Genomic DNA, 72,089 nt, shown 5'->3' on the forward strand with positions numbered 1-72,089 from the left:
GAAATTAATCATACGGATTTAAGAATAGTGGTTAATTCTAAAGGGGAAGGGATAATGTCAAGAAAAGTCTGAAGAACTGTTTCAGATTGAAGGAAGACTGAGCAACATGCCAACTTGGTACAAAGTGTGATCTTGACTTACGTGCTTTTGCTATAAAGACAGTATTGGAATAACTGGCAAAGCTTGAGTGCATTTTCTAGGCAAAGGGTACACAGAAGTTTTTGTACTATTCTTACAACTTTTTTGTTAGTCTGAAATTGTTTCAAGTTAACAAAAATTTTAAGAAGATAAAGATGAGAAATATTTCAAACAAGAAAATACCAATACCATATCAATTGGAGTTGGGAAATAAGAGGAAATAAATCAAAGGGGACTCAGATTTCTAGCATAGGTGATTTGATGCATCTGATTAAATTTACCAGTGTAGGAAACTCAAGAAGAGGCAATGCTTCTGGAATATCCAAACTACAACAAGCTCACCACTGGAAATATTGAGTCTGAGGGTGAAAATGTAGTTGGAAATTTAGGTTGGGGGTGATATCACAAAAGATTCTAAAATTGTATGCATCTTGATTTGACCACTGTACTCATTTAAAAAATTATTTGAGAATTTATATGATGCCAGGCATATAGACCATAACAATACAAAAATGATTAGAAAATGGTTGCTGCTTTTGAAGTATTCACGTCTGGTAAGAGAAATGTAATCTATCTGTAGGTAAAGGGTAGAGACTGGTGGAGCAAGTTCTAGAGAATGATGGGTTCATTTTCAACATTGGCCACATATTAGAATTACCTAAGGGAATTTCTAAACACCCCAATGCCCAGTACACGCTCTGGGAATTGATCCAGCCATCAGTGATCACTTAAAACTTTCCAGCTGATGCCAATGTGCAGGGAAGGTGAAGAGATCAGTGGCTCTACTCAGAACACCTTAACGCCTCTTCCCCTGGAACATTTGACAGTAATGGGGGAAGGAATGTGGAGAGGATAGGAGGCAGAAATAAGGAAATTTTGTTGAAGAGGCTCCTGCCAAATAGCATGATAATTTATATTTTCTCTATAAGAAATACCCAAGGCTAAGAATAAAGATATATGAGAATGAGGTACACATCCTTAAGAGAGTGGCAAGCAGGATTACAGCTCCAGAAGACTAAAAAAGAAGTGTTCTCTGAGTTCGATAAGAAAACATTTCAGGAAAAGGATCCAGGGTTTTTTCCCCTAATGGTGGACAAGGCTGTGTGATCCTTTTGTAGAGATAGGCTTTAGGCTATGGCAATATACCTGTTTTAAAGACAGAACTCTGGAAGAGGGTGCTTTCCCACATAAAAATTTAAAATAGACAATACATGGGACAGGATTTTTGATCACATATTTCCTTTTCCATATTTCTGGAAAAATAAATTGAAGTGACCACAATACAGAGTATTTCATAGCTGGGCAATTCCATTACACTGGCGTTACCTTAGAAAGAGGTGGCTATTCCTGTCACCACAACAAAGAAAAAAAAAACACAAAAATATTTATGTTATTTGCTTATCCTTATAATGTTTTTACTGCACTCATCTTGAAACCTTTAACGACAGCTGTTGCATCTGTGAATGTGAGTTTATTTCATTGCCCACTGGGCCTGCATTTTTCCCAGCCCTATTGTATCAAAGGAACACAACCACACAAAAAAATACAGAGAGCTTGGTCTTATTCTTGAAATAACAATATGCCTCCTTCCGTGCTTGTACCTGTCCTAACTTCCTTTGCTTAAGAAGTTACTTGAATGACAGATTTTTTAATAGATTCCACATCATATTCTCATTTGTTATTAAAGTTAGTTACGCTAAATTGGTAAGAGCTTTCCTAACTCACTCACCAGCTTTATACTTCTCTGTGTCCTCCACTTGTCACTGGCACCGGGCTTTGCAGACACCTGGTGTTGATTTGTAATCCAGCCTTTGCATGCTGCTTTAAAGTAGTCACAAAGTCCTTGCAGCAGCACATATTAATAGTTACAGAGCCACCGGTGGGAGTGGAGTCCTCAAAGGCTGTCAAGTTACCTGAGCTTAAGGGCAGGACAATGTGTTATTCAGGTGTTATCTCCAGCGCCTGAACCAGGGCCTGGCACTCGGTGGGTATTCAATGATGCTGAATGAATGAACAACAGGCTCTGAGGCGACAATAAATTCAACACTATTCCACAAACATTAGCTGAGCGCCATCCAGGCCTCAGGGACAAGCGTGGCGCACGTGTACTACAAGATGACCAGTTGGTTCTAATTTCATGAATATTGTAATTCTATGCTATTAGCTTACATATTTCCTCTTAAAACAAAAAGCGGGATTTGGGTTGTCTCCACTCTGGAGTCTCAGGGGTTAACTGCAACTGCGCCGCCAGCTGCGACCCGGCGACCCCGCCGCGCCCCTCGCCGCACGCTCTGCTGGAGCCTGGCGGAGCTCCCGACGCGCCCCGGGGCTGGGCCGCCGCCGTCCTCCAGGGGGCGCTGTTCCCGCGAGAACTTGGATAAAACGCTCTGCCCCGCGGCCGGAGCTCGCTTCCTCCCGGGGGAACCCGGCTCCGCACCGCAGGGTCGGGGTCGGCCTCCGGCTTGCCCGCCGCGGCCAGCGCCGCCGCCAGCCGCCGCACTCCGGCCCGCCCCTTCTGGGCCACCGCCGGGGCGCGGCCTGCTCTGGGGCCCTCCCTCTCGTCCCTCGTCCCACCTCGTCCTCCCCCCTCGCGGAAACGACAGCTGAGGCGGCGGGGCTGGCGCCGCCTCCCTCCACCTACCACGTCTGCCCGCCGCTCGAGCCCGGCGCCCCGGCCCGGCCGCGTCGTCCCCGCCTCCCGGCTAGGTCAGCCGGCGGCTCCGCCCGGCAGCCGCCCAGGATGAACATCATGGACTTCAACGTGAAGAAGCTGGCGGCCGACGCAGGCACCTTCCTCAGTCGCGCCGTGCAGGTACCGCGGTGGGTGAGACGGGTGCGGCGCCCGGGGAGAGGCCGCCAGGGGCTGCCCAGTCCGGGTCGGCGGCGCCCCCGGCCTCGCTGACCGCCCGGCGGGCCTGATGCGGCCAGAGGCTTGGGTGATGGGCGCGGCCCGGGGCCCCTCGGCGCCCGGCAAGGGTTTTCTGCCCTGCTCCCGCCCAACCGCCGCTCCTCGGGAATCGAGACTGGGTGGGGACCGGGCTGGGAGCTTCCTCCTGCCCCTGAGGACACCTTGAGTTCGCCCTCTGGCCGAGGTTGCCATCTGGCCGAGGTGCTGCGCTGTCGGCTCTTCTGGTTCCACTACGCCAGCGCAGGGGTGATGCCCATCCCGGGGCCGGCGGAGGCCTTTCAAGGCCGGCGGGGTAACCGAAACCCGAGCTACTCGTGCGCCACCCCCACCCCTTCCTTTCGACTCTCTCACGCTCCCCTCGGAGTCCAAGAAGGGAGTTTCCTTTTCCTGCCCCTAACTCAGAGAGCCGCCAGCACTTCCCTCCCTGAAAAGACTGTCGCTGGGCTTGGCAGTCCCAGGGGGAAATGGCAATGTCAGTTGGTGTTCGAACTTTAGCAAGGACACGGGAAACCTGGAGTAGAGGGTTCTCGCTCATTTTCAACATGGGAAGCACAGGCTATAGCGAAAGGAGAGATAGAAGCTTTTCAGGCAGAGGAAACAAGTACAAAGACCGTGGTTACAGTATGGGGCTGCTAAGGATACTAGTTAGGGAGCTATGATCTTGTTGTTAGGGCCGTGGTAACGGTGGCATGTTTCACACACACTTCCAGGGGAAAAGTTGACCACCTCTTCGTATTGTGCGATCAAGGAACTGTCAGTACAGGGGAACTTGAACAGTTTCCTACCGTCATCACCCACTTTATGCCAACTCAGTTAAATCTATGAACAGATGTAAATTTCACAACATGGGTTATAAACAATCTGGTGTTTAATGACATAGTCACAGTAGCAACAACATTTTCTTGTAAAGAGGAAACAAAAACAATTTTCTAATATGCGTACCACATTGGCACTGAAATGTCTTTACTGTTTTCCTTATTGCCTTTGCCCCAATTTTATTGGCAAATTTTGTCTGATCCTACGTTGCACTATCCTTGGGGGAAAAAATGATGGAACCGAAGCAATATAGGCCTATATTGTGAAAAAACTGTGTGTCAAGCATTTTGTTATGCATTTGACTTGTTATCTTTAGTCCTTTCGGTAAATTTGCCAGATAGATGTTGTTAACCCTCTTTTAACATGACGAAGCAGCCTCAGAGAGTTTAGTAACTTGCTTAACTTGCACAACTAGTAAATAACAAGGTAGGTGTCTGACCTACTGCAAGCTGCTTTTTCTTTGTGGATAAGTTTTGCAAGTTTAAGGTACAGATAAATGTATGTAGAGTAATGTGGCCCAGAGAGACCTTGAAGATCTCATACAGTCTGAACATTTCAATACCAGTACCAAATTTCGCTTAAGCAATGGGAAATTCCTTCTAGTTTTTGGTTTCCAAGTTCTAAAATATGGTGAGTGATAAGCTAGCTACCTTACCTCTTTTCTTCACCTTCTCCCCTAAAATATAAGGTATATTGCAAAGACATTGAACCTTTTCAGGCAGAATAATTTTTCATCCAAATGGGCCTATTTCTAATAGTTCACAGACAAGAGGCAAGAAGAATCAGTGATTGAGGTTCTGAAATGAATGTAATCTGTGAGACACTTCTTTTAAACTTAATATTGACTGCATTACAGGACTAGAGCCTGTGGTATTTTTGTTTTAATGCTGACTACCTATAATTCTAGATGCTTATTGCAGGTTTGGCACTATATAAACCTATTCTTTTAAATAGTACAGTTAGATATTCTTCGGGTACATAACCCACACTGCTTAAAGAGGACATATTCTAGAATTTAGCCTGATTTAAATTGTCGATAGACTTAATTTAAAAAACTAAATCTAGCAAAACCCTCAAAAGGTGCACTTCCCAAGTGAATTTTAATTACTTATTGTTTTAAATTCTTTAGGAAGAAGTTTTTAAATTCTGTCCCAATCTGTTAGTTATCAAATAGTTTTCTTTTCAGTCTTAAATATGTAAATGTCCACTCTACATCTGCCTATCAGTATTCTTGACACTGAAAACAAGCTTGTAAATACATCAACTGGTGAAGAAAAAAATGGCCAGAGGAATAGGGTAATGATAGGGATGGTGGTTGTTGCCATTTGTACAGATAAGATGGGATGAGCCTTGACAGGATGTAATTCAAAGAGACCTTAATGAAGTGACAGAACCTCAGTTACTGTGTATGTTTATTTTTTTATTCTGAAAAGGAATAGCTTTTCAGGCAGAGGAAACAAGTACAAAGACTGTGGTTACAGTATGGGGCTACTGGGGAGACCAATTAGGGAGCTATGATGGTAGGACAGCAAAAGGTGATTGTGATTTAGGTGACAGTGGTAGCAGGGGAGGTTCAAAATCTATACAGATTAGCTCTGGGGTATGGGAGAAAGATGAATCAAAGATGACTGCAGGGTTTTAGTTAGAGCCATTTATTAAGAAGGGAAGGGAAAATTTTATTAAGAAGGAAAAAGAAGAGAAACAGTCTCCTTCAATGTGTCTATTTATGACCATGTTTGAGATTTTCTTTAAAATATTTCAGAAGAAAAAAGGGAAGTAGTTGAAATAAGATTAGCAGAATGCTGATTGTAGTCAAAGCTGACGAAGGGTTATGGGTTCGTGAGGTTTTATTATACTATTTTTCATTATCCTGTTACATTTTTGTATATACTTGACATTTTCGACAATGCTTTTTCAAAAATAAAATTTGTAAGAAAACAATGCTTCTAAAATATAACATGTAAAATTTGGAATGCTGTGTGGTAATTTTTAATAAAACACTGCTTTCTTATTCTGATATTTTGGTACCTGAGTTTCTGTACCAAATTGAGATGACTTCAGTATAATGCCAAAGTACTAAGTTTCATGCTAAGAATAGCTTAAGAGCTATGCCAGTATCTCTTTATCAGTAATAAGAACAGGAGGGAAGGAATTAAGCGTTCATATTTCATGTAAATAATTTCATTTGAATCAAATTGTACCTTAAGGGATAGTCCATTCTTTAGTTGGCCAACTGCCATGTATGTTCATTTTATTAAAAAATGTTTAAGTTAAAATTTGAACATTTTTCTTGTTTTCAAAAGGTCAGACTATTAAAGCAGATAAAGGGTCTTGTCACCACTCTACTCTCCCCTTTTAAAATTTCTTTATGAGCCTTAGCATTTTAAAAAGAATGTTAAGGTAGGATGTATAAATGAGTATGAATATTTATTAACTAGTCTGTCTGGGTGCTTTTAAATATCTCAAAATAATAGAATACAAAAGTATCAGGTAATTTATCCTCCTTAAACTGTTATATTACTGGTGTTTTAAAAGCTATTTATTAATTCTTGCAATTGATCTTTTCAGTCCAGACTCCATAGTTGAGCATTAAATACTCCCTTACAATCTGGTCTTTTTTCTCTTAGTCATATAAACACTGAATTCCAATCAGGTTATTTTTTTGCATTTCAAAATATCTTGTGCTTTTCTGACTCCAGGCTTTTGTTCATATGGTCAAACTCTGTTGAGTATCTGCCACGCTCTTTCTTATTGTTTCCTTCGCTCAAGATAAATCCATCTCAACTATGAAGGTTTCTCAGAGCTTGATGTGGAATTCTGTATCTTTTTTCAATTCTGTAAGCTTATGTGGCATCTTCTAATGAGCTATTGTTATGTAAGGATATAAGGATGCCTGATGCAATCCCTAAGATTCTAGTTTAAATTGGACTGAGGTGCAACATTTATGTGGCATTTTAAAAGATTCCCTAGGTGTTTTAGGTACAGCCAAGACTGAGGACCACTGTTGTAAGCTCATATATCATTATTTAAATACCTACCGGTTAGTTTAGTGTGCTCTGCATTTCTTTTCTCTTTGGCCTATTTAGGAATCTCTGTTGCTGTTACTGTCATTTTACTGTCTTGAAGTTTTGCTTCAAATCTGTCTAGTTGTATTGAAGTTCTTTCATTAAGTTTATTTCCAAAAAATATTTAAGTAATTGACCTGGGTGTTTGGTTATTTTAAATATAGTGGCATAGTAGAAGTACATAAATTGGGTGTAATAAAGAGTTTTAACACCATTTGTAGGTCCTATCGTAACATAAAAATACATTCAAGAAATATAATGAACTGAAAACAGTCTGGTAGATTTGTATGTTTTCTAATTATTTCATTCATGTAGTATGTAAGTGTAAATTTTAATATCAGGTTAAGAAACCATCTTCTATCTAGTCTACTTAATTAATAATGCCAGTAGCACCAAAGGATGTGAAAAGTTTCAAGTAGTAGAGTTTTTATATAACGAGAAAATACATGGATTTTGAACGTGACATGTTTTATTTATTAAAATTTCAGGAACATGATAAAGCTATCAGTAATTCCAGCTGAGGCAGGAGGATCACTCTGAACCCAGGAGTTCAAGGCTGCAGTGAATTGTGATTGCACCTCTGTACTCTAGGTCAACAGACTGAGACCCCTCTCTTTTAAAAAAAGAGAAAGAGAAATACTAATTTCTTGAAATCAAGTATTTACGGAAAGGCTTGTATAGCATAATAAGACTATAATTCAAACCAATATGAGGGGCGGCACCTGTGGCTCAAGGAGTAAGGCACCAGCCCCATATACCGGAGGTGGTGGGTTCAAACCCAGCCCCAGCCAAAAACTGCATTTAAAAAAAAAAAAGAAGAAAGTAAAAAAACAAACAAATGTGAGATTGAGTCCCAACACTGACACCTTGGACAAAATGTTTAATCACTCTGAGTTTCAATTTACTAATCACTAAAATTATGGTTCTTACTTGTATTCTGAGAATCTTTTGAGTATTTGTTATAAAATGACAGCTCAGGATATGGTATTTTTGAACATACACTAAGCCTGTCATTGTTAAAAATACAGAAGTATAAGGAAGATATAAATGGTCTTGCTGAAAATAGAAAACATTTGAAAAATTAAAAGACAAAACAATCACATATAATGTTCTGAAATGTGAAGCATAGATTTAGGTAGAGTGAAAAATAACAACTGTTTTTACTCTTAGAAAACGTAGGTAAACTTCAGGTAGAATTTACAACTGGGTTCTTAAATACTTTGCTCTTGTGGACCTTCCCATAGAACTGCTGTATTTCTGAACAGGCTTTCTACACACTCTCTCCTCATACATAGGATTCCTTATATTCTTTCCTTGGGTGTTTATCCTTCTAAGCTATAATAGTAAAAAGCCTGTATAATATTATGTTGTGAGTTCACATATTTTCATTAATTCCTCAGACACGTACAAGTAAATGACGTATTGCAGATACCCATCTTTGCTCTATTATACTTTCACACAGTCTTTTTGCACTGAAAGAATGTGTATTTAATGAGAGATACCTGGAAGACAAGTTTCATGAGAGTCAAAACTATTAAATAATTAAGCAAACAGGCCTTTTGACTTAAAGATTGAAATATTTTCCAAATAGGTAACCCTCTAACCGTTGGTTCTCTGAAATACTGTCAGGAGGAAACTTACCCTGAATCCGAACTTACGTCACAAAAGTTCAGTGACTATTTAATTACTATTTATGAACATTTTTTAGTGATTTCTAGTCTGTACATTTAATTCCAGTATGTTTCTAAAACATCTGTTAAAGTTTAACACTTTACATAATGAGAAAAATAGGCCTATAGGTTCATACTCCTTTATATTTTTCATTTAGTTCTTCTACATAACATTATGTCTTCTAGTTCTTAGAAAAGTGCCTTACACAAGGACCTAATAAATACTGATTTTCAAATTATTGGTCTCTGGATTTTCTTTTATTCACTATTAGTTATTAAATATAACTTGAGGATTTCTACAAAGATAATTAATATTTAATATGCATAAAGTAGTGCTAATGATTCTATAGAAATGGTACAGCTAGAAGATAAGTTATCATACGATCACGATAACTCCTTTAGCTCTTTTACAATCATTCAGTTGCACATCATTTGTTACCATCTCAGAGGTGCTATTTCTCTAACCACACCCATCTCATGTTCCTCAAACTCCTGCACCCCCATCTATTTTTGAGCCATCCATCGCTTCCCTATTGAAGCCTTCCCTGATGCTCCCGCCCCCCCAAGAATGATTTTTTATAATGCATGGATTATGTCACTCAGAAACCACTTATATTGGTCCTTTCTTTACCATCTTTATTCCTTTGTATCCTTATCAAATTATCTGTTTTCTCTATTAAAATGCAAGCTTTGTCAGAACAAAAACCTTGTCTTTCTTGGCTGCTGAAACTCATGAGCTTAGAAGAGTGCCTAGCATATATATAGGTGCTTAATATTTGTTGAAGGACAGAATGAAATGAACAAACAAGTGGATATACTTAAGGGAAACTTACATATGTGGTTCCAATTTTTTTTTTTTTTTTTTTTTTGAGACAGTGTCTCACTTTGTCACCTCAAACTCCTGGGCTCAAGTAGTGTCCTTTGTCTCAGCCTGCTAAGTAGCTGGGACTATAGACCTGCACCACCACACCCAGCTTGTTTTTCTATTTTTAGTAAAGATGGAGGTCTCACTCTTGCTTAGGCCAGTCTTGAACTCCTGAGCTCAAGCAGTCCACCTGCCTCAGCCTCCCTGAGTGCTAAGATTATGTGAACCACCATGCCTGGCTTGTGATTCCAGTTTTTAAGGTGCCAACTGAAATTTTTTTCTTAGATCATTCCTTATAGATGATGATCACCTGCATGTGTTCCCTGTATTCCCTTCCTTTTGCTTGCTATATCTGGGAGATGTTCTATCTAACCATTGATGATAGAGTTCGAACATATTGAATTCTTTTTTTTTAATTTTTTAATTTTTATTTCTTTGTTGTTGTTGAGACAAGAGTCCCACCCCATGCCCCTGAGCACAGTGCAATGGCATCATAGCTCACTGCAACCTTAGACTCGAGCTATGGGTATCCTGCTGCCACAGCCTCCAGAAACCACTGGGATTACAGGCACTCGCCACAGTGCCTGGCTGGGTTTTTCCATTTTTTTAGAAGTCAGGGTCTCACTCTCGCTCAGGCAAGTCTCAGACTTCTGAGCTCAAACAGTTCTTCCTCCTCAGCCTCCCACAGTGCTGGGATTACAGGCATAAGCCACCACGCTCAAAATTCTAGAAGGAGGTAGGTCTATCACTTAGAATCTTTGGGGATTTGTGAAGAATACCAGGTTTTCTCTTAAGAATAAGGTTGTAATTACAAGTCCACAGTGATCAAAACAGTATGGCATTGACCCAAAAATAGAGACATAGACATACAGAGCCAAATAGGAAACTAAGAGATGAAGCCAATCTCTTATAGCCATCTGATCTTTGATAAACCAAACAAATGCATATACTAGGGAAAAGAACCCCCTATTCAATAAATGTTGCTCGGAGAACTGGATAACCACATGTAAAAGACTGACATTGGACCCGTACCTTTCACCACTTACAAAAATTGACTCAAGATGGATAAAAGATTAAAATCTAAGACATGAAATGATAAAAATCTTAGAAGAAAGTGTGGGAAGAACTCTTGAGGATTTTGGCCTCGGGAAAGATTTTTATGAAGAAGACTTGGGCGGTGCCTATGGCTCAATCGGTAAGGCCCCCCGGCCCCATATACCCTGAGGGTGGTGGGTTCAAACTCTGCCCGGCCAAACTGCAACAAAAAAATAGCCAGGTGTTGTTGCGAGTGCCTGTAGTCCCAGCTACTCAGGAGGCTGAAGCAAGAGAATCACCTAGCCCAGGAATTGGAGGTTGCTGTGAGCTATGTGATACCACAGCACTCTACTGAGGGCCATACAAAAAAAAAAAAAGACGACTTTAGTGGCAATCACAACAAAAATAAACAAATGGGACTTAATTAAACTGAAAAGCTTTTGCACAATAATTAAAGCAAATATACAACCTTCAGAATGGGAAAAGGTATTTGCAGGGTATGAATGTGACAAAGGCTTGGTAACTACCCTGTTTCCTCAAAAATAAGACAGTGTCTTATTTTAAAGTGTGCTCCCAAAGATGCGCTAGGTCTTATTTTCAGGGGACGTCTTATCTTTCCTGTAAGTAGGTCTTATTTTCGGAGGATGTCTTATTTTCGGGGAAATGGGGTAGGATCTATAGACAACTCAAATTAATAAACAAAAAAGACCCAACAATCCCATCTATCACTAGGCAAGAGACTTGTACAGAACCTTCTCTGAGGAAGACAGAAGAATAGCTAACAAACATGAAAAATGCTCATCGTCCCTAATCATCCAAGAAATGCAAATCAAAACCTTCCTGAGATGTTACCTAACCCCAGTGAGAATAGCCCACTTAACAAAGTCCCAGAGTTGCAGATGTTGGCGTGGGTGTGAAGAGAGAGGGTCACTTTTACACTGTTGGTGGGACTGCAAACTAATACAGCTTCATTGAAAAGAAGTATGAAGAGTCCTCAAAGAATTCAAATTAGACCTCCCAATTGACCCCGCAGTCCCATTACTAGGCATCTACCCAGAACAAAAAAAAATTATTTTATCATAAAGACATTTGCACTAGAATGTTTACTGCAGCTCAGTTTACAATTGCCAAGATGTGGAAATAACCCAAATGTCCATCAGCTCAGGAATGGATTATCAAACTGTGATATGTATATACCATGGAGTACTGTTCAGCCATAAGAAAAGATGGAGACTTGTATTAACCTGGATGGAGCTGAAACACATCTTAGTAAAGTATCACAAGAATAGAAAAGCAAGTATCTAATGTACTCAATTCTGGCTTGGGGCCTATAGTTCAGTGGTTAACGCGCCAGCCACATACACCGGAGCTGGTGGGTTTGAACCCAGCCCGGGCCTGCCAAACAACAATGACAACAACAACAACAAAAATAGCCAGGCATTGTGGCAGGCACCTGTAGTCCCAGCTACTTGAGAGGCTGAGACAAGAGAATCGCTTAATTCCAACAGTTGGAGGTCGCTGTGAGCTGTGACACCATGGCACCCTACCAAGGGCGACATAGACTCTGTCTCCAAAAAAAAAAAAAAAAAAGTACTCAATTCTAAAATATGAAGCCAGTAGACTATCTAACAAACTCCCACAAAGGAGAACAACTTAATTGTATTCAAATTTGGGGGAGCTGTTGTGCTCCCACTTAAAGGGCACAAGGTCATAAGGTACGGGTGTATAGCACACCTTTTGGGTGCAGGACACAACTATATGAAGGATTGTAACTAACAAATTCAAAAATTGTGACCTGGTTGTTTATACCCTCACAATAACCAGAAATTAAAAAAAAAAAGAATGAGGTTGTATAGTTTAGCCATCTGACCCTAGGATCAGAGCTTACTTTTGCCCGGTCCTCAGTCCTCTAACTGTATACTGCGAGTTTATGGGCTTAAGCCAGTGGTTCTCAACCTGTGGGTCGTGACTCCTTTGTAACAATGAAAATACATCCTGCATATCAGATATTTACATTATGATTCATAACAGTAGCAAAATTACAGTTATGAAGTAGCTACGAAATAATTTTATGGTTGGGGGTCATCACAACATGAGGAACTGTATTAAAGGGTCATGGCGTTAGGAAGGTTGAGAACCACTGGCTTAAGCAATACCTTTGGAACTGCTATTTTCAGTTCTATCCTTTGGGTCAGGGCTTTGATATAGGCCAGTCTCAAAGAGACCTAACACTTAACAAAAACTATTTAAGCTGTTATTTGTAGCCCCTGGTCAGGAAATTCAGTAGGGATTATAACCAGAAGTCTAAGAATAAAATTCTATAGGACCCTTCAGGTAAAGGTGTTGGAAGTATTTGACCAAGAAGAAGGATGCTGAAAGAAACAGATCAACAAAACTCAGAAGAGCAGCAAAAGAGATTTTTAAGAAATACAAGAGGGAGAAAAGGCAAGATGAACGTTGTTTTGTTAGCTAGAAGTAAGTCATTGTTTTGTTAGCTAGAAGTGAGCATAGAATTAGTGCTAGTAAAATACCTGTTAAGATGGGAGAAAACCACGTGTTCTAGAGGAAAATGATACATGATAAACAGCTTGAGTCGTCACTTCTGGTATTTAAGTATCCAGCAGACTCTAGATTTATACAGAATCTTTTTATCTCTTTACTCGTTCAGGCAGTGCTACCTTTCCTCAACCACCAATACTCTCAGTATTAATAAAAATTGATATATTTAACTACATTTTAAGATGCCTCCACAGTATGAATAGGATGTTCCAAAAGTTAGCCTGTAAATTGCGGAACATAGCTTAAAGAAACAAATGACAGTGTCCCAGAACATCCCATAAAAGCCTATCTAAATAAGGTGTGATTAAAGTGCTAATAATACACAAAACATAATAAACATGTTTTTAAATTTAAATAATTACCAGGCACTGAACAAAGAGAGTTCTTAGTTAATCCTTAACATACTATAAAATATGTATTTGTATTTTGCAAGAGAGGATACTAAAGAAAATACATTCAGAAGCCCACTCAGGTCATGCACTTAGGGTTTGATCCGACTGACTGCAAGCTCTTCTTTCTAGCAGTGAAGCTGTCTGCCTTTACATGTAAGAAATAGTTATGTGTTCTGTATACCAAGGAATATGCTGTGATTTCTATGGAATTTTCACCATACATTTTAACAGAGCTAAGGATATGTGATGACTGTAAGATAAGGTTATCATAAATGCCACAAAAGAGGGATGGATAAATCACCATAGGGGGCAACAAAGCATTCATAAGCAGTGACTTACGGACACACCTGGAGCACAGTTATTTATGTTTAGGGGTTTTTGGATTTGAGTTTACATCTTATTTACATAGTTTCCTAACAGTTGAAGTACATTGAATTTTTTTTCTTTAATAATAGTTCACGGAAGAAAAACTTGGCCAGGCTGAGAAGACAGAATTGGATGCTCACTTAGAGAACCTCCTTAGCAAAGCTGAATGTACCAAAATATGGACAGAAAAAATAATGAAACAAACTGAAGTGTTATTGCAGCCAAATCCAAGTAAGAAACTTTTTACTTTTTGTCTACCTTAAATACTACTGGTGGCTTTTTTTAATATTTAAAAAAAATTTTAATGAGTATATAAAAACATAGAATTTTTTGATGGTGGCTTCGGAATTTGTTTAGTGTGTGTGCCTTTGTAGAAAAAAAAAGATAATGTTTCTCTGTGCCCTCTAGCAGTTTACAATGACATTTTTGAAACTTGTAGAATCATCTTGAAACCTTAATTTTAAGCCGTGACTTTGAGTCTTAAGATTTATGAGGGACAGTGAAGATAAATACATTTTCCTTTTTTTACCCAGGGAAGAATTGTCCCTATATAATTAAAAGTCATTTAGATGCTTACATAGTTACCAGTCTTTTATGTTTATGTAAAGTTTTATATTTTTATGAAAAGTATTTTCATTTGATGTTCAGACAACTGAGGTTTTTCGCATAACTCAATAACCTTGCAAATAAGGTGCACAGTAATTGTTTATTGAATTAAAACTCACAAGTTAACATCTTTTCCAAAGTAGTGTAGCTAATTAGAAGTGAAACTAGGACTAGATAGAACCAGGTGTGTGGACATCCAGTCCTTTTAACTATGAGTTTTGCCTATCAAAACTGAATGTCAAAAGCAAAAATGCATACTTTCCTTCTCTCTTCCCCAGTATTATTGTGACCATGTTGTAAAGTGCCACTATGATAATGTTAGTAGTTCTGTATCTTTTCTGTTAAATTGTGGCCTTTTAAAATAAGACCACATTTACATTTTAGGGAGGCTTATTAATTACCTTTAGACACCATATAGTCTTTATTATTTATTTAAGGTCGTTTAAGTTATATACCACGGCACTTTAAAAACGTATTAGGTATTTTTCCTCTTGTTCCTTGCTCTACTCACATGTTTTTATGAAAGGCAGATAAACTCATACGTGGCTAGAGAATAGGGAAATACACAACTCCCTCCCATCTGCCACCCCTTGTGTCATGAATGGTTTTTGTTTGTGTTCTAGTTACAGAGTTACAAATAATTTGGAGTGGTCAGTCTCAACCCTGTTTTTCCTTTAAGCCCTGTTTACTTTTAGTGTACAATTTTTTAGAAACTAAAAAAAAAAAAAAAATTTTTTTTAGAAACTAGAATTTTTCAAGAATATGTTATGTAGAAATTTATATTACATATAGCAGAGTTACCTGCATATTTTGTAAAGATTTTATTTGGACCTGTTGAAATTAAACATTTATTAATATATTAAACATTTTAGGCTCAGTGCCCATAGGTCAGTGGTTAGGACGCCAGCCCCATGCACCTAAGCTGGTGGGTTGGAACCCAGCCCAGGCCTGCTAAAAAAAAAAAAACATAGCCAGGCATTGTGGTGGGCGCTTGTAGTCCTAGCTACTAGGGAGACTGAGGCAAGAGAATCACTTGAGCCCAAGAATTTGAGGTTGCTGTGAGCTGTGATGCCACGGTACTCTACCAAGGACTACATAGTGAGACTCTGTCTCAAAAAAAAAAAAAAATATATATATATACTAGTATATATACATACTCGTATGTATATATATTTTTTATATATACACATATATGTATATGTATGTGTGTGTGTGTATATGTATATATATATACACACACACACACACACATACTAAACATTTTAGTAACTAAAGGAAGTCACCATGGGATTCAGCTTTAAACTTTGGACCAAGTAGATAGAGAAGCAGTCAAAGGGAAGAATAACTCACAATCAGATAGTGAACTTCTAAAAGTTAAGTAGTATCGTCTAAATCAGCAGTTTTCAACCTGTGGGTCACTACCCACAGGAACTATATTAAAGGGCTGCGGCATTAGGAAAGTTGAGAACCACTGTTCTAAATGGTTATGTTTTTAAAAGACTCATTTTGGTTTTAACTAATGTAAAGATTTTTAAGTTTCTGCTTAAAAGTAACACTTCCGATTTTACACCAGAATCTACCACAAAAGTGAATCTTATTCCAAAACTCTGTTTTATGTATTATAATTAACCCTTTTGTCAACTCTTGAGGTGTTTCTGTTACTGGTTCAGCTCATTTATGGAATTTTCAACACTGTATGAAACTTCTAATTATGGTAGGAGTCTATGTGAGGTGCTTAGAGGGAACATTATTTGACTTAGTTTCTTTTTGGATTGTAATTCTAATTTATCATTGTTTCTGGAAACTTGCCATTTTCTCATTTATCCCTGAAATACCTCAGTGTTAGACAGTAGTGTAAATGTGAATTTCTTTTGGTCTTAAATACTGTGTCAACCAAGTGTTTATTACTGGTGTCTTCCTTTCTATTTATACAAATGTTTTGTTAATGGGTTTAATCTCTTTTCTTCTATTTTAAACCTGTTTTTAATGGCAAAATCTTTTGAGTAAATGCACTTTTAGAAGTAAGTATTACTTTAAACGTAATTAAACTAAAGCCAACGGATCATATCGCTTATCTGTCTATAGATTATTCCAAGCCTGGATTGTTCTGTTCTTTAAGTGCTTGTGTCTATATTTAGATTCTATAGACAACAAAAAAGAGAAGAGCACATGCTAACTCCAAAGCTGTCAGAAATGACTTTTTCCTTTGTCTAGATGCTTTATGTCCACAGTGTCTTAGCTGGAAATTACTAATTTTGAAATTACTGATTTTGAAATTATGAATATATATTCAGAGTTAAAAATTTTTAGGAGTAAAAATAATAAAAAATAAGCCAAAGGCAGCTAACTAGTGAATTACTCTCAATCCTTTTCTGGAACTTAAATCTCATAGAATACTCAAATAATAGCTTTAGCTTTATTTTAAAATGTTTTTGTGCCAAGATCCTTTATGAACTTTCTAAAATATAAATTTTTTATAGTTATATAATACTCTAATATACAAATAAAAAATTATATATTAAGATATGTGCTTGAATAAAGGTTAATTTCATATTTAAGAGACAGTAAGTGACAGGGGAACAAAACACACTTTTAAATAGCTTTGCTTTTTTTGAAATCATTATTAATTTTTACCTTTCTCCTAGATGCCAGGATAGAAGAATTTGTTTATGAGAAACTGGATAGAAAAGCTCCAAGTCGTATAAACAACCCAGAACTTTTGGGACAACATATGATCGATGCAGGCACTGAGTTTGGCCCAGGAACAGCTTATGGTAAGTAAAAGACAAAAAATTCTGATAAGAACATACCTTTATGTTTAGGTTTTTTACTACTTAAAGATGTCATGAACATATTAGTAGAATTGATTTTACCTTCAAATATTTTATGTTAAAATTTTGGATCAAGTTGCTCCTCTTCAATGGTATATTTTCCCCCTTGAAGCATTTCCAATTGTGTGTTTTTTCTTTTTTTTTTCAGTTAACAAGTATTAAACTAAGTGAATTAACGTGGATAAAAATACTGATCTGTTCCGATAGCTGTATTATAAGCCCTGTATTTCTAAGATTCTAAGATGAACTTTTAAAATATTTTAACATTTTTATAATCTGTATATGTCTTACAATTATTATAGTTCAGTATTTAATGTATTTAAGTATATATTTATTCAAAGAACTTATTTTTTTTAGTCCTAAAAAGTTAAATGAATTCTTCATTTATTACTCTCTTATGGCACCTATGTTGTAGTGCTGCTTGTGATAGATGGCAACTATTTACATGTGTCTCCTATTTGATTTATTTTTTAAGCTTTCTTAGGGCTCATTTAATATTAAAAGTACTCAGCATACAAGGTTTCAAGAAGTCACCAGTGCTTCTGTTAATTTTGCAGTAATGTTAACAATGGGAATCTGGATGTATGGATTATATTTCATTTCTATTCAAAGAAACTGAGGCTTAGAGAGATTAAGTAATTAAGTAATATAGAAATATAGACCACAGTCACACAACTAGTAATTCAAATGCAGATCTGTCCATATCCAGAGACTGTATTACCTTCTTTACCAGTCAGATCTAATCTCATTCTAACATATGAAGTGATTAAGATCCACAGAGCTAAAGCTTGTTATAGGTAATACTGGGAGTAGAGCTTTGCTCTTGGGGTTCCCTTTCTGTCTTCTTACTACATCTGCTTTCTTACTGTACTTCTCCTATTTAAATATTAGGGTATATATGTTGCAAAAACAGGTTTTTTAAAACCTGAGATATAAATATGAGTCACTATTTATGATTACTTGAGATAATGTGCAGGGATGTAAAAACAGAGGACAGATTATGACTTGATCTATTATAAGCCTTATACTTTTATAACCATAACTACAATTATTCCTTAGTATCCATGGGGGGATTGGTTTCAGTACCTCCCCACACTCAGAATACTAAAATCCTGGTGCTCAAGTTCTTTATATACTATGGGATAACATTTTCATATAACCTATGCACATCTTCCTTTATACTTTAAGTCATCTGTAGATTACTTACACAGGCCAAGCACACCCAATAATCTTAGCACTTTGGGAGGCTGAGGCAAGAGGATCACTTGAGGCCAGGAGTTTGAGACCAGACTGAGCAACACAGTAAGACCCTATCTTTAAAAAAAAAAAAAAAAATTAAATTAGCAAGCACGATGGCACATGCCTATATTCCACCTTGGATGGCTAAGACAGGGGAATCTTTTGAGCCCAGGAGTTTGAGCTTGCAGTAAGCTATAATGATACTACTTAACTCTAGCCCATGCAATACAGTGAGACCCTGTCTTGGGGGCGGGGGGGGGGGTACATAATACAATGTGAATGCTATGTAAGTAGTTGTTATATTGCATTGTTTAGGAAATAATGACAAGAAAAAAGGTCTGAACATGTTTAATAAAGTTGCAGCCATCCTTTTTGTGTTTTTTTGAGCTTTTGTTTATTAGAGACAGAGTTTCACTCTGTTGCCCAGGCTATCCTCAAACTTTTGGGCTCAAGCGATCCTTCCAGCTCACACCCTCAACCCCCTTGTACCCTGGGAACTCCCTAGGAACTGGGACTACAGGCACATATCACCAGGCCCAGCTCTGCAGCCATCTTTTTTCCCCAAAAAATATTTTCAATCTGCAGTTGGTTAAATCCATGGATACAGAATCTACAGATGCAGACAGCTAACTGTATACTATTTCAGATGTGACCGTAAATATACTTTTTAGTCCCATTGGTAAAATTAGTACAATTAACCATGCTGTGATAGGAAGTTCATCTTTGTCTTTTTCATTTAGATATTTATAATGTTAAATTTACTTTTAAAATAAAACTGCCTTAATTACAGTTAATCCTATTAGATTTTACTTAAGTGAACACGTGGCAACTAACTTTTAAGCAGATCAAATTGATGACTGTATGTGATTTTATTTTTTTAAGTTACCAAATAATGATAAAAAATACTTGTCTCTTTTTCAGGTAATGCCCTTATTAAGTGTGGAGAAGCTCAAAAACGAATTGGAAGTGCAGACAGAGAATTGATTCAAACATCAGCCTTAAATTTTCTCACTCCTTTAAGAAACTTTATAGAAGGAGATTATAAAACAATTGCTGTGAGTTGGCAAATGTTCCTTTTTTTTATTAAAATAGCCTAAATATATACTTAAGAGTTTTTAATGAATAATTTTCCCTGTTAATGACTATGTAGATTTAGCAGTTTAGAAAATGTAAATAATCTAGGGAGGTGCATGTTCATTAGAACACAGAATGAAACTAAATTAAATGGCTAATGATAACATTGACTTCATTTTTGTATCCTACAGTGTTAGGAATGCCTTTATATCCATTCTCATTCATTACCAACACTAAAGTTGATCAAGAGGTTCCTGGAATGATTATGAAAACGTGGTTCAAAATATCACCATAGAATAGCCATGTAGCTATTCATTTAAATTGGGAGCTAGAAACCTAATTATGGGAAGGTATATTGGCTGTTATACGTCGTGTCCTTATGTATCCCTCGAAGTGTATTATCTTTTCATACAGTTGTGTCTTGTTGCTGGAGTATAAGAAATAAATTACTTTCTCAAACCTAATCTATTAGTCTGTATTTTTAAATTTAACTTATTTTATTAGTGCGAGAGAATGAAAATTTTTCCTAAGATTTTTTGCAAGGCCTCTTGCTGTTTATTATGAATACAACTTCAAACCTTAATTTGCCAATTTCTTATTACAAAATATTGTAGAAACTTTCTATAAGTTCACAGTGGATTTGTCTGTGTGTAAACAAGCATTTGCCCAGAGACAGAAGAAGTTAACAACTTAAAATATAATTTAAAAATATACTACTTGGCTCGGCGCCTGTAGCACAGTGGTTATGGCACCAGCCACATGCACAGAGGGTGGCGGGTTTGAACCTAACCCAGGCTAGCTAAATAACAATGACAATTGCAACAAAAAAATAGCCAGGCATTGTGGTGGGTACCTATTGTCCCAGCTACTTGGGAGGCTGAGGCAAGAGAATTGCTTAAACCCAAGAGTTTGAGGTTGCTGTGAGCTGTGATGCCAGAGCACTCTCCCGAGGACAACATAATAAGACTCTGTCTCAAAAAAAAAAAAAAAATACTAGCTTGTCAGTAAGTTGAAATTTTAGGCATAAAATCAAAGAAATAATAAAGTAAGAGTAGTTATAATAAACTTACCTATTCTACAGAAGCTTGAAGTTTACATTAGAAATTCTAAAATATTATATTAACAATTATTCCTTATTCTATAAATTTGGTGAAATTCCATTTTGGAGTACATTTGGTGCTATGACACATTAAGAGCAGCCTGCCCAGTTATTGAGGTAGAGCACACAGGACATCATGCCCTAAATTCATACTTCCTTCAGCATAGGCACTTTCTGAATAATCTGTAACAGTTTGAAACAGGGCATCTCAACCTGGCCTCTACTGATGTTTTGGGCTAAATACTTGTTTATTGTGGGCACTATACTAGATGGTAGGATGTTTGGCAGCATCCCTGGCTCAAACCAGTGGATACCAATAACATGCCATCCTCCATTGTGACAACCAAAAAGATAGTACCAGATGTTCCCTAAGGGACAAAAATATTAAAACTAATATTCCTTTGTTTTGATCATCACCTGCCATATTTCTCAATGTAGACTATCTTAAATCATTTTAAAATTGAAAACAGCTGGGGGTTGGGGACCAGTGGTCCAAGAAACCTGAATGGTCACTTAATAGCCAACTTTTTGATCATATATATTTATCAGATGACATGTATATTTATTTACTAAAGAATAATATTTTAAATGTATATGCTTATACTAGATTTTAGTATCTTTAGCCTGTATTTTTCTCTTATGTATTTATAGAAAGAAAGAAAGCTATTACAAAATAAGAGACTGGATTTGGATGCTGCAAAAACCAGACTAAAAAAGGCAAAAGCTGCAGAAACTAGAAATTCAGTAAGTAGTGTTTTTTTAATAGAAAAACATTTGAGGTTAATAACTTCAAGATTTGTAAAATATTTTACCAAATGCCATGTAAGATACAGATTGTCTTTAAGACTGGAATATGACTTTAGGGTCTTGTCTTATGTTTTTAGACAAATTCATGAAACCTCGTTATATCCAAATGAGCACAAAGTAGCCATATATATCCAGAGGCGATATTCAGCTATACAGCTGTTGTTAAAAACAAATTATGGTAGCTCCTAAAGCTGTGTCATGTTCTTTAAATATCTTTAAGTATGATAGCAAATATGTTTTATTGATTTATTATATTTGGAAATAGCAAAAGAGATAGTATTAAAATGAGAACAAATGAAGTTTGAGTATACTTGTATGGGGATTAAAAACTGGATGAATTCCCTATCCACATAAAACTCAAACTGACTAAAGTTATGGTCACTAATTCTAAAACTACTCAAACAAGTGGCAGCATGAACTTTTCAGGTGGCTATTGTGAAAAAGAAGAAACACATTTAAATAAATAAGTTCTGATACATGTTTCAGAAAATCAACCTCAGAAAAGTCTTTTAAAATTGAGTGGGTATGAAATACAGTAATTTAGTTTTTCTTAAAAGATTCAATTTAAAGCTCTTTAGTAAATCTGATAGTTACACTGTATAACTTTCATTCTACCATTTGAAAAAAAAATATCAGATTTGAATTTGGGACACCTTTAAGAAAGTACTACATAAATATGTATGATTTTGTTAGAGGCAGTTAATCTTAATTTGAGCTAAAGCATGACGTTTCCACTGCCTTCTGTTTCCAACTCCCTGCCACTACCACCATTGAAAATCAGCGCCTTGTGTATTACCACAATGCTGGTAGAAGTCTTGTAGATCTTTTCCTTGGGGGAAGACAGGTTGAGAATTCCCACACAAGGGTCCAACTTTTTGGTTTCTCAGTGCCACATTGGAAGAAGAAATGTTGTCTTGGGTCAAATATTAAATTCATAATCACTACGAAAAGCTAATGCGTCAAAAAAAGGTCTGTGCATAATTTTCATGATGTCTGCCACCACAGAGAAGCAAAAAAGTCTTGTATAATCCACGTGCAGCCCATGGGCCACGGATTGGATGCCCCTTGGTGAAGTTTAAAACTGATGATAACTTAGTATTGAATAGTGATGTGTTATGAGATGATCCAATACCTTTTATGACCAGAATGAGTTACTTTTTTTTCCTAGGCTTATCTTTTTTAGAGATTCTCTATTAGCTACTGCTGAAGAAAAAAAATTGATAAGATATTAAATCAATTCCAAATTCACTTCACTTTCATTTTTACTTCAGTTTGTGATGACATCATCATAATCATGAACATAAATGTCACTAAAAAGACCATCTGCAGAATCAAAACTCTGAAAATGAATACTATGGATGGCAAGAGACCCTAAATTAATTTTAGTTTCTTAGTTGCTAATAAGGAATTTTTATAGCAAAATATAAACTGATTTTTAAGATACTAACTTCATAATCAAGAAAAAGTTAAATGAAGATCATTTGGAAATAAAAATTTGAACTGGATAAGAATTTCTATATTCAAAAATGCCTACTTGTGCCCAGTGATGATTGTGGAATAAGAATACTGTTGTCAAGTTGCAGCACAAAACTTTAACGAGCCCTATTAAAGTAGTGATAGTCTGCTTTTCTACTGGATAAGCACAGAAAGCACATAGATTTAACAGTATACAAAGCCCTTTGATGATTCTAAATTATTTTACCACTGCTATTTAAATGGGTAAGAACTAAATATGATCGTAGCATAATTTTGAGAGATGTTTTAATGTATCTAGGAAAGATGTTGGCAATTTTCTGTGCTGTGTGTTTTTGAACTTTTTCATGGGAATTTGTTAAAAGTGAAAGGTGATACAACTGACTTTATTCAGCAATTTCATTTATGCACAGCTCTTCTAGAATTTATGTATTAACATAAAATTTAACTGTACTCAAATATTAAAAATCTTAGTTTAGACAAAAGTCACAGTTCCTGATTTTAGTTATATTCTTTCCTATAGATAACCAATTTACTTTTCTTCAAACTTTATAGCAGTAAGTGTGAAATACTTTGGAAAAGAAGGGTCCTCTTAGTTTATTACATAAAGCCTTTATTTGATGATTCTTTTTCTCCCTATATTTCTCTTCCATTTACTTGAAGAATACAAAAGAATAGAAACCACTAGGAGTTTGAGTTTGCTTTTTATTTTTCTTCTTTGACATATTTCCTGGTTCTTAGTTGGCAGCTGAAAAGGTTAATCTAACCCTAGACTTTCTTTGAATTTCTTTCTTTATAAATTTATGTGTATTAGTTGTATTGTGACTAGTTACTCTTCTAGTAAGGTTTGGGACCTGTGCATTTCAGCAATTTTTAAAAAAATTTACTTGCTAGTTTTTTTTTTTAATTCTGTATTTGTTGATTGCTAATTTTGTGCTAAGTACTCTCTTGAGGAGGACTTAATAGACAAATAATGTAAAATCTCTACTGCTCTCCCTCAGCCTACAATCTAGTTGTAGTAGTTTAAACTTTTTTTTTAATTGTTAAAAAAATTACATAGCTGTGTACATTAGTGCAATCAAGGGGTACAATGTGTGGGTTTCATATATAATCTGAAATATTCTCATCAAACAGTTCAACGTAGCCTTCATGGCATTTTAGTTTAAACTTTTTGATGATGTAGCCCTATCAATAAAAAATTTCTTCCTGTAATCCAATATTGCTACTTTACTAATGTCTGTAGTATTATTAGCATGTTGAAGAATGGGAAAGCAACATCAAAGGCATTTCTCAAAAGTATACCAACTAAGCAGAATAAAGAAAATCTGCCTTAATGTTTCACAATGAACAAAAATATATAGTTTTAAAAATAGTTTGCATATTTGATAAAACTTAAGTCAGAGAAGCAAGGACATAATATAACTACAGGTTCAGTTATCCCTAATCTAGAAATCTGAAATGCTCCAAAATATGAAATTTGGAGTTTATGTAATGCTCAAAGGAGAGGCTCACTAGAGCTTTTTTTATTAGGGTTTCTCAACCAGTAAATGTATAATTCAAATATTCCAAAATCAAAAAAAACTCTGAAACACTTCTGGTCCAGGCATTTTAGATAAGGGATACTCAACCTGTAATGGATTTAAATTATAACACACCTATATTTACTAATCTTAGTTTAATGTAAACTTCTTGTTAAATTATTAAGAGTTTTATTAACAGGAAAAGAAATATCAACTTAGTTTCAAATCTCTCCAGTATTTGGAGGATTATACACCTCTCTTATTTTGTGGCATCCAAATTTGATAGAAAATTTGTTACATCATATAACAAATATGTTATAACAAGTATGTTCCTCTCTCCACTTTAATATAACATCATATAACAAATATGTTCCTCTCTCCACTTTAATACATTCACAACAGTCTAAATCTTTAATCTGTAAACTCAATAAATTTGTAGCACCATCACATAACCTTAGTTTAAATTCAAACGTGTATATATAAAGTTTATTAGAAATGCAAGGATTGACATGCCTTTCATGTTTCTTCAGGATATGCCACAAGACCTTCTGAGGTTGATTGAGAGAGAACGTGATTGAAGGCATCATAAATGCATACGATAGAAATGATCCTTGAATAGGAAAATTGTGGGTAGGCAGAAAAACTTTCATAGATGAAAATCTAATAAGATTTTTAGGTAACTGACAGTTTTTAAAGTGATGTGTTTTCCCTAAGTGATTCAAATTTAAAGTCAAGCATGAACCATATTTTTGGTTTAAAAATTTTTGATTTTTTTTTTTAAGTAAATAGTGACCACTATGTGAAATTTCATAGAACAACAAATAGTTGGGGTTTTTTAGAAATAGAAAAATGTTATTGGCTTCTTTACTACTTGTTGAGCGTGTTCTTCATTGTGCAGAAGTAACTTGTTTCACTGTGTTCATTGGTATAATGTGTTCTTTGTCTCTTACCTATGCACTTAAGCAACTAAACTCATCTCGCCCTGAAGGAGATAGCATTATGGTAAATTTCTCTTACGTGCTCAACTTCCTGCATGTAAAATGGCTGAAGGTTTGTTGGCCTACTGTGTTTTCTACATCTTGAATAAAGTGCCTTCTCTTGCTATTAGCTGCATACAAAATTCTAAAATAGTTGAAGCCATGCGTTCATTAAGTCTATCAAGTAAAAACTACTAGCTGAAATGATACTGGGACTTGAAAAAAAGAAATTGTGTGTTCTCATTGCCAAATAAATTGATTATGCCAAATACAGACTTTAGAATCTGAGTTTATACCTAATACATAGTGCCTTTTTGCACCAAGATGCTAATTTAAGCTGGCACTTCAGATTGTGGCAAAGAAAATTAACAAAATTTACTTTATTTAGTGAAATATGTAAGGTAAATACGTTAACTTTGTTTCTCTGGAACTTCAGTGTTTACCTTACTTCCACCCAAACTCAACATAGAATTTTTTCTGCCTTTCCAGGCTGAGACAACCCCATGGTATTCCTATGGTGGCATGCCCATTCTCTATCTAGTGCTAACTCACTCAAGAAAGTTTCTGAATGGTGACAGTCCTGGGCAAGAATAAAGAATAAGAATTATTTTATGTATAGTATCTAATGTATATATTTAGTTCATTTGAGAAAATTTTTGTGATGTTGGCACCTGCCACAACGCCCGGCTATTTTTTGGTTGCAGTTTGGCCGGGGCTGGGTTTGAACCCGCCACCCTCGGTATATGGGGCCGGCACCCTACCGACTGAGCCATAGGCGCCGCCCGATGTTGGAAATTTTTAATTTTAATAACATAAAAAGTAAAATCTGAATGTAGCCAATAAAATTTATAGATACAGTGTTTTGTATTATACTCCTGGATACATAACTTTCATTAGAAGAACAAGGAATCTGTGTTACAATTAATAATAAAAATTGGCCAATTAATTGACTACTTTTATTCCATGTATTGACTGAATGCAAGAAAATAATCTCTTAATGGGCAAATTATTGTACAGAATGTGTAAAATGTGAGTTTTTAATATTTTTTTAACTATGATTACTGAAGCCCTGGCAATACTATGGCTTTCTTTAAATAGCAAGAGAATGCATTCTTTTATTTCCATTGTCCTATCTTGTAGGTAAATGAAAAGGGTGGGACTATCTCAGTCATTGCTAACTTAGTATGTAAATTATAAATTTTCTTTTGTCTTAGGTAAAAATATCCTTAACAATTAGCAGGACTTTGTTTTATTTATTAAACATTTGTTTTTACTACTAATGTCATCTGCTTATATAATAAGATACATAACTCTAGTAATTTTTAATTTATTATATTTCCAGTTTGTTTTTTAAAAAAAAAAGCTGTGTCAGCTTATAATGTATGTTAATTTCTGCTTTGCTTTCATTTCCTAAAACTCTAGAATTTATACCTAAATGAGAAATTAGAAGTGATTTAGTTTAAATATCTAATTTTACTGATGAGAAAACTGGAACTGAAAGCTAGCTGCCCTTGGGAAAAATGTTATGAAGTTATAGAATTAGCATAAGACTTAAAAGTTGATACTATTGACACCTATAAAAGGCATACTTTTACAGTATGTTAAGCTGTACTGACTTAGTTACTACTGTGTTTAGTAATATAGTAGTGAAAAAGGAGAGTATATCGTTAGAATAAAATATTTACATTTTTCTATACTAAGTTGTAGAAAATGTTAAATTCCAACTTTCTTTCATGCTCTATATTTTTCTCTAATTTTTAATGCTGGCTAGATTTGGGCAGAGGAAGTGACAAAAGTAAGTAAATTATTAAACTACAGAATTATGAAACAAGAATTTAATTGTCATTCATTCATTTAAATATTTCTTGGGCATAGTTATAATCTGTTACAATATCTTACAGGATCTGAAAATTACAGAAATGCTCAAGTCTGTTTAACCACTAACTTCCCCGAGCAGTAGAGCAGTACTACAGAGATGTAGTTTGCATATACCCCGATAAATGTTAGATACCTTTTATAATAAGTGGTAACCTTAAAATGCCTTCCTAGAAGACAGTTGAAATAATTTATTCTTTTTTTTTTTTTAGACAGAGTCTCACTGTCACCCTAGGTAGAGTGCTGTGGCATCACAATTCACAGCAACCTCAAACTCTGGGCTTAAGCGATTCTCTTGCCTGAGTCTCCCAAGTAGCTGGGACTACAACCACCAGCCACAATGCCTGGCTATTTTTGTTGTTGTTGTTGCAGTTGTCATTGTTGTTTTAGCTGGCCCAGGCCGGGTTTGAACTGTCAGCCTCACTGTGTGTGACTGCGCCCTATCCACTGAGCTATGGGCACTGCCACTTAATTTATTCTTTGATAGCTGTATTTAAATGACTTTTTTAAATGTATAGTTAATACCATGTCCTGTATCTTCAGACAGTTGGACGAATATCACACTTTTTTTTTTCTTTTTTTTTTTTTTAGATAGTGTCTCACTTTGTCGCCTTTGGTAGAGTGCTATGGCATCACAGCTCACAGCAACCTCCCCCTGTTGAGCTTAGGCGATTCTCTTGCCTCAGCCTCCCGAGTAGCTGGGACTACAGGTGCCGGCCAGAACGCCTGGCTGTTTTTTTGTTGTTGCAGTTTGGCCGGGGCTGGGTTTGAACCCGCCACCCTCTATATATGTGGCCAGCGCCCTACCGACTGAGCTACAGGCGCTGCCCGAATATCACACATTTTTTATGTAACTGAAGCTGTTCTCTCTAGCACTAAAGTTAATTTTTCTTAGTCATATTAGTTGAAAATATTCACCAAAAATGTACCTAACTCCTGAATTAAATACAGGATAGCAAATATTTCATTTTATTTACAGTTAAGGTCATTAATATTCATGATTGTACTGTGTAACAGTTGGATCTGTTGTTCTTCAAGTATGTTGTCTCCTCCTTCAGTGTCAGACTGTCCATATGACTACTTCTAGCAGTCCCTCTGCCTGTGTTACCATTTCTAGTGCTCTCTGAGCTGGGAAATCAAGTAATTAAGCAAAAATTTAAGGAACTAAATCATGACCTTAGTGAAGACTTGTTTCAAATGCTATTTTAAAGTCTTCAGCAGCAATTTTCATTTAGTCTTCATGTTCAGTCCTACCAAAATCTGACCTCCAGATGAGGAAAATGGTGGGGATTGAGGGAAGGTGATAATTGTGGCCTCTGACTGTTAGTAGCTTTATAAACTTAACTTTTGTTTTCTGACTTTGTAGGACTGCTGATTGTACAATCTGTTTTAGGTATAGGTTATGGCCTGGAAATCCAACATGAAATTCTCAACTTACGTTCTCATAGGTTCCTTTGTAGAATCTACTCATCAAGTTTGTTTTGGTTCAATCCTGGCTGCTGATTTCTTCCTGAACCTTTAAGGTGTCTCAGAAGTAACCCCTAAAGTTGCCATATGTAGGGAAGATGGGAAGTTGTCAAACGTATCTTTATTTATAAAAATATTCATTATGAAATTTTACAAAGAGATAACCAACACAAAGAGAATATTTTGTAAATACTGTATTTTATAAAATTGTATAATGTTTTTGTAAATAAAGGTACATTTAGCTACAACTTCCCATTTTCCCTATGCATTGCAACTTTAGGGGTGACTTTTGGGACACACTGTAGAAGAAAATGTAGGTTAAATAAGAAAACCAGAGTGTCTTCCCCTTTGATTGGTATACAGGTCCACCAGAAAATTTGACTTGGTTTTCGCGGTCTCTACAAGTTTTGGAACTAGTGATATAATAAATGTAAAGAAACTCATGAAACAAATGTTTGTATTGTATATTTATGTGTTAAAACTTAAGAAGTACATTAAAATGGATTTGGGGAGGTTCTTCCTCATTTCTGTCATTTTTCTAATTTAAAAATATGTACATTTTAAAACTTAATATTCCTGGAATACTTTCAGATTTTAAGCCCATAAGAAAAGTAGGTAACACCAACCAAGATTGTCTGAGCAAATACTTTCAAACATGACAAATTTTTTTTTTTAAATACACTGTCCTGGTAATATAGGCCAGATTCTTGCCCATTTTCCAGTTACATCTTTAAAGAACTCTTCTTACTTACCTAACCCATGTGATGCTATCATATAATCTAGATCAGGAGTCCTCAAACTGCAGCCCGTGGGCCACATGAGGCGGTGTGATTGTATTTGTTCCCGTTTTGTTTTTTTTACTTCAAAATAAGATATGTGCAGTGTGCATATAGTTTTGTGGGTTTTTTTGTTAACTATAGTCTGGCCCTCCAACGGTCTGAGGGACAGCGAACTGGCCCCCTGTTTAAAAAAGTTTGAGGACCCCTGGATCAATTAGTCTAATAACAGTAATTTTAGCAGTAGAAGAACTTTCCCCCAAAATTCAACATCTTAATTATAAAATTCAGTCAGGGAATAAGTCTTCGAGAGGACAAAATCTCAACCCTTTAAATTTATTGTCTTCTTTAAACCTTTCTTAACTATCTTTGTTCTATGGATCATTTTCTTCCCAAGTAAACTGATTATGCTGAGTCTAAGTTAAATTTTCTTAGCCACTTAGATTATTATGATCAATTAATTATATGTGTCAGAAGGACAGACATTTGATTGTTTGAAGCCACCTCAGAAATACACTGAAACTTAAGAATGAGATTTGCTCATATATTTTACCTTTTTAAATATAAAATCTAGATTATACAGAAAAACGACTTCCTAAATTTTATAACATGGTGCCTTTCTTCACAATTACATATTAAATTTTGCTCAAACCTAGAAAACTAAACCTTAACCTGAATGAGATCATTTATTATTTTTTATTCAGTATACTTAGCATTAGAACATTATTTCCACTTCAGTCTCAAACTTCCTGGCACCTTAATCTGCAACCTAACTTTCTTGTGAAACCTTATACATAAATAGTACCATTTATTAGCTTTTCTGCCATTTCTACTAAAAGGCATTAAATTGTATTTTCACATTCAAAGATTTGCACGGATCTAGCCTGGTTTACTTATGAAATTCATTTATTTTTGATTTGCTGTAGTTACTCCTATTAATCAAAACTTTTTGTACTCAACAAAGCAGAATAGTAAGTAGTGCAAATGTAACATTGGAGCGGTTTGGTTTTCCTTAATGCCTTCCTGAAGAAGAACATGAATTCTTTTCTTCTCCCAGGACTTTTTTTGAGCTTCATACTACCCTGTTTCCCCAAAAATAAGACAGTGTCTTATTTTAAGGTGTGCTCCCAAAGATGCACTAGGTCTTATTTTCAGGGGACGTCTTATCTTTCCTGTGAGTAGATCTTATTTTCGGAGAATGTCTTATTTTCGGGGAAACAGGGTAGCTTCTAGATGAAGTTTACTTTAGCCCTGCTAAAACACCATCTTTTCTGGGTTTTTATTTTTCTTCAGAGTAGTATGGGGTTACAGATAAACATTTTTGGTTACATGATCACTTCAATAATCCTTGAGTTATGGTTCTAAGTATGCCCATCATCCAGGTAATATTCCCATTAGATACCCATTAGGTAGATTTTCACCCATCCTCTTCTTCCCTCCTCACCTTAGTTGATTTCCATTGAGTTTTACTTCCCTCTATGGATATGTGTGCTCATTGGTTAGTTTCAATTTAATAATGAATACTTGTGGTATTTGTTGTTCATTCTTTAGGTAATTCCCTTAGGATAACAATGTCCAGTTCCATCCAAATTATTGTAAAAAGCATTAAGTCATCCTTCATGGCTGAGTAGTATTCCGTCATGGATATACCCCACATTTTGTTAATCCATTCATGAATTGATGAGCAACTTGAGTTGGTTCCACATCTTTGCAGTTTTGAAGTGTGCAGCTATAAACATTCAAGTGCAGGTGTCTTTTATCTATCTTGAATTAATTGTTGTGATTAGTAAGAGACATGGATAGATATGGATCCTGTTTTATTCTTCTGCATGTGGCTGTCTGATTTTCCTGAGATTCTTTCTCCCATGTATATTGTCTGCTTTGTCAAAGATCTGTCGGCTGTCTGTGGATGTTTTCTATCTGAGTTTTCTGCTCTGTACCATTGGTCTGTGTCTCTATTTTTTTTTTTTTTTTTTTTTTTTAATTTGGCCTGGGCTGGGTTTGAACCCGCCACCTCCGGCATATGGGACCGGCACCCTACCCGCTGAGCCACAGGCGCCGCCCTGTGTCTCTATTTTTGTGTCCTAAAATATTAATCCTGGAGAATGTTCCATATGCTGATAAGAAGAATATATATTCAGTAGTGGGGGTAATGTTCTATAAATGTCTCTTAGGCCCCTTTGTTCTAGAGTCCCATTCATAGCCATTGTTCATTTTCTGGTTGGATGATCTGTCCAGTTCTGTCAGTGGGGTGTTGAAGTCTTCAGCTGTTACGATGATACTGTTTATCTCTTTGCTTAGCTCTAGCAGGGTTTGCTTTATGAATCTGAGCACTCCTGAGTTAGGTACATAAATCTTTAGGATTTTTATGTCTTGTCGAATTATTCCCTTTACCATTATATAATGATCATCATTGTCTCTCTTTACTACTGTTGATTTAAAGTCAGTTTTATCTTTTATGAGAATGGCTACACATTCTTTATCTCTATTTTTTTTTTTTTTTTTTTTTTGGCTGAGAAGTCAGCAGACTCTTTATTACTGTGAGGGACAGGGCTCAGGGGCTCTTGGCGTGATGTGTAGCTCTTCCTCCTCACTCTCACCGGCTTCTAGCTATGCAGGATGGTGCTGGCCCTGAGGATGGCAGCCACACGCAGGTCCAGCAGCCATGCATAGGTCCCGCCTAATACCGCTGAGGGTGGCCCTGGCATTCTTGTTGATGATGGTTCACACTAGGAGGTGGCAGGCTTCCACTGTTGGGATCTCCACTTCAAGACCACCACAACCCATTTGCCATCAGTGGCAGCTCAACATCTATGGTCTTGTGGTGTATCAGTCCATTGTAGCAGAAGGAGTTGCAGGCCTTGGGATTATTTGGCACAGTGCTATACACCACCATCCACTGCAGGTGTGCGGACATGGTGGCAGCTTCCTTCCAAGGTGTGGCCAGAGACAGAAAGAGCTACACATACTTTCTTTTGGTTTCCACTTGAATGGAATATTTTTTTTTTCCATCCCTTAACCTTGAGTCTGTAAGATTCCTTGTGGTTTAGATGTTTTGTGGAGACAGCAGATACTTGTATTTCTTTGTTCATTCAGCCAGCCTGTGTCTCTTAAGTGGGGATTTCAAACCATTCACACTGATTGATAGAATTGATATGTGGATGCTTTTCTGTACATCCTGGTAGTACTTTGCTTTGTTTTACCTCTTTACTGTTTTATACTTTGTTTTACCTCTTGTACTGTTTTATACTTTGTTTTACCTCTTATACTGTTTTATATGAGAATGTGAGCTTTAGCTTTTGAGTGCTTTTACACTGGTGAGTGACCACTGTGCTAATCCATGTGTGATGTAGTTCTGAGTATTTCCTGCAGGGTGGGTCTGGTCTTGACAAATTCTCTCAGTGTTTGCTTATCTGGAAAAGTCTTTGTTTCTCCTTTATTCATGAAACTTAGTTTTGCAGGATACAAAATTCTAGGTTGGCAGTTTTTTTGTTGAAAACAAGGCCACAATCCCTTCTGGATGTAAAGTCTCCATTGAGAAGTCTGCAGTTAACCTGATAAGTTTTTCTTTATAAGTTGCTTATTTTTACCTTGCAGTAGGCAGGAGTTCCTCCTGGTTGACTGCGTACAGTCTGATGATTATGTGTCTTGGTGGTTGCCTCTTTTCAATTAATCTCCCAGGTGTTTGTTGAGCTTCTTATTTCCTAGATGGCTAAATCTCTAGCAAGACCAAGAAAGTTTTCTTCAATTATTCCTTCAAATAGGTTTTCCAGGTCCGGCCAAAAACTGTAAAAAAAAATTAGGTTTTCCAGCTGTTGGGTGTTTTCCTCTTCATCCTCGGAGATGCCAATGATTCTTATATTTGGCCGTTTTACATAATTACATATTTTTTGTAGGCTGTGTTTATTCCTCTTCATTCTTTGTTATTTATTTTTGACTGAGTAACTTCAGAGTTGTCTTCAAGCTCTGAAATTCTTTCTTCTGCCTGGAATAGTCTATTCTTAAAGCTTTCTACAGTGGTTAGTATTTCCTTAAATGAATTTTTTATTTTCAAAAGTTCTATTTTTTTTAAAGTATGTGTGTGTGAATATTGAATGAATGAATTCAATATTAATTCAATTAAATGAATGAATATTTTTCATTCATTTTCTGAGTTGTTTTGCTGGTTTCTTTGAGTTGGTTTTTCATTTTCCTTTGAATTTCAGTGAGCTTCCTTGCAATCCATATTTGGAATTATTTTATCTCTCATTTAATGTTTTCATTTTGGTTGGTATCTCTCTTGTTAGAGAGCTGATGTTTCCTTATGGGGATCGTTTCGTTATGATTTTTCATACTTTCAGGGTTCTTTTGTGGATTCCTTCTCATCTGAAGTAGCTGTTGCTTCTTATTTTTGGATTTTCTTTTGTTTACACAAGATGGGACTTCACATACAAACATATGTGTGTTTGTAGCATATGCTAGGTAAGAACCTTTGGCTTTGTTTGTGGGTGCTTTCATGGCAATCTAGGTTCTGGATAGCTGTCTTGATTCTAGATAGCCTTAGTGTGGTGCTTTTCTCACTGTTACTGTTAGTAGGCCGTAGCGGAGCTGTGCTAAGTGTGTGGGCAGATTCCCTGTCTCTCTTTGATGAGAGGATGGAGGTCTTAGAAATCCTTTTTCTCTTTCCCAGCCCTGTGGTCTTCTTAGCAGTGGGAATTTTATCCCAACTTCTTGGGATAAAATTTCTGAATAGGAAACCATGGAGATGGTGGGCAAGAGCTTGGAATTAAGACAGGGAGTTATTGCATTTATATGCTCACCAAGCCTATAAATCCTTCCCAGGGATGTTACATCATCTGTGGGGTCCAGCAGGTAGTTCAGCAGAGGCTGCATGACCCAGCTGGTAGCCCCCGCAGTGGCAGCAGCTGCACTATGGGCTCATGAGTCCCCAGCACTGGTGGCAACTCGCTGCTGCTGCTCCCTATTCTGGTATTACACAAGAAAATTTAATTTCAATTCTTGACTTACTGAGCAATTCAAGCTTATTTCCATAAATCCAGTCTAGGAATCATTTCCTAGTTCCTTCTGCCAGGTTTGTTGCCTGTGGGTACTACAGCAACTGATTATGTACTTTGCTGCTCCTTCCTTGTTGACTGGCTCACTAGGTTGACTATTGCCACCAAAGGGTGAAAGAGAGGTTCAGATCTTGTTTATGCGCTTATTGTATTTTGGAAATATTATAAATAATTTGCATAGGGGGAAAGCTATTCAAGCTGGAGAAGTAATAAAAATATCATTGTAATGACATTGTCACCAATGATGATTCCGTGTGGAATAAGCTGATTACTTTGAATGGGATATGAGATTTTATTTTCTTCTCCCCACTTATTACCAACCAACTCTGGCTAAAGGCTTGAGATGATTTTTGCCAATATTTCATATTTTTCGGTCTTGTTAATTTTTCAGTAAACTTTTTGTCCCAGCGCTAAGGTGGTATATTATCCTTGCCCAACTCCAAAGTCCGTGATTTCACCTTACCCCCTTTCCCCAAAAATAAGACAGTGTCTTATTTTAAGGTGTGCTCCCAAAGATGCGCTAGGTCTTATTTTCAGGGGATGTCTTACCTTTCCTGTAAGTAGGTCTTATTTTCAGAGAATGTCTTATTTTCGGGGAAACAGGGTAGTAACTTAGCAGCCATGATGGGAGTATTATACCACAAAAGTCTGGAAGTGAGACTTTTTTTGTTGGAAAATAGTTTACCAATACAACACGGATTGAAAGTCAGCCACAACTTCAGAAGAACTTTTTAAAACCCTAAATAATTCTGCTTATGGTATATGTTATGCATAGTTTAGAAAGGAAATTTTAAAGAAAGATATTTAGAATGTTGGACAAGGAATCCTTTGAAGGGACCTAAGAATTCTTAACTCCCTACCAACAAGTGTTTGGTAACTAAACACAAAAGGTAAAAATCCTGTGGCTTTACCCTAAATCTAAAGTCTTTTGCATTTGAGATTGAAGGCTGTCTTTAATTCAAAGTAAAAAACAACAGTAATAACTGAGAGTGTTTTGCATTAATATTATTTTATACTTGCTAAATTATAGTAATCTTAAAATTTTGCAAAATGTTAAAATTTATCAAAATTAATAGTAGAAAATACATGAAAATATGTTGACGGTCCCATAGTTTTTCTAGGTTCTTTTGAATACATCATTAAGCTTTGGTACTAATATTAACAGAGTCTCTTGAGTAAGGTACTGGTAAATAATCTGTTCTTTTGAGATTGAGTAGTATAGAAAAGCTAAAGTATAGAAACCAGGAACCAATTTAGGTATAAGCAAAATGAGGGAATTGCCAAATTGTAAATTGGGCTTTGATTGGGGAATTTTTTAACTATCTAAACAAATGTAAATAACATAGACTGAGTCTTCTAATGAGATTCTAAAACTGTGTTCTAATTTAAGTCTGAACAGGAATTAAGAATAAGTCAAAGTGAATTTGATCGCCAAGCAGAGATTACCAGGCTTCTCCTAGAGGGAATTAGCAGTACACACGTAAGTATTTATTTATTGGAAATTCATTTAAAACAAAAGTCCTAAGGCAATTTGGGGAGGAAAAACTTAATTTACTTTTTTCAGTTATATATCAAGAAAATTTTAATTGTGTCATTTTCCAAGATATGTGAAGAAATATTTTAAATTTTTGTTATACCTAATCACCTATTTCTCCATCCTTATCATATCCACTTGTTGATATTCACTCATTAAGCAATTTGTTATTATGCTGAGATCAGTCTTAAGCCTTATAGTAAGATGCTAATACTGGTGATTCTCCTGCAGTACAGTGTTGTGCTGTCTCCCCTTTGCATTTGCCACTTTAAGCAGATAACAACTAAAAACTAACTGTAACTTTCTTTCACAGGCCCATCACCTTCGCTGTCTGCATGACTTTGTAGAAGCCCAGATGACTTATTATGCCCAGTGTTACCAATACATGTTAGACCTCCAGAAACAACTGGGAAGGTGATAATTTACTTTTCACATACAATACTCTTGAAAAGAGAAATTGCTCTGCTTTTTGTATGTGAACTAATAGTAAGGATGAAGATTAGAATGAAAAGCTTTTTAGAATTATATTTATTTTTCTTTTTTTAGGCAAGTAATTGTCAGACTTTTGAAGTCATAAAACATTTGGCGCTCTCTGGCATGGAAGGATGTTAACAAAGATGATGATTTAAGTGAATATACCTTTTTAGTGTTCCTTAAAGTGTTTGAGTTCACTTTCCTCTTGCTGCTAAATACTTTTTGCTGTTGGTCATGAAAAATACAGTTGCATTGACACTAAGGTTTTCTGCAAGATAAACTAATGTGTATTTATTAATTCGTCAAATTATTGAAATATTGAACTTTTGAATATTGAAAGTTCAATATTGTGAACTTTTTTCTGAAAAAATGTTTTAGAATATTCTATAAACTTCACATCTGGATGTAGACTTCACATCAGCTAATCTGTGATTATTTCGAGTATGACAATATACATTAAGGAAAAATGATAGTATCTAAGGCACATAGCTCAATTCATCAATCATTTGTTGACTCCCTGCAATGTGCCAAGCACCTTTTTATATTCCAGGGTTATATTAGAAACAAAACAAGGAAAAATATTTGCCTTTATGGAGCTGACACTGTAAGGTGCCACTAGAAATAAAATTATATACACTAAGCATATGTGGTCTCTGTTCTCACAACACTTAGTCTAGGTATAAATACTAGCCATTGGTGGATAGACCATGTGAATGGGAAGATAAAAATACAGAGTATTTGTGACTTAGTTACCTCTAACAAAGTTTTGCCAGATGAAATTATTTTAGTAGGAATAATCTAGATGAAGAAAGGAACACAGCTGAACATTTTCCAAGCAGAGGAGTAACATGTATATAAAAAGCCTCAAGGAAAGCGAGAGTAGTATGGCAAGTTCAGGGGACTGACAGTGGTTCATTCTTGTTAGAGCATAGTGTTCACATTAAGAGTGGAACGGTAGCTGAGTCTAGAGGAGCTAGCAGGCTCATACTATGTGTGGCCTTTAAAGTAAGTTGTGGTAAGGAGTTTGGGATTTATATAGTGAGAAACCATTAAAGCGAGGGAGCAATATGTGACATTTGAAGGTGGAGGATCTTGTTTAAAGAAATAAGATAAAAGGCTCAACGCCTGTAGCACAGTGGTTACAGTGCCAGCCATATACACTGAGGGTGGCAGGTTCAAACCGGCCCAGGCCAGCTAAACAACAATGACATCTGCAACAAAAAATAGCCAGGCATTTTGGCAGATGCCTATAGTGTCAGCTACTTGGGAGACTGAGGCAGGAGAATCACTTAAGGCCAAAAGTTGGAGGTTGCTGTGAGCTGTGACACCAGGGCACTCTACCAAGGGTGACATAGTGAGACTCTGTCTTTAAAAAAAAAAAAAAAAGGTAAAAAATAGTTACTTTGCTGTTCCTTTCTGCATATTAATCCTTCAAAACTAGGCCTAAAACAAAATGAGGCACATCTACAAAACCAATTTTGGGTCTTAAAAATGAGTTACAGCCTAGTGGTATTAGTTATTTTAATAGAATTTACAGAAAAATTTACATTTGTATATACTATAGGTTTTGTTAGTGATGTTACTATCTGAAGGCAGAACACTGCTTTCCACATCATTACAACTATTTTAAGCCTAGGAAGCCTTAGTACTTCCCTTCCACTTGTCCTGAAACTCTGGGAGTACAGCAAAGGGGTTACTCTTGGTACCATTCATATTTGCATTATGCTTAAAGCCACACGATGCTTGAATCTCCGGCATTCTAGCAAAATCTAGGTATTACTGCGTTTGAGGATAAGCTCCAACATTACAGAGTAAAACTAGTGCTTTTCTTATAGAGAAAAAAGTCTAGCAGCTCTAGCGTAGCTCTTTGCCCTCAAAAAATCATATTGCTGCTGAGGACCAATGACAGTGAGGGAAATTTCAACTCTTTAATTTGTTGTAAATTATGTTTGTTCAGAAAGTTCATAGAAATATTCAAATGCATAACTCCACAACTCATCCAGATCCACACCAATAAATTCAAAAGCTATTTATGAAGAGTAGAGCCAGGTTGTATTGTTAATAGTTGTAGTAACAGTACCAACAAGTAGCAGTAGTAATGAGTAACAGCCATCACTTCTTTTTTTTTTTTTTTTTATTAAATCATAACTGTATACATTGATATGATCATGGGGTATCATACACTCACTTCATAAACCATTTGACACATTTTTATCACAGTGGTTAACATAGCCTTTCCGGCGTTATCTCAGTTACTGTGCCAAAACATTTACATTCTACCTTTACCAAGTTTCGCAAATACCCCTGTAATATGCACCACAGGTGTGATCCCACCGATCCCCCTCCCTCTACCCACCCCCCTCCCTTTCCCACTTCCCCCTATTGTTAAGTTGTAGCTGGGTTATAGCTTTCATGTGAGAGTCCCAAATTAGTTTCATAGTAGGGCTGTGTACATTGGGTACTTTTTCTTCCATTCTTGAGATACTTTACTAAGAAGAATATGTTCCAGCTCCATCCATGTAAACATGAAAGAGGTAAAGTCTCCATCTTTCTTTAAGGCTGCATAGTATTCCATGGTATACATATACCACAATTTATTAATCCATTCGTGGATCGATGGGCACTTGGGCTTTTTCCATGACTTAGCTATTATGAATTGGGCTGCAATAAACATTCTGGTACAAATATCTTTGTTATGTTGTGATTTTTGGTCTTCTGGGTATATGCCCAGCAGAGGAATTACAGGATTGAATGGCAGATCTATTTTTAGATCTCTGAGTGTGCTCCATATATCTTTCCAAAAGGAATGTATTAATTTGCATTCCCACCAGCAGTGCAGAAGTGTTCCCTTTTCTCCGCATCCACGCCAACATCTCTGGTCTTGAGATTTTGTGATATAGGCTAGTCTCATTGGAGTTAGATGATATCTCAAAGTAGTTTTGATTTGCATTTCTCTGATGATTAAAGATGATGAGCATTTTTTGATATGTCTGAAGGCCGTGCACCTGTCTTCTTCAGAGAAGTTTCTCTTCAAATCCCTTGCCCAGCCTGCGATGGGATCCCTTGTTTTTTTCTTGCTGATGCGTTTGAGTTCTCTGTGGATTCTGGTTATTAAACCTTTGTCAGAGATATACCCTGCAAATATCTTCTCCCATTCTGAGGGCTGTCTGCTTGCTTTGCTTACTGTGTTCTTAGCTGTGCAGAAGCTTTTTAGTTTGATCAAGTCCCAGTAGTGTATTTTTGAAGCTGCTTCAATTGCCCGGGGGGGGGCGTCCTCCTCATAAAATACTCGCCCAGCCCGATTTCTTCAAGGGTTTTCCCTGCATTCTCCTCTAGTATTTTTATAGTTTCTTGTCTTAAGTTTAAATCTTTAATCCAGTGAGAGTCTATCTTAGTTAATGGTGAAAGGTGTGGGTCCAATTTCAGTCTTCTGCAGGTTGCCAGCCAGCACCATTTGTTAAATAGGGAATCTTTTCCCCACTGAATGTTTTTAATTGGCTTGTCAAAAATCAAATAGCGGTAAGTAGCTGGATTCATCTCTTGGTTCTCTATTCTGTTCCAGATATCTACTTCTCTGTTTTTGTGCCAATACCATGCTGTTTTGATCACTATCGATTTGTAGTAAAGTCTGAAGTCTGGTAGTGTGATTCCTCCTGTTTTGTTTTTACTTCTGAGTAATGTCTTGGCTATTCGAGGTTTTTTCTGATTCCATATAAAACGAAGTAATGTTTTTTCAAGATCTTTAAAATATGACAGTGGAGCTTTAATAGGGAGTGCGTTGAAATTATATATTGCTTTGGGTAGTATGGACATTTTGATAATGTTGATTCTTCCCAGCCATGAGCATGGTACAGCCATCACTTCTACAGGGCTTAAGGTGTGCCCCGCATTCTCTCAGATACCTCACCTGCGTAACTAACTTTATAATCCTCACCACCAAATGAGGTATTATCATCATTATTACTCAGATTTTAAAAATGAGGAAACAACTACTCATCACAAGATTAGTAAGCGTATTTTAATAAATGGAAGGCTTTTACATATCAACTTACAGTGGCTTGACATTATAGTAATATGAGTAATTTCTACAGTTTTTTTTAATGTATCAGTAAAAGTTTTTAGAAGATGAATATGGCCTTGCAATTTTTTTTTTTAAGTCTTTACAAAACTGACTTAGGTAGACTTCAGTGGCTAAGCAAAGACTAATTATCCTAGTAAATTTATGAGTAAAATTGCATGGTATAAAAAAGCCATGTGTATACATACATTTAAATTAAAAAAGAACTTTTTTTTTATCTTCAGAAATGTATATATTTAATCATGCTAAGGAACAAAGTTCACTGACAAAAGGATGCTAAGAAATGCATTCTTAAATTTAGAGTTTAAAACCTGAATGAGAAATTATTTATTTTTATTATTAAAACCCTTTATCCAAGAAACATCTGCTTTTAGTTGTTAAAAGGCACTGTTCTAGGCATGGAGGATAGGATACACTTAAAACAACAAAAATTCCTGCCTTCATGGAACCTGCATTCTATTTGGAGGTAAAAGGGAGAGGAAAATCAAAATATATGTAAGTTATATAGTAGATTAGAAAATCATTAATGCTACAGAGAAAAGCATGCCAGGGAAGTACCTTAGCGGGATAGAGAAAGATGTGAAAAAGCAAAGCATGTGGCCATCTGAGAGCTGCCCCACAAGAGGAAATGGCAAGTACACAAACTCTGAAGCAGGAACAAAGCTGGCGTGTTGTAGAACAGAGAGGAGGGGAAATGAATGGAGGAAACATGCAGGGCTTCTGCGTTTAGAGTTTGGACTTTTTACTCAGAGATGTAAAAAGTGTTAAAAGCCACTGTGTTTAGAATTTGGTCTTTACTCAGAGATGATGAGCAGTTGGAAAATTTTCAGTTGAAGAATGAAATAATTTGATTTTAGTCTTTAATAGGATCTTTCTAGCTGCTGTGTTGAGGATAGATGTTAGTGGGCATGGATGGAAACCAACAAACCTGTTTTAAACTTAATGCAATGATTTAATCGGTAATCCAGTTAGATGATGGTGGTTTGGGTCTGGGTGATTTACCATATCCTGCTGGCTCAACTTTAAAAAGACGCCCAGGGTCTCAATTTTTAAAGTTGAGCCAGCAGGATATGGTAAAAGTGATGGAAGCAGCCAGATCCTGGGCATATTTTAAAGCTGGAGCCACATAGGATAAACTATGTGAATATAGGGTTTGAGTTAAGATCACTTCTCGGCCTTTTGGCTAAGATCAAGTGTAGGATTTAAGAATTACTGCAAGTTTTTGGCCTGAGTAACTGAAAGAGCAGAGTGGTGATTATTAAAACAGGGAACACCATGAAAGGGGATGGGGGTGGGGAAAGCAGTTAGGTATATCAAAAGCCCAGTTTTAGACACGGTATGTTTGAGATGTCTGAGCATTTAAAGTGGAGATAGCCAGATTTAGGATATGTGTGTCTGGCGTGTGGGGACAGGAGTGAATTAGAGAGTCTTTAGCATATTAAAGATATTTAACTCTGTGAGACTACATGAATCACCAAAGGAGTAGGTATAGAGAAAAGAAGATGACCCAGGACTGAGCCCTGAAGTACTCCACCAAGGAGAGCTGAGGAGCCAGGCAAGGAGGATGGTAGGGAGTGAGGTACTGTGTAAACCAAGAGTGGCCTGGAAGTGAAGTGAAGTCAAGTAAGTGAAGAAGGTCTGTGAAAATGGAAGGGAGTGGTCACTGGATCGGTCCAGTGAGTTAGAAGACTGAATTGACCATTGGATTTGGAAACACTGAAGTCATTGCAGACCTTGCTAAGCATATTTTTGGAAAAACAGTAGGGGCAAAGTGTGTCTGTAACTTAAGAGACTGGTGCTAGGGTAAGAGAAACAGAAATGAGCAATAGCCAAGGAAGAAAGTAGAGTCGAGCAATTTTTTGTTTTTTAAGATAGAAATAAGAGCGTGTTTATAAGTTGATGAGAATGGTAGAATAGATGGAGAAATTATGATAATGTGGGAGAGAAAAAAAAGAAATGCTAGAATGATGTCCTTGAGGCAAAGGAGATGAGATTTTGTGTTCACTGGGAGAATAGCCTCAGGAGCAAAGACAACTTACCTGTCATAAAAAGGAAAATAACAAAAGCATGGAGTTTCCTGGTTCTTCTTTTTTCCTCTCAGTTAAAATCAAATAGCTCATCATCTGAGTGTAATGGTTAGGGAGAATTCCTGGAATTTTGAGATGGATGAGAGTGAGACAGTATGAAATAGTCATCAGGAGAATGGGAAGCGAAAGTGAATGAACTAGAAAAATGTCGTAGAATAGCCAGGCAGCATTATGGACCTCCTGGGGGTCCTAGTCATAAAGTGAATGTAAAACCAAACAGCAAGCATTTCTGTTTTTCTCCTGTTACAGTAGATGCATGGACACTGAGTAGGTAATTAGGGAGGTTTTTACCAATGAGTACAGTGAAGTGTGGGGCATAAAAGATGAGGGCAAAGGGGGTAATCATAATAATCAACTGTGGACATGAAACAGAATCATAGGTCCTGGTAGGCTTGTTTAAGTGGAGAGTACGAAAGAAAAAGTTGATGGTTAGAGAATGGGATGGTGAAAATTACGATTATTGGAGGATTGTAGTTACTGAAATTGACAGTCTAGATGTAACCAGAGGAATGGGTGGCTGAACTAGAATCAGAGATAGACTCACTAGAAGAGTCAATGGATCTAAGAGGCCAGAGGGTTAGAAAAATTGTCTGTGTAATCACCAAGAATTAAGTAGGATATAGTGTCAGTAAGCTAGGATTAAAATCTAGAAATGAAGACGAGGGAATGTGGCATCTGTAAATGATTGCAGCAGAGATAGTGGATAGTTCATAGTTAAGTAACATGAAATTGAAAGTTTGGATAGACGTGATTAGGGAAAACAGTCTAAAAGTGGGCATGAGTAACATGGGACTCCTACTCCATTCACCTCCAGGTTCAATGGTAAAAAGGGAGATAGGAGATAAACACTAGCATAAAGAAGTAAAGAGAAGGTTTAAAGATACAGGGAATTTTGCTGTTGGCTGATTTCTAGGTGGCACAATGGTCATAAAGAGAAAAGGGGAATTTTATTTTCTAGAGGGATGCATTTCATCCAGCTGCTTGTGTGAGAGGCCTTTTATATTTTAACTAATGGATTTATTAAAATAGAAATATAAATGTTTATAAATAAATTTGAACCTTAGAAATGGTTGAATTAGAATGATAATAGGCCAGCAACAATATTCTATATTGTTTTCCATTTAGTATTATTGGAGAAATAACAGCCTTAAATTGAAAATTCAAATTGTTTATTCACATTGGTCACAAGATTCACTGATTGCTAGTAAAAGATTTTTTTTTCTGAAAATAGAATAAAATGAACTGGTGAAATTGGACCCATTCTCCCCTTGAGTCTTCTGTTTCATTATGATAATTATCCTTCATAACTTATTATTTGATTGTTTATCTCCTGACTTGTCTATTTTAAGGGAATGGCTTTTTCTTTGGTTTTGAATTGTTTTGAGACAGAGTCACCCTCTATTGCCCCAGCTAGAGTGGAGTGGCATCATTGTACCTCACAGCAACCTCAAACTCCTAGGCTCAAGTGATCCTCCTGCCTCAGCCTCCTGAGTAGCTGGGACCAGAGGCACTCGCCACCACACCCAGCTAATTTGTTCTATTTGTAGTAGAGACAGGGTCATGATCTTGCCCAGGCTGGTCTCAAACTCCTGACCTTGTGATCTTCTTGCCTTAGCCTCCCAGAGAGCTAGAATTATAGGTGTGAATCACCGTGTTTGGCTATCATTTCATCTTTATGTCTTCTGCTGTGGTATTCATGCTGAACATACAGATACTCAAAAAATATTTGCCATTTGATTGAATAGGAAAATGTGGACTGGTTTTGATATTTCTCAAGGAATTAATTTGAGAAAGTTTCATTCTTGAGGTAGCATCTAAGTTTTTATTGATATTTTTATTTAACAATTCATAAAGAGAGAAAAATACTAATAATACTGAAGTTAGCCATTATGTCTTTTCTAAACTTTTAGTTAACTATTCTAAGAACAGCTTTGAAATAGTCTTTCAAGGATTTAGATTTGATTACCCGGTGAATTGTCTCTAGTATAATTGAGCCAACAGGGGAAAGGAAGATGGCACACTTCGTCATTAAAGTATTATAAACACCTGTAAATCTTTTTCCAGCATGGAAGTTGGTGAAAAGTAAACAGTACCGCTAAATGGTGTTACTGAGGAACTTTAATCACTTCAAAGTAAATAATTGGTTTTCTTTTCAACAGTTTTCCATCCAATTATCTTTGTAACAACAATCAAAATTCTGCGACACCTGCACCATCTGTTTTACCCAATGTGATTGGTTCTTCTGCCATGGCTTCAACAAGTGGCCTAGTAATCACCTCTCCTCCTTCCACCCTCAGTGATGTGAAGGAGTATAGTGGCAGCAGGAAGGCCAGGGTTCTCTATGACTATGACGCTGCAAACAGTACTGAATTATCACTTCTGGCAGATGAGGTGAGTAATGTGGGTATGAGAAGAAAAGTATATCACAAACTGACATACCTTCTAATATAACAAATGCAAATTCTTCATTAGTTTATCATGAATCATACATTTCAGATGGGTATATTAACATTTTATAAAATTCTAATTGCAGTAGAATAATAGAATATCACAGAAGTATTTAAAACTTAACTGCTAAATAATTTGAAGGTGTATAGTAGTGCCTCCTATAAAATCTTTTCTTTTTCAGCAAAGTTAATATTTAAAGTTCTTTGGTAATTTATAATACAAATCTGATTTTTTTGTGTGTTTATTTTTAATGTATTTAACAACTGGAAATATTTTATTTTGTAGGTGATCACCGTGTTCAGTGTCATTGGAATGGATTCAGACTGGCTAATGGGGGAAAGAGGAAATCAGAAGGGCAAGGTGCCAATTACCTACTTAGAACTACTCAATTAAATAGGTGGACTGTGGAAAGATTACTCATCATGACATTGTATTTATATACAATTAACTCTAAAGCAGGTTTAAGTATCTTCCATGTTAATGTCTTAAAAGACTGAAAAGAAAATACCAGCTATCAGAAATTGGCCTTTCTGCCAATAAAGTTGCATGATAAGTATTTCATTACAGAATTTGTTAGCGCTTTCATGCCAAGGATGTTTTCTTACAAAATTCTCTTTTTACTGAAGTTTCACTAATAAGCAGCTTCTACTTTTGAGCCTCGACTTAAAGCAGAACTGTTTTCTACTGAATTTTCATTAATAGCAAGCTTTTTCTTTTATGTAAAATAAATCTATTGTGAATTGATATCAGTGACTCATTTATTAGGTATAATTAATAGCCAAAGAATAAAATTAAAACTTGTTTTAAACTTTTGGTTTAAAAGCTCCAGGAATATAAACCTCTTTTTTGAAGAACAGACTTTCTAAATTCTTCCATCAACAGAAATCCCATGTTTACCTTGTTTTCCAACAGAAATCAAATGATTTCACTGCTATGTTTTGATGAATTATTTTGGGTTTTTTGTTGTTGTTTAAAACTACTGGTTTCTTTTAAATTTAAGAAGAACTAGATTTTGAAAAGCATTACCATATTTCTGTGATAAATTTGTAGTTAAGGTTCTAAAACATCTGGTACAAATGCAGTTCACTAAATATGTTTTTAAGATTATTTGAGTGACACAATTTAATGCATAGTCAGAATTAGATCGATTAAAAATATACTTCAGTAAAGAGGCATTGTTCTTAACAACAAATCTATATAAAAATATGAATTAATGTAGTTACATTCATCATAAAGTAAATTATACACAAAACAAAATAAAGTTTTGATTTCTCTGAGCTTACTATTAAACTTACTAATAAAATATCTTGGTCAGGATCACTGGTTAATAAAACACATTAATGAAATGATTAGTGATACATTTGAAGCCAGAAAATTGCTATTTGAGCCATTGCTATCAATCAAATAGCAAATAGCAAAATGGCAGATTGTTTTTCATTTTAAGCCTTCTGTTCTCATTCTCATTTGTTCATTCAGCAAACATTTGTTGAGGGCCAAGTACTATACTGACCGACTATGAATACTTTCCCTGACCAAGATATCCATTGTCCTTACCACTGCAGGAGCTTAAAGACCAGTAAAGAATACAGAAAAATAAAGGAATAGTTGTCCTACAGGATCATTACTATCGTATAAGAAATATAGGATGCTGCATTTGGGAGTCACCTAACAGATTTGGGGAATGATAGATGGTTTGAGGAGTAAGAAGTCAGATAGAGGGAAAGAGATGTTGCCAGGCTTGTAACAAGATAGCATAGCATGTTGTGACAACTAAAAGTAATTTGCTCTGGCCTGAGGATGAAGTACGAAAGTGAAGTTCATTTATTCGGGAAATACTAATTTATCAAAAAATGTTTTGGTACTTTACAGAAAAGATAAATACTTAAACATTTTTAAATATCCTTTTGTGTTAAGAGTTCCTAATATGTTAACAATTTATTAGTAATTCACGGCCCAAACTTTACTGTAGTTGTTACCCTTTTATTGCTGTTCTATGAGACAAAAATTCTTCTACAATTGTAGTAGTTGTATGAGACATGTAGACTCTCACTGTGAATTGTCACATTCTTAACTCCAAAAGCTGCTCATGCAGGTGAGTTTTTATAGAACCAAGAGAATGAAGCTATTTTTGCCCTCTTGGAGAAGGAGTTCTATAGCCTAGTGTACCATTGATCCTGATTTAGGCTTTGAAAGATTGTTCCAAAATTTCAGGTCATCTTAAACAGCAGCTATAAATTGGATTTATGGGAAGATCGAGTAATAAATGGTAAAGAGTAATGGAGTAAAATAGTCCTGGATTCAAATCCAGTCTTCCTCACATACTAAGTCTCTTCAAGCGTCAACTCAGATGCATAACTGCCATTTCCTTACCAGTAAAATATTAATTATTCTACCTTAGGGTGGTTGTAGAGTTATATAGCAAATGTTATCTTGTATTTCAGGTGCTTTTTAGGGAAAGGTTTGGCATATAGTAAACATTCTTTAAATACAAGTTTCTTCACATGAGCCCCTGTAGCTTCCCAACCTACCAAAACTGGGCTTTGTTTATGACTGTGTACCAGAGGTACCTCCTCTATTTGGGCTCTATTTACTCCCTATCTATCCCCACCCTCTTTAAATCAGACCCCAATCTAGGTTTAACCTCACCACCGGCAGGATAAATTCTTTATCAGAACTTTGTTTTCCATCAGATGAATGTTGATCCTAAGAAGCAACCCAGTAATCTATAGAAGTCTTCAATAATGCTAAGTTTCAAAGGCTTCTTGTATCTTTGTCTACCATAAATCTACCACAATATGTAGGCTCACTTTTACGTTTGTTACATTTTTATTTTAATGAGGTTTTGTTGGGTTGGTTGTTTTTTTTGTTTTGTTTTGGTTTTGGCTTATTTTAAAGTCATATGCTTAGTTTTTACTCAGGTAGAGGCTCATGAAGTTCTTTCTTTCCTTAGGAAGGAAAGCTTAGGAAGCCTATTAATTCACAGTGCAATTCAGAATTGTTTAATAAGCTCTGTGCACTTGAGCTTAATCTAAAAGTACAGTAACAATGTGAAGGATACACATATGAATAAATAATAACCTAGGAAATAATTGCAGGCTCTTCTACAAACAGAAAATAAGTTATTGTCTTACTTTTATCCTATGGTAATCTAGCTTAAAATGTCACCAGGTTAAAACTTTTTTTATGGTGCTAATCAGAAAAATCTGTATTGCAGGAGATGAGGTAATAGAGAGATGGCTTCGTAGTTTGGCCTACAGCCAACTTTACCTGAACCCCTTCTCTAGATAAGATGAAGTGGCTCTTACCTAACGATGAGTCGCAAAGGCTGGGAAAGGAGTTCCACAAAAACAACTGGCTTTTCTTCCATATTATACTAATTAGAAAGTCTGCTTAGTAGAGCAGGGGGTTTCAAAGTGTGAGAGCCAGACTGGCAATATCGGCATCGCCTAGAAACTCAGAATGCCGACTGCTACTTCTAAGTGCTTTCTACTTCCATTTGCACTTCTGTTTTCAAGGGCCTATGGAATTAGTCTTCCATGTGACAGCTTTTTAAATATTTTAAGACAAAAACTGGGTTTTCTGGTCTTTATTATGTTCTAGCACTAATCATAATTGTAATTTTATATAATAGTTATTTTTATAATTTATTTGTTTAGTCTTATATCTGTCACTCTAGAATTCAGACTCCCTGAGACGTGGACTATGATTTTTTTGGTCAGAGTTAAATTCCTAACTCTTAGCACAAGACCTACCACATAGTATGTACTCAATAAATATTTGTTGAATGAAAGAAAAAGTACAAATTTATAAGCCTTCCCCAAGACCTACTGAATCAAACTCTGGGAGTGGGGCCCATCAATCTGTTATAACAAGCCATGTGAGTGACTTGCACTCTAAAACTTGAAAACCACAGTAGTAGAACTAAGAGAACTAGCATTTCACCTTCAGGCCTACTATCTGACATCACTTGAAAAATTTTCTCTGCCTCTTGAAACCCTTACCAGCAACACTGCTCTCAAGTGTAGGGGAACCTTCTGATCTGTGTTACTAGTGGGTGTGAAGGCAAAAGGATACGCACAATAGGGAATATTGCTTGGAAGACCGGTACTTGGTAGCTGTGGAGGGTTTCTAGAAATGGATCCCTTGGTGGAAAGAAGGCTAAGCACTGACACCACCCATGTTTTCACTCAGCACAGTGCCTTTTAATTGGTAACAACCAGTTAACATCAGACACCCTGATCAAACCATTAAAGCAGTATCAGAGTAACGTGCACATCCCTGTGCCTCTTAGGTCACTCAGTTCTGCTCTCATTCCTACATCAAGGGAAACTTTTTAAGAATTGTTAATGCTTTTTTATAATAGGACTCGTAGCCATGTTGGCAAAAAGAAAACAATAAAAGTACAGTTAAGATAAAAATCACTTGTAGTTCCACCATCCAGATAGAACCACTGTTATTTAGGTATATGGTCTTCCAGACTTTTCTGTGCATTTATAGGTTTTCAATGGGATCAAATTATACATATTGTTTTGTAACTTTTTTTCACTAGACAATGCCATGACTATCTTGCTGTGTCAGATTGCTACATCTTTTTTAATGGCTGCATGATATTCTATCATATGTGCCATGTTTTATTAAACTACTGTTGAATTTTTAGGTTTCCAACTTTTCATTAATAAAGTGCTAAAAAATGTTGTGTTGCTAAATCTTCTATGTGTTTTTAATTATTTCCCCAAAGTGAATACTTTGAAATAAAATTGCTAGTGGATAGAGTATGCCAGTTGTTAAAAACTTTTGTTACTGCCACACAATCCTCAGCAGTATATAAAAAGATACTTTCTTGTTGGAGGGCATCTAGCAGAATATTCTGGAGTCTTTGTTTGAAAGATAAGGAGTAAGAGTAAGACAAAAAGACCCTACAGGATTGAAACAAAAATGAGTCTTAAATTTTTCTGACATGACATTATTTACCGTTCTCCCTTCTTGGTGTATTTTATGACATTTGTGAATGGTTATAGTACTAGCTGCCTCTTTTATTCAGTCTCCTGGAAGCATCGTGACCTTTCTGACTCTTGCTGAACTGGTAGAACGATCTTAAGCAGACTGGAATCTTGTAGCTTTAATGCAGGCTCACTGTTGATGCTTTCAGGGAGCATGACCATAGTGGGGAAAGCAGGGCTTGAGAAGGTGGGCAGAACAAGGGCATTCCTGCCTGGTTGCTTGGCCTGGAAGGGCATTCTTAGAGCCTGCTTGCTCATTTCTAGAATGAGAGCAACATAAACCTACCTCACTGGTAACAGGATTTGCCATATTATGAATAAAGTGGCTGACACCTAGTAGATGATAATAACTTACTAGGGTTTCCAGATGACCATTAGAGCTGTTGTTATTGTCAACTTCTGTGGAGTAAATATCATTGCCATTGCCTTATATGTCTTACCATATGTACTTAATCTAGTTCTTCTAGAATCTGGTTCATTTTTATAGTCATGTATTCTAGTAATCTAACTAGATAAAACTGTCAGACGAGGTGTCTCACTCTGTCTCGCAGACGTGGTGCTGTCATAGCTCACTGTCAGTTTGAGCTCCTTGGGTTCAAGTGATCTTGCTGCCTCCACCTCCCAAGCAGCTAGAACTGCAGTAGGACTACAGGCACACACCACTATGCCTGGCTAATTTAGTGGGTTGCAGGAGAAAACAGGGTCTTGCTACGTTGCTCAGGCTGGTCTTGAATCCCTGGGCTCAAGCAATTCTCCCATCTTAGCCTTCCAAGCCACCAGGCTAGGCCCATATTTTTTTTTTTTTTTTTTTTTTTTTTGGTTTTTGGCCGGGGCTGGGTTTGAACCCGCCACCTCCAGCATATGGGACCGGCGCCCTACTCCTTGAGCCACAGGTGCCGCCCAGGCCCATATTTTTTTAAATGGTGAGGAGGACATGTCAGTAAACCTCCCTTCTAACTGAAACTGCCCCATGCGTGGCTCACAGCTGATCTTTGTGCTTTGAAAGACTGGACCTCTACCTGTGAGAGTTTGACACAGAAGACTCAGCTCGATAAAGATAATTAGCCAAAGTCCCAGTAGCATCTCCAGAAGTGGATAACACAGAATTGATTGATCCATACTGAAAGAAATTTATTTAGAGAAATATCTGAATTATTAAAGTTGCTCAGCAGTTTTTTTGTTTTTTTTTTTTTGTAGAGACAGAGTTTCACTTCATTGCCCTTGGTAGAGTGCCGTGGCGTCACACAGCTCACAGCAACCTCCAACTCCTGGGCTTAGGTGATTCTCCTGCCTCAGCCCCCCGAGCAGCTGGGACTACAGGCGCCCGCCACAACACCCGGCTATTTTTTTTTGTTGTTGTTGCAGTTTGGCCAGGGCTGGGTTTGAACCCGCCACCCTCGGTATATGGGGCCGGTGCCCCGCTCACTGAGCCACAGGCGCTGCCTGCTCAGCAGTTTTTTCAAGAAGATAGATGTTCAAGAGTTAATAGCAACAGTAATCAAAGTACACAAAGCCCCAGAGACTAACCCATTTTAACATTTGGCATTGGGTTTGTTGATTATAACTCAAACTACTCAACCAATAAGGAGTGAATAGTAAAAGTTAAAGAGTATTGTAAGTAAGGAGGCTATACAGGAGGCTTTAGGTTTATGAGAGCAAGAAAAAGAACTGATTAGAGGTGAAAGGAGATGGACTACCATTATACACTTTTCTTTTTTTTTTTTTTTTTTTTGTAGAGACAGAGTCTCACTGTACCGCCCTTGGGTAGAGTGCCGTGGCGTCACACGGCTCACAGCAACCTCTAACTCTTGGGACACTTTTCTAAGAACGTGATGCATCAGGGTTCAGGGCATGGGTATCCACCTAGTCCCATGTTTTCTAGTGAAGTTCAGAGACCTTAAGTTCCTGAGTACGCAGAGTTCCCAATAACATGCCCTTTGATGCCTACCTGCATTCCTATACAGTTTCTTGTCTTTGACTCCACCTGAAGATTCTCTACTCATTTGTCAAGGGTAAGCTCAAACATTCCTTTCTCTGTGTAGATATTCTGGACTCCCTCAGGCAGAACTGTGTACACACAACTATGGCAGTTATTGCCCTGGGTTGCAATTACTTGCTAATTTAGCTGAAATTAAGGACAGGGATTTTGTGTCCCCTAACACCTAATAATAGCACACCTATAGCAGAGTTTCAGCAAACCCCAGAGCTGCTTGCAGCATTCTGATCTCTGTGAGCAATCTGTCAATGATTAAGACTGAGTGCTTGCTATTACTTGTACCTGCGTAAGAAACACTTTTGGACATCACTATTGTAGAAAACGCTTATCTATGTTTCTCAGAGAGTAAACCCCAGAATCTATTCTCATTGTTACTTCTATCCTCATAACTGGTTAATTTTACAGTGCTCATCACTGACTTGTACTCTGCAAACAGTAATCTGTTACAAATGGACTTCTGCTGGCTACATTAATACTTCAGATTTAGGATCAGTCACCTCAAAGTAGAATTGGGGTATTCCCATTGTCACACTTTTCTGTATAGATACACTCTGTAAATGGGTTAAATTTCCTTCCTTCTCTCCTCTACCTCTTTTTCTACCCTTCCTTTTTCCCCATTTCTGTGTATTCTCCCTTTCCCTTTTTTCAAAAAAGATGAGAAAATGTCCAACACATAACATGAGAAAGGTAAATATATAAAAGTACAAGGATAAAATAGAGTATATAATAGGAGCTCTTGCTCACTTGCTATTTGTGAATGATGAATCTGACTTCTATTTCTAGGAGCCCAAGAAGGAAGCATGATCAAACTTCAGATTGACTGTCCATGTAGAAACGCGCTGGTTCTCAGGAGAGGACCACTCAGGAAGGAGCAGCACTCACAAAGGGGGCAGTGAGGACATCACCAAGCACAAAAGCATAGTTAACAAGAGGCTAGAGTTCTTGCCCTGATCCAGGGCTTAAATTGTACATGACTGCTGCACTGCTATTTTCATCAAACTGGGATAATAAATGAGCACAAGATGATTCGCATTAGCACCTGTAATACAACGACTCTGAGGCTTCACCTGCCAGGTCGCCAGGAAATGGAGATTCCCCTGCCTGACATACATGTATTTCTGAGACTCCCGTGACACTGACTTAAGTCCCCAAATGAGTTCCCTTCTCCCTTCTACTTACTTATGAAGAGGGGCCCGGGCCCTCCCCCCACCTCACACTCCTACCCCAATAGCCTTGAAAACTTTCTGAGGTCACTGCCAGTGACAGGGTTTAATGGGCTGAAAGTAAAATTAGAAGTTCACCCCTGGCCTCTGATGAAGCATTCTACAGAAGTGGGTAAGGAATGCTGTTTTAATTAATGTAGCTTAACTGGAAGCAATGAGGTCCCCCACAAAGACTGAAAATCTTACCTCAGTTACCTGATGGAGTTCTCGTTCTCCCTGATACAACTATACAACTAACAGGGACCCACACCCTGACAATCCCATGGTGATGGGACCTTATCCAGACACTGCGCTTCCTGCTGACAGCACTACCCACAGCCCCCAGAGCTAGCTCACAGCTGCCTCAGATAGAGATGAAGGTCAGGGCACTATGACATGGTGAGAGCCTGTTCTTCCTTCCCTATTATACTCACTTGAAGGCCTCAGAAAGCACAACTCTCTAAGCTACCTGGCACCAAACCCCAGCTGGGTACCAGTATGGGTTCATGCCTGTTAGGAACCAGGCTGCACGGGGGGAGGTGAGTGGTGGGTGAGCCGGTGAAGCATCATCTGCATTTACAGCTGCTGCCCATGGCTCACAGCATCTCCTGAGTCTTCCTCCTGTCGTTCCAGCAGCAGCATTAGATTCTCAGAGGAGCACGAACCCCATTGTAAATTGTGCATGTGAGGGATCTAGGCTGTGGCTCCTTATGAGAATCTAATGGCTGGTGATCTGAGGTGGAGCTGAGGTGATGCTAGCACTGGGAGCGGCTGCAAATACAGAGTATCATTAGAAGAGAAGTTTGTGGCGGCACCTGTGGCTCAGTGAGTAGGCCGCTGGCCCCATATACTGAGGGTGGTGGGTTCAAACCCGGCCCTGGCCAAACTGCAACAACAACAACAAAAAAAAAACAAAATAGCTGGGCATTGTGGCGGGTGCCTGTAGTCCCAGCTACTCGGGAGACTGAGGCAAGAGAATCACCTGGGCCTAAGAGCTGGAGGTTGCTGTGAGCTGTGATGCCACAGCACTCTACCAAGGGTGACAAAGTGACACTGTCTCAAAAAAAAAAAAAGAAAAGTTTGCTCAGAGACCATCATAAATCAATTGCTTGGAGACTCATATCAAAACCCTAACAGTGAATGGCAAGTGACAGTTAAGCCACGTCTGTGACAGTTTTTATAAGGGCAAGTGAACATCTTTAATTGTACAGCCGCATCTAGTGACAGGCTTTAAGTCAGAATCCAACACTTACATTTTAGTCCACATGTGGTCTGCCCATTATTTTATTTACTCTACCACCTGCACCTCTTTCCTGCACCGTGCCCTTCTCTTTTGTATACCCACAAGCTAACCCTAGCAAAAGTGAGTAAAAAACAATGTCACTGGACAGCTTCTTTGAAAAGGGGAAAAGACCCAATAGTGTGACAACAAAAGACTCTAAGACTGCTAACAAAATGAAAGCTGCATTTAAAAGAAAATACCAAGAATCCCACTTACATTACAGGTTCATTCCAAAAGGTGATTGCTGTTGGAATATAAAGCTGCTTTAATATAATTCAACCTCAGTACTGCGAGAAATAGTATTGCAAGGCTATACAATTGTACTATTACTATTTTGCCCAGACAGAATGTGTTATTGCAAAACTGCTTGGGCACAGAATTTCAGACTACAGTCTTAGGAACCTAAGAAGCAGCAAGTTACATAAGATCAACCTATTTCTTCATCTATAAAATACAAATTGAAATGCCCACCTCCTGGGAGCAAACAGTAGTTCTCAAAACATGGTTCCCAGACCAGCAGCATCACCTAGGAATTTATTAGAAATGTTTATCCTCAGGCCCTTACTGAATCTGAAACCTTAAGAAAGGGGCACTTTGGGTGGCACTTGTGGCTCAGTGAGTAGGGCGCCAGCCCCATATATTGAGGGTGGTGGGTTCAAACCCGGCCCAGGCCAAACTGCAACAAAAAAATAGTTGGGTGTTGTGGCAGGCACCTGTAGTCTCAGCTACTGGGGAGGCTGAGTCAAGAGAATCACCTAAGCCCAAGAGCTGGAGGTTGCTGTGACTTGTGACACCATGGTGCTCTACCAAGGGTGACAAAGTGAGACTCTGTCTTTAAAAAAAAAAAAAAAAAGGGGCACTTTGCATTTTAATAAGCCCTAAGGTGACTTGCACGTCACAGTTGGCTCACCAACTGTGAGGATTATAAGAAGGAATGCCAGGAAGGGCTTGATTCAGTAACTGACATATAGTAAATACTTGACAATTTCTAATAATTATTATCCCTATTAGAATGTCTAAAATAATGAATGGACTACACACTTTTCAGACAAAGTTCCATATATATTTCCCATAACAAAGATTTTCGTAAGAGTTTGTCAGCTAAAAGTTTGAGATTAAGAACTCTGATAAGAACATGAGTATAAATCTCTATACTTCAATCATACAGAAAATGAGTTAAAAATTTTTTTACCGAAAATTAATCAACTAAAATCTGTAGAGAAAGAAATTCCATCTTTAAAAAAAGGGAGTAGTTGGAGAAAGAGTCCAGATTTCCCTCAGTAAACAGTCCAGGATCTGCTTCTAACATATGAAAAAACGGCACAATTGAAGTTTCAATATTTTAAAGAACAGAATACAACACCTGAAATTTTTAAAGACATATGTTACCAATTGCATGATGTGGTTATAAAACATTTCTATCATGGGGTGGCACCTGTGGCTCAATGGGTAGGGCACCGGCCCTATATACCAAGGGTGGTAGGTTCAAACCCAGCCCTGGCCAAACTGCAAAAAAAAAGAAATAACTGGGCGTTGTGGCGGGCACCTATAGTCCCAGCTACTAGGGAGGCTGAGGCAAGAGAATCGCCTGAGACCAGGAGTTGAAGGTTGCTGTGGTGAGCTGTGTGATGCCATGGCACTCTACCAAGGGCGATAAAGTGAGACTCTGTCTCTACAAAAAAAAAAAAAAAAAAAAATTCTATCATGCATTCATAAAATGGATAACTTTATTTCTCATAACGTCCTACAGAATGTCTCAAGATAAATTTGTTTTCAAATATAACTCTAAGAAACTAAATGAATTTACCTTCTACCTAAAGTGTTTAGATATAAACCAATTATATGTTGCAAGAAACTAAAGTCATTGTGATTGTAAAATAATAGTTCACAAGTCCTTTCTTTCTGAGAGCTTTGAGCTAGCAAGTGCTAGTGCCGTACAGTAGAAATCAAGCTTGTGGTTGTATACCTTCAGGCATATTATTCACTTAACTTCTCAGGTCCATAGATTTTTTCATATACAAAATAAAATGTTTAAACCAGATGATCTCTGAGGTCCTTCTAGCTCTTGCATCATAACATGCTCTAAATAAGCCAAAGTTGGTGATGTTCTAGTAGTAATTCATGCTAACCCCAGATTATTAACTTGAACAGCATGCACAATTCTACTGGCAGGTAGTTGATAGGGTGATTTTCTTTATTTTAGAATATGAAGCTCCTCAGTATGAATTTTCTAGAAACGGCTGACCAACACCTTGTTTTGTTTTGTTTTGTTTTTTGAGAAGGAGCCTCAAGCTGTCGCTCTGGGTAGAGTGCTGTGACCTCCAACTCCTCCAACAGCAACCTCCAACTCCTGGGGTTAAGTGATTCTCTTCCCTCAAGCCTCCCAAGTAGCTGGGATCATAGGTGCCCACCACAATGCCCGGCTATTTTTTTTTTTTTTTTGCAGTTTTTGGTGGGAGCTGGGCTTGAACCTACCACCTCCGACATATGGGGCCAGCACCCTACTCCTTTGAGCCACAGGCGCCGCTCACCCAGCTATTTTTTGTTGTGGTTGTCATTGTTTTTTGGCGGTCCTGAGCTGGATTTGAACATGCCAGATCTGGTGTATGTGGCTGGTACCTTAGCCACTTGAGCTACAGGCGCCGAGCCCTGACCAACACTTTGTGAGAAATTCCTCTAGAAATCCTCTGTACCTGGACTGGCCTAGACCTCAGAGGAAAAGGACATGTTTTGTGCTCAGACTTTCTAGTGAGTTCTAACGAGCATATACAAGGTCAGAGAATTGGGAAGCTATGCACAAACACCAGCACCTAGTCCACCCTTCAAAGCATTTTTTCTAGAATTAGTTTGTAAACTTAATTGTCAGATCTTGTACAACAACAGCACTGAAGGCCATTCCAGAAAAAGAATTCCAAAATTGCTTTGAAGGGTGGACTCAGCACTGGCCTTGGTGCGTTCACTTCCCAAGGGGAGGACTCTGAAGGTGACTATAGTGATATTCAACAATGAGGTCTGTAACACTTTTTCTTTTTTTTTTTTTGTAGAGACAGAGTCTCACTTTATGGCCCTCGGTAGAGTGCCGTGGCCTCACACAGCTCACAGCAACCTCCAGCTCCTGGGCTTAAGCGATTCTCTTGCCTCAGCCTCCCAAGTAGCTGGGACTACAGGCGCCCGCCACAACGCCCGGCTATGTAACACTTTTTCTAGTACAAGTTCACAAACTTGTCAGACCTTGCATGAAAAGTAGCATTCACAGTCTTAGGTATTATTGGGCTTTTATCTCCCCTTGAAAAAACTGCTTTAAACCTGGCAAGAAAGTATACATGTCCCCATCTTACAAGGGAGAAAACAGAATTTCAAGAGCCACACAGCCTGGAGGTCGCAAATCAGGTCCAAGCTCTTAACCAGTGTGTTAACACAAACACTCACTTTTTTATATCCAACCCTCCAAATATGATTAACAGAGCATCATATCCTGCACTCCTGCTGGGTTAGTAACTTTTCTTGGGGCAGAAAAAGCATTGTTCTTAACATAAAGTAGCTATGAACCACTGCTTAACCAACTAAAAACTCCTACAAAGGTCATCAAGCCAAGTGGGGAGCTGCCAGCCCCCTTACTGCCACAGCTTACAGTGCAGAGAAATCGATGTTGGCTCAAGTGAGAGGTTATCAAAGTGCAGTCTCTAGCACCTCTGGGGTTGGGACCCTGCCATCTTGAATCTCAACAAGCTCTCTAGGTGATTCTGATGCACGTATCTGAGAACCAATTGTTTAAATAGAGAAACTGCCTTTCATTGTAAAGCTGACTCACCTGCTAAAACAATAAAAAAGAACGTTGGGTCCAAAAATATTACCCCACACTATTAAATGAAACTGAAGTATATTACCATTTTACTGACTCTATCCCTTAAGCAGGCCATTCACTAATGAGTAATTTGTAAGCAAGTGAAAACAGAATATAACTTTGCCAGGCAGCATTTCTGTGTGACGTCATGTCAAATCAAAAACAACTTGAATATTTCTTTGCAAGGTAAAACTAAGTCTGTGGGTGGTGCACGTAGCTCAAGCGGCTAAGGCGCCAGCCACATACAGCAGAGCTGATGGGTTTGAATCTGGCCTGGGCCTGAAACTACAACCAAAAAATAGCCAGGCATTGTGGCAGGCATTGTGGCAGGCGCCTGTAGTCCCAGCTGAGGGACTGAGGCAAGCTGAGGCAAGAGAATCTTAGTTTAAGCCCAGGAGTTTGAGGTTGCTGTAAGCTGTGATGCCGCAGCACTCTACCCAGGGAGACAGCTTGAAGCTCTGTCTCAAAAAAAATAACTAAGTCTGTGCATGATATGTGGCAAAAAAATCCAAGTATTTTGAAAAAACCAATCTTTTCTTCAAAAAAATTCTTTTTTAAAAGGAAATTCTAGATGCTCCCTGGTTAGCAAAGGTCATTGAGGGGCAGGATAATATATTCAAATTATTTGTTGTATACCTATTAATTGGAGAATACAATGAAAGTTTCAAGGACTTCGAGAATCATGACATCACACTCAAATTAGCATTCAGACTCACCTAGTTGATGTCACCAAGATATCTAAAGATATCCAAAGAACTACAGATGGAATTGATCAAGCTCACAGTAGAGGACATTTTAAAGTCACTGTTTAATGCTAAGAAAGATCCAGTTGTGGCAGCGCCTGTGGCTCAAAGGAGTAGGGTGCCAGCCCCATATACCGGAGGTGGTAAGTTCAAACCCAGCCCCGGCCAAAAACTGCAAAAAAAAACAAGATCCAGTTGAAATGTGAGAAAATGCAATAGCATACTTATTCCTTCAGCAACATGCCCCCAAAATGCATTCTTGCTTTTCAGTCACTTTTGCTGTAATTCTGCATTCTCCCGCCTAACCCATATCAAGATGCCCTCAAGATCTTGATCAGTCAAGATCACAAATGACTGATACCCATCTAGAGGTTCAACTGAAACTGTGCAGCTCCATGCTGCAACTAAATATTCAAATGCTTTCCAACAAAAAGAAGACACAACAAAGTCCTTAAAAGGTTAGTTAATTTAAAAAATGAACAAATAGTTTTCAATTTTTTTTTTTTTTTGAGACAAAGTCTCACGCTGTCACCCCGGTAGAGTGTCGTGGCATCATACTTCACAGCAAATTGAAACTCCTGGGCTCAAGTGATCCTCTTGCCTCAGCCTCCCGAGTAACTAAGACTATAGGCCTGTGCCATTACACCAGGCTAGTTTTTCTATTTTTAGATGTTTCCTTCCCAGTGGCTGCTATTTCAGGGAACAGTTTCCCTTCCCTCTTGTTACTTAAACCTTTGTAGCATCCACTGTACATCCAATGGGCCAATAAAATAACCCCCCACCGTCACTGTAGCCAAAGATGTTTCCTAGCCTCATCTTTTATGTAGGAAGCAAGCACCTCTCCTACTCTGCCTCCTGTCTTCCCAGCTCATCTCAGCCACTTGTCCAGAGGGTCTTTGGAGAGTCAGTCACTTGAAACACAGAACAGATTTATAAGGGGGTAGATCTCCTGAGCTCAGGAGTTTGGGACCAGCCTGAGCAAGAGCAAGACCTTGACTCTACCAAAAACAAAAAAATTACCCAGGCATTGTGGTGGAAACCAGTAGTCCCAGCTATTCAGGAGGCTGAGGCAAGCAGATCACTCAAGCCCGAGAATTTGAGGTTGCTGTGAGCTATGACACCACTGCACTCTACCCAGTGCACCAAAATCTACTTAATCAATAATGTGCCTGAAAATTGACGGTGCAGCTGAACCCAGAACAGTGTAGAGTTACTGAAGACCCCAATTTCTCTGAGCCAAGCCTTTTTCAGACCCCTTCAGTCCCTGGGCAGTGGCGAGCACGCAGCTGACATTTACGGGGCACTGGCCAAGAGCTTGGCGGCGCTCTGCATGCACGATTGCATTTGACCTCGGTTGGAGCTCCAGGAAGTGGGCACAGTTATTAGCGTCAAGAAACTGAGGCATAGAGAAGGGAAGTGACTTCTCAAGGTCGCGGAGGAAGTAAGGACTAGACAGGAACAGAGCCCAGGCCCTCTGAAACCAGAACCAGAGTGACTAGCCAGCCACCGTGGGGGTTTGGGTGTTGTCAGAATGGGGCGTGGCTCGATCCTGTAGACAGCACATGTGGGAATCCCATAAGCAGGCAGGTGGGGAGTGGGCTGGGCGGGTCCTCAGGTCATGGGCAGCGCCACAGAGGTGGGGAGGTGGGGGGAAGGGGGGATGAAGTCATCCACGCCGGCCTCTGTGCCTCCAACAGGAAGGGCTCAGCGGCACGCCGGCAGCCCAGACCAAGTGGCGCTGCCCATGACCCTGGGCAACTTACTTTTCCGTAAAAGAAGGGTCACGGCAGTTCCCCCTCAAGCTGCTCCGTGGGGATTAACTGAGCCAATCTGCCTGAATTACTTCACTGGCCCTCAGGCAGCACATCCTCTTGGGATTAAGACCGTTACCATCATTCCACAATATCATTTGACTCGGTAAAAAGCCACCCCCACCCCCGAATGCCCTTCACAATTAACATTGCTATGGCAAGATGGAGGGGAAGAGGTTTTGCCCCTAAACTTTGAAGTGGCACTGAACAGCTGCCGCTGCACTGTCCTCCACCTCTGCTAATGAGGGCTGGGGTTCCAGGCTCCTTTCCCAGCAAACCTCTTACCAGCACCACTAATAAGAAGCGCAGTGAATTGGCTGGAGTCCCTCCTCTTCATTTCCGGGGCCGCCCTCTAGGTGAGGGCTGCGAAGCTGTGAAATGGAGGGATTCCGGATGGCAGGAGGAAAAAGGCTGCCAGGCCAAGAGGCCCTGACGAATCAGGCTGAAGCACCGTCCATAATTTACTCCGAAACAGTCTCCACAGGGGGGCGGAGCGGGTGCAGAACGGTGGAGGGAAAACAGATGCCCCCCAAAGTTTTTCATCAAACAATCTAATGAACCATACTTTATGAATGCAGTGGTGTTTTATGATCTGCGCAGCAATTCCTTAAAATGTCTAGGTCCTGAGCCAGCTCCCTCTGCCTGTTTCCCTCCCGCTCCTGAGAGGTGTTGCTATCTTTGCCACCACCCGTGCTATTCTTTGATTGGCACAAAAAGAAAAAAAAAAACTGAAGCCAAGATGGATGGGTCCCAAACTTAACATTTGGTTTCACTGTCCCCTGTTATTTATTAGCTAAGGAGGCTTTTGAAAGACACAACAAAGTCATTACACATAAATCAATAACAATTTTTCTTTTGTGCTCAGCCCATGAATACCGACTAGCTAATTTTCATGGCTTCCCTATAAGATAAGTGAGTTTTATTATCCTGCTCCAATTCTTCAGCTTTTTAATCAGCCTATGATGTTCTTAAATTTATCTCTATGAAATGATTTTTGCCAGCGTCCCACATTTTCATCAGATTTTCTCGTCAGAGCCGGATACAGCTGGCGCAGAGAGTTAAGTGCTGTGGAACAGGGCAGACTGATGAGAATGGAGCCCCCAAAGGCGCCAACATGGATACTTGGAGAGGGCAGGTGAAGGGGCACAACCCAGCTGGGGGTGTCAGGGAGAACAGTCTAGGTGGTGTCACCACAATATACAAAGGCAACAGCATAGGTAAAATAATGGCTGAGGACACAGGGCATTCAACTGCTGCTGAGGACTGCTCCTAGAAAGTGGGTGTATGCACCCTTTTCCTTCACCACCAGTGGAGGAGTGCCGTGATCTGCCCCCCTTGATGGTGGGTTGACCACATGACTTGCTTTGTCCAGTGGGATGTTAACTGCCATGATAAGCGGAGGCCTGCACCACCTTTACGCAGCTGGGCTTGTCCTCTGGGGCTTCTGCCAGCACCATGAGGAAAGCCTGCCCTGGCAGCGCTAGTCACAGTGGAGCACAGCAGAGCCATACCTACGGGTACAGCTTGGAGCAAGCCCAGGCAAACACACACTTACTGAGCCTCTTCATATAGCAAATTTTTTTTGGCTTCAAGGCCTTCACAAGTGCTATTTTACCCTGACCTAGAACACTCTTCCCTGTATTCATCTCAAGGCTAATCCCTTCTCACCCTTCTAGTCTCAACTTAAATGTCACTTTCTCAGAGAACCCTGCCCTGACTCTTCCCCAATCTAATTTATGCCCCTGTGTTCTTTCTAAATGTGCTTGGTTATTTGTTATTTTCCTTCATTGAACCACAACATGTTCACATGTTTAATGTTTGTCTCTTCCATGAGAGAAGATATCTTTTTTTTTTTTTTTTGAGACAGAGTCTCACTCTGTCACCTGGGTTAGAGTGCCATGGCATCAACGTAGGTCACAGCAACCTCAAACTCTCAGGCTCAAGCGATCCTCTTGCCCCAGCCTCCCACAGGCGCCTGCCATGACACGCAGCTAATTTTCTATTCTAGTGGAGATGGGGTCTCACTCTTGCTCATGCTGGTCCTGGATCCCTGAGTTCAAGCAATCCACCCACCTCGGCCTCCCGCAGTGGTAGGACTACTGGGGTGAGCCACCATGCCAGCCTGTCCACTCACTTGTTGATGGACACTTGTGGTGCTCCCACCTCTTGGCTACTGTGGCTGATGCGGCTTTAAAGACTGATGTGTGAATATCTTTGATCCCTTGCTTGCTGCATCGCCTTTCACAACCTAGCTTCAGAAGTCACATAGTAACACTTCTGTCAATATCACAAGCCCACTTATATCCAAAGCAAAGGAGCAGAGACCCCACCTGTTGCTGGGAGAAATCAAACAACATTGTAAGAAGAGCACATGGAGTAAGAGATATTGTTACAACCATCTCTGGAATATACAACCCGCCATGGTAGATGTTTGTTTAGAGAAACAAAGTGAGTGGGACGTCACGGTGGTCTGTCCCACCTGTCCTGGAAGGACACATAGGAGGTAGGGCAGGAAGGGCAAACAGAGGGGCATCTTTGGAACTACAAGAGCATCAAAGCGTGACTCCGATTAGGGAGAGTGAGCCAGCCCATCAGCGTGGCATCCCTCATGGGGACAGGCTCTCATGTGAGTGGGTCCACACTGGGGCGGCAGACCCTCCAGGGGGTAGATGACTTGTATCCACTTCTCACTCCTCCTTTCCTTCACGTCCTGTGGCTCTCAGGGCTCACTACACAGGGCTCTCTGTGCCTCTCACTCCTCTTGGTGGGAGGAGGAGTCAGGTCTGTCTGACTCCCGCAGCAATTGGGACCTGGCCTTTACCTCCTTTTCCCTCCATCAAACCTGAGCCACCCTGTGTCCCACCTCTTTAGATTCAGACCACTCTCTAACAAACCAGAAGGATGGTTGGTCATGTGTTCTCCCAGTCAAGGACCATTTATTTCTTAATAGGGACGTTTTATGCCTTCAGCCCATAATGACAAACATACACTAAGCATTCCATGGTGAACTCCCAGGGGCACTGATGTACCCACTTAATAAACAGAACTTTCAGATATTTCTTTTTGCTTTTTTTTCATGAAAAAAGTACTGAGATGCTAAGTGTAGTATAAACTGAGAAAATGTGGAAACGTCTGCCTAAGCCAAAGGAGTAGGTAAAGTGGCATTTGGAGCACCATGAAAAGCTGGGGGAAAACAATCTTTGAACCAGAAGACCCCTTCAGTGTCTCTAAATTACACCATGTAGGGGGTTCGAGATGCCCAGGCTTGTCGCCAAATTCCAAATCCTATCCCAGGTCACACCTAATCTAGGAATATCTGTCCTAAAAGTACATCCTGACCATGACCCCCTGGACAAAGGGCATGCACTTAGGGATTATGAGGTTCAGCGGCCAGAGTCAGTAAGAGCCTGTCCTTTCAGCTCATTTCTTTGCAGAAAGCAACTGGGGCCCAGACCCTTTTTCACAGGGCCTGGCCTTCCCAGATGATGTTAAATGGCCTCCCTTCCCTTCTACTAATCAGATCCCATCTTTTCTTTGAGACCTAGGCATAACATAGCACATATATTTTTGGGGTTAATTCTGAATCTCAATTTTCCACTAAAACATAAATTCCACAAAGGCAGGGATTACATTTGTTCACTCCTATATAAACAGTATCTATAAGAATGCCTGGCACATAGTAGGCACTCAGTAAATATATCAAATAAATAAAATAGAGTCCCAGGAAAGAATTAAGCCCTAGTATCCTAGTCATTCACTGTACAAATTAACTTTTCTCTTATGCATCCAGAATGGCACTAGCTATGTAGCAGTCTTAGAAGGATTAAGAGTCATACAAATCAATTCCGTTGAGTCCATGAGCAAATTAATGGAAGAAAAGTCCAATTTACTCCAAGTAGCCCACTGATCATCCATTCCATCCTGAAGGGTGTCGTCTACCCTACCAAATCAAATATGTCTTGGGTTGGAAAGAGTTAAGAGAGAAAGGCTGCTGTGAATGACTGGTAGGCACTCAGGGGTGCTCAGCCATCCCTTCAAGGTGACTTTTGGGACCTAGAGCTAATGGCTCTGTAAGCAGATCCAACCTTCTAAAGGCTTCACAAAAGGGCACTCACACAATTGAGACTGCAGCCAGAGCACTGTCTGCTACTGATAAGGCTGGCTGGGAATGCCCTGTCCAACCCTTTCCCAAATCAAAAGCTCTTTGAGAGGCAGCCAAGCATTTGAGACCAACCAAGCAGTACTAAGTGCATTATCTTGTCTAAGCAAGACATGAGACGTAAATTAAGATCTCTGCTGACCTCACTAACTTAAAAAAAAAAAACAACAACTCTGCTTTTACCTAATGTATGGTCATTCATTGCCCTAAAAGGAATCTCCCCCCTTCCTTTAAAATTGTATTTAGTCTAAGGAGATTCAGTCCCTTCTGCAGTCTTATAATGACAACTGTTTCAATATTCTCTGGTCATTTCTAAACCAATCAATAAAAAGGGGAATGGGATCACATAATTAGATTGGACCTATAGGTCCTGTCCTAGGAGCTAGGGATGCAGTACCCTAAATCTTATGAGAGAAGGGTAGATACCTAAAAAGAAAACCAGAGTGCTCTTAGCTAGGAAACAAGGAATGGGTGCTGGCTATATAATCAGGAGTGTCCATTAGGAAGGATTTCATAGCTAGCACAGACATTTAGATGAAAATAACAACTTTAATGTTGACCATCCTCAGTACCAAATAAAAGAAAAAAGTCTGTTATTATTTCTAGATTGCTCTTTCAAGTGTTCCCTGCCAGCTGCAATGGCAAGTGGTTAAAGAAGAAAACAGAACTATAGTTGTTTTATTGAAGTGTTGCTGTTTAACTATTGTATATCATTTATATGCAAGTTACATATGTCAGACTTCATGGATTTAACAACACAGTGGAAATCAGTGACAAGTAAGTGGGTTATTATACACCAGATTGAAAGTACAAAGCTATGGAGAAAGCACAATACCTGCTCAGAGGAAAAAGTGTTTACTTTCAGCTGCTCGGAGTGGGGAGTGGGGAGTGTGTGGGATGACTCCACTGAGGAGGTGGGGTTTGCACCCCGCTTTGCAGAACAAGAAGATAGCAGCAGGGTTGGAAAGGATTTGAGACTGAAGGATAATGCAAGCAAGATGCCCAAGGAAGAAAGCATAAGTTTCTGATCAGAGAAGGGGAGTGTATTAGTTGCTATTGCTGCTTTAACAAATACCACACACTTGGTGGCTTACAGAACACAAATTCATCATATAGTTCTGTAGGTCAGAAGTCTGACTTGGATCTCGCTGGGCTGAAATTGAGGTGCTTCCAGGGCTGCTTTGTTTCTGATGTTCTGGGAGAGAATCCATTTTCTTGCTTTTCCCAGGTTTCAGAGACTGCCTGCATTTTTTGGCTTGTGGCCCCTTTCCTTCATCTTCAATACTTTTCCTGTTGCCACCTCTGTTTTTTCACTTTTAAAGACTTTTGTGATTAGACTTGGCCTTGGACAATCCAATATCTCTTCCCATCTACAATGTTTTTCAAACTTTTTTCACTTTGACTCACAGTAAAAAATGTATTTTACATTGAGACCAAGTACAAACACACAGAGAGAGACACACACATTCTTATACATAGCTGAATATAAAAGTTAATAAAGTTACTATATTCTATTCCATTATCATTTTATAATGCTGGTATGATCCATGCAAAATATCATTATTTTGCAAATAATGATGTCTAAAATCACTTTTGCAATTGTCAAATAACATATTCACAGGATGAATTAAGGATGGACATGTTTGGGGGTCACTATTCTGCCCACCACAGGAAGAAATGTAACCCATCTAAGAGCTGTCCCAGCAGAGGAGTATGGCAGTAAGTAGAGGTAAAATCCCACATCTGTGACAATCCTGGGGGTAGAGTTTTGGGATAATGGAATTTTGTAGACTCTTGATTAATTTTCCCTTTATCCCATACATCTTATTGCCTATCCTAGAACTTCCTCAGAAAATAAATGTGACCTCTGTGTTTCCCCTTTCCCATTCAGTGATGTAGAAAAGAAGTGTGCCCTCTGCCAGCACCACCCCTCTGTCAGTTAGAACAGGGTAGGTCCTGCTGTGGTAAGTAAGCTCCAATTCTCATTTGCTTAAGAACAATAGTTTATTTCTTGCTCATGCTACATGTCCAACACATGTTGGCCAAAGAGCTCTCCTCCAAATCCCCTCTCTTCAGATCCCAGATTGACAGTGAAGCCACTATTTCAAACACTGCCAGGTGCCATAGCAGAGGGAATGAGAGTTCTGGAGGGTCTCATAACAGTCCTTATATGCTCCAGCCTGGAAGTGACATACATGAGTTCCATTCCCAACTCACTGGCCTTATGGTTCCTCATGACCCCACCCATGAAAAGATCCAGAAGTATAAAAAATAAGCCTACCATGTGCTCATAGGCAGAGAGTTAGAAATGTTATCAGCAGCATTAATGACGTCACCTCCCCGTACTTAAATTTTTATGTGAATGATACCCATATTCTTCCAATGTCTTGGGTTCCAAACCTTGAGGATCTATTTAACTGAACTCTTAGAGTGAATCCAATGTTGGGTTCTGTCCACTCTTGCTTCAAAATGTCTTTCTTATCAATGCCTCACTTTCACTAATGCTATTTTACCTAGTCCAGCAACAGAATGTACTACAGTGTTTTTCAAACTTTTTCCACTTTGATTCATAGTAAAAAATGTATTTTACATTGATACCAAGTACTAACACACAAATGCCCACACACACACTATTAACACATAATTAAAGTAAAAGTTAATAACTATTAACTATTCTTTTTATTCTTTTTATAATGCTGTTGGCAATCCATGTATTTAGTCAGAGTTCTCCTGAGAGACATACAATAAACACGTGGGTGGGTGGGTGAATGGATGGATAGATAGATAAATTAGTTGTTAAGGGAATTGGCTTACATGATTATGGAGGGTGAGAAGTCCCATGATAGGCCATCTGCAACCTGGAGCAGCAGGGAAGCTGGTAGCATAGCTCAGTCCAAGTCTAAAGTCTTCAGGAAGCTGATGGTGTAACTCTCAGTTCAAGGCTGATGGCCTGAGAATGTTGGGGGTGGGGGGCACTAGTGCAAATCCCAGAGTCCAAAGGCCAGAGAATCTGGAGTTCTGAAGTCCAAGGGCAGAAGAAGAAGGGTGCCCCAGCTCCAGCAGAGATAGAAACCAGAGTCACCTTTCCTCTGCCTTTCTGTTCTATCCAGGCCCTCAGCTAATAAAGTGATGCCCACCTGCATTAGATAAGAGTAGATTTTTCCTTATTCAGTTCACTGATTCAAATCCCGGTCTCTTCCAGAAACACCCACGCAGACATGCTGAGAAATATATCTTTGCCAGCTATCTGTGCATCCCTTATCCAGTCAAGTTGACACCTAAAATTAACCATCACATATCCACTGAGTTGACTTTATAAATCACTACTGGGTTGAGGCCTACAGTTTGATAGACTATGGGTAGAATTCCTGTGTACTTTACAATTAAACCTGGCTCAAACATGATACCACTAACTACTTATGTGAACTTCAGCATCATCTCCTAAGCTTTAAGACTACAATAGCAATCCCTGTCCCTCAGGTGAGGATTAGTCTGACGACTAGGATTCGCTGGTACCTGAGATGATACAGCAGTGCTGGTTCTCCTTTACTATAATGTCTCGTGCCATTCCACCTTCCTCTTAGATTTGTTTATTCTTCATTCATTAATAAAAAGTTTGTTAAAATCCTGTCACTTGAGGGAAGATGTGCTAGGTACGGGGGTTACAAAAATAAATAGGACATGATTCCTGTTCTTGAAGAGTTCACAAGGGCGGCGCCTGTGGCTCAAGGAGTAGGGCGCAGGTTCCATATGCCGGAGGTGGCGGGTTCAAACCCAGCCCTGGCCAAAAACCACAAAAAAAAAAAAAAAAAGAGTTTACAGACTGATGGAGGAGACTAATGTGTAAACAAATGATTGCCAGCACATGGTAGACATCCCATAATAGAAGAACAGAAGTAATTTTAGGGGAATTCAGAGGAAGAGCAACATACCCTGCTTAGAGAAGGTGGGAAATATTAAGTGATGAAATCCTGCCTTGTTCATGTGGCTTAAAATCCAGATTCTTTATGGGGCTTTTAAAGCCTTTTCTAACCTGCTTTATTGCCCATTAACCTGTTTGATCTGATGTCTATTCCCCAGCAAGTAAGATATTAAATCTTGTCAAGTTGATATAGGTTGCCAAACTTATTGTTCCTCCATTCCATTGGCTGTTGTCCTGAGATGACACTGGTCCTATTACTGTCTCTTCACTGAACACATTTGGTACAGCCTTGAATAAATTAACAGAAGTCTTTGCACGTGCGGTTGAACATTGAACAAAAGACCCAACAACTTTTCGCTGCCTTTTCACTTTGAACCATCCTGAGCACCCCCTCAGTCCCACCACTTCAAGAAACCTCCTTAGTTTGTTCCAGCCTTGCCTAGCTCTCTCTGAATCTCCAGAGCAATTATCGTGAAATTTTCTTACATATTCCCTTGAAATTTTGTGGAAAATAATCTATGTGCTCCCTACACAATTTTAAATTGACATCTAAAAATGTTAATTATAAATTTAACTTCTAACATATTCTACAGTGCATATGGGCTCTGAAGATTTTTTTGTCAAAATCTTGGAGCAGTATACTTAGATCATCCAATTTATAGGCAATATCTACCATGTAACTTGGCAAACCTGGTCCTCATTGTCAAACCAATCATCCATATCAGACTTACTTTCTGTTAGAAAAAGTCTTACTTCATTTTTCACTTCAAGCAGGCATATTAATACCACCCCTGTGACAACCATCTCAGTTTTAAATTCTAATTCAAAGATGGATGGTTGGATGGATAAGACCTCAAAGCCTTGCCAAGAGTTTGTCTCTTGGATGAAATAGCGTGCTTCAATATTTCCCTTCAATATTTCCTGCTGGCGTATGAGAATTGTCCATTTGCTGGAAGCCCTGGGCAATCCACATTAACAGGATTTAGAAAGGATAAGAGGGCTGCCTTTCCTTAGTAAAGAAAGGGATTTAAAAGAGAAGTGGGATAGAAATCAGCCAACCATAGACAGCAGATCACTTTTAGAAACATGTACAGTTAGAAGTTGAAAATCTAGAAATCTATTTCCTCAAATTTAATATAAGGACCTCATGGACAGTCATTTGTCCTCCTCCAAGGGGTGGGCATTCCCTCCGGACTGCAGACCAGCACCTTGAGGTTCCCACAGGGAGGCTGAGGTCTCACTCCACACATGAACTTGGGTGTATCAGAGCATTAGAACTTGCCAGCTTTCTGACCCATGTTTTAGGAAACTCCCTCAAGGTCATACTCTAAATTCCTCTCAGTTTTGTGTAAGCTATTAATTGCGGTCTATTTTCATCTCATTTCGTTAATGGAGTTCTAAATTTGTTTTTCAAATTAAATAGCCACTTTTATGCTAGTTTCTGGGATTATGCAATTGTAGCTTGGTTTCATTGTCATTTTTATATTAACAAATTCATTTGTTCCTGATGCATAGTGATTGTACACACAGGTACCTGTGCTATTTTGGTAGATGTGTACAATGTGTAATGATCAAGTCAGGGCATTTAGTAAATCCATCACCTCAAACATTATTGTTTCTTTGTGTGAAAACATTTCAAATCTTTTTTCCAGTTCTTCTAACATAGAACAATAAATTATTAACTATATATGGTGGTCACTGTACTGTACAAACACTAGAATGTATTCCTTTCCTCCAACCTAAATTTCTTGAATGAAGAGGCTGTGAAAACTTACTTTATCTTCTCCCCACTCTTTCTCTTCAGAAAAAAAAAAAAAAATTCCTGGCCTGGGCATTCTCTTCCTGGATGAAACGTATAGGGATAACCCCCTCAGTAATTTAGGAGTGGGGTGGTGAATGCAGATGTAGATTTGGAGTTGGACGGTATTAAGTTATTTGATGCAGCTGTGGGAAAGCCTGAGTAACTTCCTGCCTCAACACAGACCACACATCCCTCTGTAGAGATAGGAATATCTGTGGTCAAATATGCCTCTTGTTCCAGGATGACTCTCAGACTGCCATTTTGTAAAGATTTCCTCCTAGAACTGCCAGAAAAGTGGGAAATGCTGTGTTTGCAGCAATAGTCTAGAGTAGTGGGACATGTCACACAGTCCACTGAGTTCCGTTTAGCTCAGCCACACTCACTACACTTGATGGAATTTCCGCCCTCAAAGTCCCGGATTGTAGGTGAGGCCAAGGTACATACACAGAGTTACAGTTATCATGGTCGCTATCTAACCACCTTCCCAATAGTTAAGGCTGCCAGAGGTCTTAGAAAAGGTCTCTAAAAATTCCTAAAATCTAAAAATAGCTAGCTAAAAGAGATATTGAGAGTTGGCATTTGGCTAGACTCTCTGGGTCCTGCCCAGCTCCTGCCTAGCTCTACAAGCGTCCAAGTTGGATACTCACTTCAAAATTTAATCACTGTTTGAAGAACTTCCAAAGTTACCTCTTAGTTTTGCTTCACAGCATATACTGGTAAGTTAAATCTCAAAAAAAAAAATTCTATCCAAAAACATAAACCACATCCAGAATTTTTTTCATTCTTCTCTGTGATGATTATTCTAAGTGCTTTCTGAAATATTTTTTCTCTTTTTTGAGAGAGGTATTTTTGAGGCCCAATTCCAGAGTTTCTGAGGCAGACAAGTGCTTCTGTCTTCAGGTCTGATGCAGCGACAGTCACTTTGGTCTTCATTGCCCTGTGGGCTGGCTGACAGGGAGTTCGCTGTCCTTTCAATCCAGGGATCTTGGTTATCCCCTTCAAAGGGGAGTAAAGGAGAGGAAGGTTTGAGGAAGCGAAATCTTATTTTAATAAACCTCACCATTACTACACCAGATTTTAATAAATCAGAGGAACT

General features: G+C 38.4%; 1 protein-coding gene across 3 annotated transcripts; it reads left to right on the forward strand.

The window, feature by feature from the left end:
* The first annotated feature begins 2,563 nt into the window (after positions 1–2,563).
* On the forward strand, positions 2,564–53,247 carry SH3GLB1 (SH3 domain containing GRB2 like, endophilin B1). 3 transcript variants are annotated; one of them, XM_053592816.1, is made up of 10 exons: positions 2,564–2,950; positions 13,904–14,045; positions 17,066–17,194; positions 19,412–19,545; positions 21,315–21,407; positions 36,003–36,092; positions 36,460–36,560; positions 44,945–45,176; positions 45,519–45,593; positions 53,013–53,247. In XM_053592816.1, the coding sequence occupies exons 1-10, from the start codon at positions 2,879–2,881 to the stop codon at positions 53,031–53,033; spliced, it is 1,089 nt and encodes a 362-aa protein (XP_053448791.1). In that variant the 5' UTR covers positions 2,564–2,878; the 3' UTR covers positions 53,034–53,247. The 3 variants fall into 3 exon arrangements, with proteins under 3 accessions (XP_053448791.1, XP_053448792.1, XP_053448790.1); XM_053592817.1 differs by lacking the exon at positions 53,013–53,247 and adding an exon at positions 25,427–25,513 and having other exon boundaries at positions 45,519–45,977; XM_053592815.1 differs by lacking the exon at positions 53,013–53,247 and having other exon boundaries at positions 2,789–2,950; positions 45,519–45,977.
* The last annotated feature ends 18,842 nt before the right edge of the window (positions 53,248–72,089 follow it).

The sequence above is a fragment of the Nycticebus coucang genome, chromosome 5 (assembly GCF_027406575.1).
Source record: "Nycticebus coucang isolate mNycCou1 chromosome 5, mNycCou1.pri, whole genome shotgun sequence".
Taxonomy (NCBI): domain Eukaryota; kingdom Metazoa; phylum Chordata; class Mammalia; order Primates; family Lorisidae; genus Nycticebus; species Nycticebus coucang.

Coding starts and splice junctions, on each gene's coding strand:
- SH3GLB1 (XM_053592817.1), top strand. CDS start 2,879: ATGAACATCATGGACTTCAACGTGAAGAAGCTGGCGGCCGACGCAGGC. Junction 21,408..25,426: donor CTGCAGAAACTAGAAATTCA/GTAAGTAGTGTT, acceptor TATGCACTTAAG/CAACTAAACTCATCTCGCCC. Junction 45,177..45,518: donor TATCACTTCTGGCAGATGAG/GTGAGTAATGTG, acceptor TTTATTTTGTAG/GTGATCACCGTGTTCAGTGT.